Genomic DNA, 60948 nt, shown 5'->3' on the forward strand with positions numbered 1-60948 from the left:
TCATCTTCAATGCCCTTGCTGATGGAAGGAGATTTTCACTCAAAATCTCACGATACATGGCCCCATTCATTCTTTCCTTTACACGGATCAGTCGTCCTGGTCCCTTTGCAGAAAAACAGCCCCAAAGCATGATGTTTCCACCCCCATACTTCACAGTAGGTATGGTGTTCTTTGGATGCAACTCAGCATTCTTTGTCCTCCAAACACGACGAGTTGAGTTTTTACCAAAAGGTTCTATTTTGGTTTCATCTGACCATATGACATTCTCCCAATATTCTTCTGGATCATCCAAATGCTCTCTAGCAAACTTCAGACGGGCCTGGACATGTACTGGCTTAAGCAGGGGGACACGTCTGGCACTGCAGGATTTGAGTCCCTGGCGGCGTAGTGTGTTACTGATGGCAAGCTTTGTTACTTTGGTCCCAGCTCTCTGCAGGTCATTCACTAGGTCCCCCCGTGTGGTTCTGGGAATTTGTTTCTGGTGTCCTTTGACAGCTCTTTGGTCTTGGCCATAGTGGAGTTTGGAGTGTGACTGTTTGAGGTTGTGAACAGGTGTCGTTTATACTGATAACAAGTTCAAACAGGTGCCATTAATACAGGTAACGAGTGGAGGACAGAGGAGCCTCTTAAAGAATAAGTAACAGGTCTGTGAGAGCCAGAAATCTTGCTTGTTTGTAGGTGACCAAATACTTATTTTCCACCATAATTTGCAAATAAATTCATAAAAAATCCTACAATGTCATTTTCTGGATTTTTTTTCTTCTCATTTTGTCTGTCATAGTCGAAGTGTACCTATGATGAAAATTACAGGCCTCTCTCATCTTTTTAAGTGGGAGAACTTGCACAATTGGTGGCTGACTAAATACTTTTTTGCCCCACTGTAAATGTATGGATGAGCGATGGCCGAATGACATAGGCAAGATGGTATAGAGTACAGTATATAGATATGAGATTAGTAATGTAGGGTATGTAAACATTATATAAAGTGGCATTGTTTAAAATGACTAGTGATACATTTTTTACATCAATTTTTTTATTATTATAGTGGCTAGAGATTTGAGTCAGTATGTTGTCAGCAGCCACTCAGTGTTAGTGATGGCTGTTTAACAGTCTGATGGCCTTGAGATAGAGAGAGCCCGCAGGTTTTGGTAGCGGGCTGTGTCGGTGGCACTGTATTGTCCTCAAAGCGAGCAAATAAGTTGTTTAGTTTGTCTGGGAGCAATACATCGGGGTCCGCGACGGGGCTGGTTTTCTGTTTGTAGTCCGTGATTGACTGTAGACCCTGCCACATACCTCTTGTGTCTGAGCCGTTGAATTGCAACTCTACTTTGTCTCTATACTGACGCTTAGCTTGTTTGATTGCCTTGCGGAGGGAATAGCTACACTGTTTGTATTCGGTCATGTTTCCGGTCGCCTTGCCCTGATTAAAAGCAGTGGTTCGAAACTTTCAGTTTTGTGCAAATGCTGCCATCAATCCACGGTTTCTGGTTGGGGAAGGTTTTCGTAGTCGCTGTGGGTACAACATCACCGATGCACATGTTAATAAACTCGTTCACCAAATCAGTGTATACATCAATGTTGTTGTTCGACGCTATCCGGAACATATCCCAGTCCACGTGATCGAAGCAATCTTGAAGCGTGGAATCAGATTGGTCGGACCAGCGTTGGACAGACCTGAGCACGGGTGTTTCCTGTTTTAGTTTCTGTCTATAGGCTGGGAGCAACAAAATGGACTCGTGGTCAGGAGGGCAAGGGAGGGCTTTGTATGCATCGCAGAAGTTAGAGTAACAATGATCCAGAATTTTGCCAGCCCGGTTTGAGCATTCGATATGCTGATAAAATTTAGGGAACCTTGTTTTCAAATGAGCCTTGTTAAAATCCCCAGCTACAATAAATGCAGCCTCAGGATATGTGGTTTCCGGTTTACAAAGTCAAATGAAGTACTTTCAGGGCCGTCGAGGTGTCTGCTTGGGGCGGGATATACACGACTGTGATTATAATCGAAGAGAATTCTCTTGGTAGATAATGCGGTTGGCATTTGATTGTAAGGAATTCTAGGTCAGGTGAACAAAAGGACTTGAGGTCCTGTATGTTATGATCACACCACGACTCGTTAATCATAAGCATACACCCCAGCCCTTCTTCTTACCAGAGAGATGTTTGTTTCTGTCGGTGCGATGCGTGAAGAAGCCAGGTGGCTGTACCGACTCTGATAACGTATCCCGAGTGAGCCATGTTTCTGTGAAACAGAGAATGTTACAATCTCTGATGTCTCTCTGGAAGGCAACACTTGCTCGGATTTCATCTACCTTGTTGTCAAGAGACTGGACATTGGAGAGTAGTATACTCAGGAGGGGTGGGCGATGTGCCCGTCTACGGAGCCTGGCCAGAAGACCGCTCCATCTGCCCCTTCTGTGGCAATGTTGTTTCCTAAGATTGCGAAGCAAGGTGGCCATCTCTGTCGGCGCCGGGAGACTTTTCTTTAATATACAGTATATGTTGAAGAGGGTGGGGCTCAAGTTGCATCCCTGTCTCATTCCACGGCCCTGTGGAAAGAAGTCTGCGTTTTTTTGCCCATTTTTAACCCACACTTGTTGTGTACGTGGATTTTACAATGTTGTATGTTTTTCCCCAAACACCACTTTCCATCCATTTATATAGCAGACCCTCTGTCTCTCTCTCGCTTTCTGACAGGGAATCCTCACACCTCTCTCTGTTACTAATCACACTTGTATTGTCCTCTGTTTGTCTGCTGTAAATGACAGTTAACTTCTCTGCCTTGGGGCTGTAGCCCCTTAAGAATTAATTAACAATTAACAATGTTGATTGTATTCTATGGTCAAAGGCACAGGTTCTGTCCTCCTCCAGGCCTGTTTCCAAGCATTTTACACAGACCTGTCACACATTCTTCCACTCTCTCAGCTGAGACAACCCAGACTAAATCGGACACATTCATGATCCATCAGGGGTGATTGTAGTAGTTATATTGTAGGGTTATTATAGTAGTTTTGGAATTATACTACCAGTTGTCGATTGACCTCAGTAAACCTGATCCATGATGTCATTTTACAGGTAGCCTACTCCTGAAGGTATAAAATATATTATAATGAGCATGTTACAGTATTTGTAAAATGCTTCAGTACTACTCAAGTCTGTGGTGAAAGAACTTGATGGAAAAGTCCAGTGGCTGTGTGAAGGAGGTGTGATAGTTAAAGACAATAGGCTGATGATATGGTCGAGTTCTCGCTACTCTTTACTACATTCAATTATAATGGACAGAATGAAAGGTCAGAGCTTACCTACCCTCCCTTTCCCGAGTCAAGGAAACCCCCCCCCCCCCTCTCTCTCTCCCTACTTGCTTTCTCCTATACCCTTTATTATATATATTTTTGACATGTATACAAATATAAATACAAAGTAGTTAAGTATTGCTGTTTAGATTAACAATTGATTTATTGAAGGTTTATTTGTTATTTATCACACCACAGCTCAGATGCTCTCATAGTATTACCTGGGGGGGGGGGCTGTGGTTTCTGTTACTCCCAGAGGAGTTTCAGTTCCTCATTAATGAACACCATACCGTGAAGTCTCATGCTTAACTTTGACCCATGTTTAACTAGTGTAAAACTTGTAGAAAACATGCCTTAACTTCTTAAGGCTAGGGGGCAGTATTTGGAAGTTTGGATGACTGAGGTGCCCAGAGTAAACTAGAAAACACTCTAAAGTTTCTAAAACTGTTAAAATAATGTCTGTGAGTATAACAGAACTGATTTGGCAGGCGAAACCCAGAGGACAATCCATCCAGGAATTTTTTTGTTGTTGAGGTCATTGGATTTTCCAATGCTTTTCTATGGGAAACCCGAATTATTAGGATCCAGATTGCAGTTCCTATGGCTTCCACTAGATGTCAACAGTCTTTAGAAATTGTTCATTTTTTTTTTTGTTGTTGAGAAATGAAGAAGTAGTTGTATTCTTTCTAAGTGTCACTCAGGTGGACTCTAGTCTTTTGGTGCGTGTGAATGAGACCGCGCTCCTCGTTGTTTTTCTCCGGTATTGGAAACAGTTTATTCCGTCTTAAATTTGATCGATTATTTACATTTTAGGGTACCCGAGGTTGGATTAGAAACGTTGTTTGAAACGTTTGGGCCAGGTTTACAGGTAACTTAATAGATCCTTTGTAGGCATGTTGGGCGAGTTGGAACCTGTGTATTTCTGAATCTAACACGTCAAATAAACTGACATTTTTGGGATATAAAGAAGGACTTTATCGAACAAAACGACAATTCATTGTGTAACTGAGACCTTTGGGATTGCAAAAAGATGAAGATCTTCAAAGGTAAGCAATTTATTTTAGCATTATTTCTGACTTTCGTGATGCATCTGTTTGGTTGTAAAATGTTTTTCATGCTTTTGTATGCTAGGCGCTGTCCTCAGATAATTGCATGGTATGCTTTCACCATAAAGCCTTTTTGAAATCTGACCAAGCGGCTGGATTAAGTTTATCTTTTAAATTATGTAAAACACTTGTATCGTCATTCATGTTTAATAATACGAATGTAGTGTTTTTGAATTTCACACTCTGCAATTTACCGGATGTTGTCAAATCGGTCCCGTTAACGGGATTCTAGCCATAGGGGATCCCTAAGAGGTTTTAATTCCCAACTGCAGTGAATCAAACATATTATTTTAGAAATTTTTATTAATTTCAGAAGCAGATCATTGTCCCCCATGATAAAATCGGGGAGGGGACTGTGGATCTGTCTCCGTCCGTTAGTACGTTCGTACATTCATACGTTAGTCAGATGCGATATCTCAGACAGCATTGGCCCGACTTTGACATCTTGGGTGAACGATGCGTCTTGCGATAGAGAGCCGGCATTTACAAAAGTACACTGATTAGCCAGATGGTGGCTCTATAATAACAGATTCAAAATGCTAGTTTTGAAAGGTCACGCCCCTCACCCCGTTTGACATAAAGTCATAAAATTCTTTACATAGGTCCCTTTCCTCACAAGGAACAATTCTGCCTTAAGGACACATAAGGTCTGCCATGATGGATTTTCCGCCATTTTGAATTTTGTGAAGAAGACTTAAAACACTACTGTTCTTGTACCAAATGAACAATCTGCACAAAACAAATATATGTGGCATCTATGGACAAAGGTCTCTCAATGCAATATTTTCCAGACTAGTATATAGAACAACATGGCCTCTATTGATCAATAAACATTCATGTGGGCATGGTCTGGCACATAAATGGATAGACACTGTGTGTGGAAAACATTAGGAACACCTTCCTAATGTTGAGTTGCACCCCTTTTACCCTCAGAACAGCCTCAATTCATCAGGGCATGTATTCTACAAGGTGTCGAAAGCATTCTACTGGGATGCTGGCCCATGTTGACTCCAATGCTTCCCACAGTTGTGTCAAGTTGGCTGGATGTTCTTCAGGTGGAGCCATTCTTGATACACATGGGAAACTGTTGAGTGGGAAAAACCCAGCAGCATTGTAATTCTTGACACACTCAAACCGGTACACCTGGCACCTACTACCGTGCCCCGTTCAAAGGCACTTATATATTTTGTCTTGCCCATTCACCCTCTGAATGGCACACATACACAATCCATGTCTTAATTGTCTCAAGGCTTACAAAGAGATATAAGAAAAATCAGGGATTTTTTTTTTTTACATGTATTTAACCCCTCATTTTTGGCACCAAACAGGTTTATTTTTTACTAAGCTATATGGAATTGTTTTAAGAAGGTCATACCAAGGATCTTTTTCTTATATGACTTTGAATTTTAAGACACCTTGAATAGGGTTGAATATTTTCCCGGTATTTTACAAATGTTCCATCCTGAGAATAAATCACTTTTATTCTCAGGATGGAACCGTATTTCCTGCCAAAACCGTAAGTGTCATTATAAAGCATATAAATCGGCCTGCCTGGATTTGATTAGAGCTTTGATCAAAAATTCAATCTGATACTACCTGAGCCTGATGAGCCATACATTAAATACATTTTATTAGCCCAAGCCCAAATTATTGTGTCATTATCCAATACACATATGATATAGGCTGCTGCACATTACACATTTCATTAAAACATAGCCCATAGATGTAGCTAGCTATACAATGCCTTCGGAAAGTATTCAGACCCCTGATTTTTTTTTTCCCACACATTTTGTTATGTTACAGCCTTATTCTAAAATGGATTAAATAAAAATAATCCTCAGCAATCTACACACAATACCCCATAATGGCAAAGCGAACACTGTTTTTGGCAAGTTTATTAAACATAAAAGACCCTTCGCTATGAGACTCGAAATTGAGCTCAGGTGCATCCTGTTTCCATTGGTCATCCTTGAGATGTTTCTACAACTTGATTGGAGTCCACCTGTGGTAAATTCAATTGATTGAACATTATTTGGAAAGGCACACACCTGTCTATATAAGGTCCCACAGTTGACAGTGCATGTCCGAGCAAAAACTAAGCCGTGAGGTTGAAGGAATTGTCCGTAGAGCTCCGAAACAGGATTGTGTCTGTTGGGGGTTACGGTAACCGTAACTGAGAACCGCTTTTCAACCCTATATATGCCATTTGTTTTGATGAATGTTGTTATTTGGCCTTACTGCTATTAGCTCATACAAACTCATTAAATAACAAATTCACTACATGGAACAACAGATATCCCCCCAAAAAAATCTAAAGGAAGTTTGTTCTGAAGTGTCTGTCCTATATCTGAGAGATATAAGAAAGATCAGGAAACATTAGTATATTTATATTTATGTATTTAATGCACTAAGCAGTTTCCATATATACAGTACATCCATTCATTTTTTTCAACTGGTACTGGGGGACCTTGTGAGGCCTGTGGGCGTCCTAGAGCAGAACAATAGTTTGTAGGCCAAAACTTTCGGACGCTACAGATGATTTTGTGAGAAGACCGATTTTTTTGTCTCATGGTCTGACCGCTCTATCTTTTTCAGCTTTCACCTCAGATATGGAAGTGTGACATAGGCAGATGCAGTGGATTGAGGCGAATCCAATGCAATGTATTGTGCTAATTAAATTTCCACGGGGCGCGGACATCAACCTTAGAGGCTTAATCTGTTTGACTCAGAGTGATGAAATTTGGCCCACATGCTCAGGGATATGAGTCTAGCTAACCCAAGCGATATCTCAGACACCACTGGCCCGATTTTGACTAAACTTGGGTGAATGATTCGTCTTGCCATAGAGATCCGTAATTTACAAAATTACACTGATTGGCCCAATGGGGGTGCTGCATCATTCGTGGGGGACGACATGTTTACTGTTGCCTTGTTTTGAATTAGATCTGAGAAGAGGGGGAAAAAGCACTTATGCAAACGTAGCTGGCTCAGGGACACCTGTGAAAGAGCTGATGCCTGTATTTCAGTGCTGGTCTGCTGGTTATTTAGATCTGTCTCAGACTACCCACTTCCCCCTTTTCACCAGCATCTGGAGGCCCAGCTTTTCTTCTTATGCATCATTCTTTTCTACTCAAGTTCTCAACTCAAATCCTGTATAGCTCAGTTGGTAGAGCATGGCGCTTGCAACACCAGGGGTGAGGGTTTGATTCCCAAGGGGGTGGGGGAGTATGAAAATATATGCACTCACTACTGTAAGTCGCACTGGATAAGAGTGTATGCTAAATTACTCAAATGTTTTAAAAATCAGATCAACTACCACTGTCCAATTGAAAGAAGTCCTTATCTTTTTATATTTTGTTGCTGTATTGTCACAATTCTAAAGGATAAACATATTATACAGGGGTATGATAAGTCTAATGAGTGTAGCTTGTCCCACTGAAAAGCAGAAGCCTGTCCAATATATAATTGTTTTCTCCTTTAGACCAGACTCAAAGACGAGTTCCTTTTAAAGCCTGTTGAATTGAGGGATTTTCCCTATCAGTTTCCCCAAAGTAACCTTTAGTTGAGAGTGTAATGGCTGAATTAACACCATCAAGTTGACATCAATTGAATGTACTTTTTTAATTGCCATTTTTAAAGCCATGTCCCCCCGTCCTTGAATTTTCCTAAATAAGTCTATATAACACACTGTTGTTGTTAGAATCTTAATATCACAAACAGAATTTGTTCTAAGCAATTTTATGAGGACATTCCTCCCTGTCCCTCATTCACTGCCAGTCATTCACTGGCAGTCAGCCTGTGAGGCAGATGGCCCCTCGAAACTACACCTAAACTATATACGAATTCATTTCACACATATAATAATAATAATATTAATAATAATTGAGTTAGCCAAGACTGCCAATAGATTAAGATTGATATCACTTTATTCATCAAATGTACACAAAGTCCAACTGCAATGTGACTTCTGCTTTATCCCAACCCCTCCGAAAGAGACATACATGTGCAGGGGGCTGCCACACTGGGCGCCCATGGAGCAGCTGATGGGTGAGAATATTATCTATTGATAAATTGTATATAAAGAATCTGATTAATAGCGCAGCATGGAATTCAAAGTTTGGATTTTTGTCACATGCACAAGTACAGTGAAATGCAAAACTTGCAATCCCTGACCAACAGTGAAGTATGACATATAAAAATAGTATAATAAAGAGAAACAAGAGAGGAATCTATATACAGAGTCAGTACCAAATGTACAATGTGCAGGGATACTGGAGTATTTGAGGTTGATATGAACATGTAGGCAGGTATGGCAGCAGCATAAATGGTGTGTTGGTGAGTGCGAGTGGGTGTTGGTTTGAGTGTGTCAATGTAGGCTTAAAAGGCAGATGGATATACACATTGTTTTTTTCACCTTTCTTTAAATAGGCAAGTCAGTTAAGAACAAATTCTTATTTACAATGACGGACAAACCCGGACGACGCTGGGCCAATTGTGCGCCGCCCTATGGGACTCCCAATCACGGTCAGATGTGATACAGCCTGGATTCGAACCAGGGACTGTAGTGACGCCTCTTGCACTGAGATGCAGTGCCTTAGACCGTTGCACCACTCGGGGGCAGTATGGCAGGGCTGAAAAGTGACTGGTAGCAGGAATATATAAATACCTATGGTAATATACTGTCACGTTGGTATAAAGGGATCGGGATACAGGCGCAGAAATAGGTAACAGGGTTTTTTATTTACCCAAAAAACAGCGTACCATGTCAAGGCATGGGGACAAAGCCCAAACAAACACGTATACAAAACACAGGGTTGAGACCCAAACGAAAGAGCGAGGAGTACCTCGAATAAATACACAATTGACAAGACCATGGTGAACAATTACTAATCAAGGAAATGGGGACCAGGTGTGCGTAATGACACAGTTCCGGAGGGATCCGTGACATATACTAATGGTAATATATTAATGTAAACAGGAGTAGTAATGACCAGTAGCAGCATAAATGGATAAATACTTATGGTAATGGTAACCAATAACCAATGAACAGCAGTGTAGTGGTAGTAATACATCTTGACACAGAGGCAGGGGAAGGAATGCCAAAAAGTGACTTGTTCAAATTCTCCTACAGAGTCACAAGCAGGTATGATGTTTTGATGTCTAGACATGTATTATAGTATTAGAAAGAGCAGATTCTAAATCACATATCCTTGTTAAACAACTCTTAAAAATTACCCCTTGAGCTCGATTTCAAAATATAACATTTTGGCAGATTTACTGCGATTCCATGGCAACACTCAAACCACAGTAATATATTTAAACTCAAAGCATTTTCTTAAATTCATAATGTTCCTTAAAGCCCCCATGCAGTCTTTTTAATGTTATTATTTAAATCATGTCTAATAAATCACTATCTGTGTTCAAATACCCATACTAACATACTAACATGGGCCGTCACCTGCCGAGCTCCTGATGGGCAGGAGGCTGCGTTCCCCATTGCCTGTCTCGCCGGCTTCTTCCTCTTGCAACATGTTGCTTAGCAGTAGCTTAGTCCTTGGTCGTTAGCTAGCAAAATAATGATATGCGCTGTTTTATCTCCAACACTATCTCCAACACTGTGCCCTCCCTGCTTTGAAACAGCCTGAATGTATGATTTACTTGGTACCTCCTTCACGTTTATGTGAATTTTAAAACCACTTCTAACACCATGTAGTATGATCTAAAATAAAGACGTGTGACCACGAGGTTCCAGCTCCAGCCGGTTTATTAACCTAACCCTTGCATGTCCTACATAGGTACGGATGCCCCCAAGGGACATCCTACTACAGTATATATACTTAATGAGTATATACTACATACTCTTAGTTAATTTGGGCGGCAGGGTAGCTTAGTGGTTAGAGCGTTGGACTAGTAACCGAAAGGTTGCAAGTTCAAATCCCCGAGCTGACATGGTACAAATCTGTCATTCTGCCCCTGAACAGGCAGTTAACCCACTGTTCCTAGGCCGTCATTGAAAATAAGAATTTGTTCTTAACTGACTTGTGTTGATATATATGAGAAACGAGACCAAGTTGCGACTCTGGACAAGGCGGATACGTAAAGGCCGTGCAGCACGCTTTGCCAGATATCATTACTCTGGAATAAACGGCCTTTACTATACCGTATCCGTCTTGTCCAGAGTCGCAACTTGTCGGACAGTTCATTTTATGAAATGACGTAGGTAGATTCTGGTAGTCCTGGCTTCTGGTAGGTTGCTTGTAGATGATAGACAGTCTCCTCCAGCCTGGTGTCAGTATCCCATTGGTTCTCGACAGAGTTCTTTGTCTTTGGAGCCCATCCAGAAGGGGAGGGGCTGCGTGTGTGTATGTGTGTGCGTTCCTGTCTTGGCAAGTCTGTGTGTCCTTGCAGTGAGTGTGTGTGTGAGAGATATCCTGTATGAGCCCTACCATGTTTTACTGTGAAAATACGTTGCTATGTGTTGTCTCAGTTATAGCATTGCAATAGCAGTAAGCTGGTCATTTGCATAGGAAATAGCACTTCATTACACTTGCCTAGTAAAATAAAGGTAAAAAAATTATACAAAATAAAAAAATAAAGCTATACTCTAAACAAACGGTATCGTTTCAGTTGAGCACTAGTGCTTTCAGTTGATGCTGTTGCTATGCAACCTCTTGCTAGCTTGTTAGCATAACAAATGACTAGCTAGACATTTTACGATTTTGTTCGTAAATTCAATCTGGAGTGCCAGAGTGCGCTCGGGGCGTTTGGAAATCCAGAGTGTTGTCAGATTGTCTGTTTGTAAATTCAGAGCGCACACTGGACATTCTGGCCAAGGAGTAGGGTTGATCCGAGCGTTCAACTCCAATGGCAGTCAAGCACCCAAGCTAACGTTTGCTAGCTACTTCCAGACATGAGAGAACACCTCACTCTGACCTCACTACTTGCCCTAGCAGAGCTGGTTAGGCTGTTTTTATGTTATCCAGAGTGTTGGTGACTCGTTCCCTTGAGGCCAGGCTTTTCTATTGTTAAGGCTTCTTCTCCCTTGGCTCCTGACAGAAACTGGAGGAGGCAGTGGCCACAGCGACTCTGGAGGAGCAGAGGAGAAAACAGACCCAGACTGACCTGCAGGACCGCTACAGAACAGACCTGGAGAGAGAGAAAATGGTAACCAACCACAAAGCTACACTCTAGCTCTGTTCCAGGAAGTACATACTCAGAATCATTGCAAACAACATATTGCTCAGCAAGACTTATCTCATGACTTTGAATCATTGCGTCTGATGAATAACAAAGTACTATTAGTATTACTATTACTCACATTATGAGTAACAGTATTATTTGTGGAGTAATCTGGGAAAATCTACACTAAACAGAATTGATTGTCATATGCACACCACATGCTACTTTGTACTGTGGTGGTGTGTGTGCATGTGTGTGTGCGTGCGTGCATTCATGTCTGTGTGTCCAGATTATCATATCAAACTGTGTGTCCATTGTCCCCTGTCAGGTTCGTCAGCAGATGGAGGAGCAGGTGGCCCAGAAGTCCAGTGAGTTGGAGCAGTACCTGCAGCGTGTCAGGGAGCTGGAGGACATGTACCACCGCCTGGAGGATGCACTAGAGGATGAGAGACAGGCCAGGCAGGATGAGGAGACCATGCGCAAACTACAGACCAGGTGAGACGCAACACACACTTGACACACTCATAGCCTTACACTGAGTGTACAAAACATTAGGAACACCTTTCTAATATTGAGTTACTTCCCCTTTTGCCCTCATATTTATCTAATTAACTAACTATGTTTTAATTGTTATACAATTAAATGAATAATGTAACAATTAACTCATTAGGATCTGGGGCACCACGAGAGCAGTTCTTTAAAGAGTTACCATCTCCCGAATTAAACTCTAAAAGGTCTTTACGTGAAATGCCTGGGTTCGCCGGGGATCTCTCAGTGAACAGGGCAGCCTTGGAAAGGGTGTTGGGTCTTTTTGCGGCACGCTTGTAAGGCTCTGATTGTCCAAAATGGTTTCAACAACTCTTCTACTGTTGTCCTTCTTCGTAATTGTCCGGTATCTGGTGACTAGTCATGTAGTCCTAAACAGAACTACAGAGTTGATTTTCCTTCCATTCATTCATGGTAGCCTAGTGGTTAGAGCGTTGGACTAGTAACCGAAAGGTTGCAAGTTCATATCCCCAAGCTGACAAGGTACAAATCTGTCGTTCTGCCCCTGAACAGGCAATTAACCCACTAGGCCGTCATTGAAAATAAGAATTTGTTCTAAACTGACTTGCCTAGTTAAATAAAGGTAAAATAAAATTCTAGATGCCAGCCGTATCAATGGTTTCCCAGTGGGGTGATGAAAGTAATACATGGTTTGAGCAGAGCAGATTCAAAGTTTTAAACATGTAGTTGCCGCTTCACGCTTTTTCTGGTTCAATATTTTGAGCCGGTTCCGGCTGGCTGGCACGCTCCCTGACCTCACTCTGGGGCGGTGATTACTCACTGTGCAAAGTTTTGGAAAACAATTATCTCTTATAATATCTCAAATCACATTCCTCTCTTTTCAAAAACACTTGAATAATTTTCCATATTACATGCACAACCAATAGTATGGAAACTTTATCCATGTAGTGTGTATACTTTCCAAGTTACAGTATTTCCTTTTTTAATGACATCACAAAATAACAAACAATATGACATTAGTGTTGTATAGATCGCCTCTGACAATTCCCACGTTCTACATTAGAAATATTGTTCCATTATTTGCATTTTAACGTGTTAGAGTTTCAGCGGGAAAAGGTCTGTTGAGACAAAGCACATTCCTTTGGTGAATTTGGAGAGCGCAAGCCTGGATCTTCTCACTTGATTTACAACATGACTTGAGTGTCAATCACCACTAGTTCTTTCCTCCCCCCTCTACGGGTGAAATGGGGTCTGATTGAATTTATTCATTGCAAACCTGATCTGACCTATGGATTCTCGTGGTCAGTCATGACAAAGAGATCCTAGCTTTAATCTGGATTCACCTGGTCAGTCTATGTCATGGAAAGAGCAGGTGTTCCTAATGTTTTGTACACTCAGTGTATGTGCACTGGTTAAAGGTAGTACACTATATAGGGAAACGGGTGCCATGTGGTACACAAAACACACAGATGGAGTGTACATTAGTGCACAAAAACAGTTGTGTATCAGAAGACTGTGTATAGATGTTAACATTGACATTCTCAGGCAACTGCACCCAACATTTGTTTGAGTGTCTGTCTGTGATTGGTTCATGTTGTGTGTCGGTTTCTGCATGTACCCAGGCTTCTGGAGGAGGAGTCAGCCAAGCGGGCGGAGCTAGAGCAGATCCACCTGCAGCAGCAGAGGGCCATCTCCCAGACCCAGGCTGAGAAGCAGGAGCTGGAGAGCGACCGGCTGGCCAAGGAGATGGCCCTGCAGGCAGCCATGCTGCAGCTGGAGAGTCTTGAGAGAGAGAGGCACGGAGCACTGGAGCAATACGAGGTCAGAGAACAACACCCTGTCTGTGTTTCAATATGGCTGTTAGTAGGGACCATGTCCCCTATTAACACTTCACTTAAAGTAAGGTATTGCTGGGCCATTTCATAAACAAGATAAAAACAAATTTGTCAGGAAGTACTTTCTTTAGACCTATATGTCTGTGAGCAACTACTTGTCTTTATTCGGCTGAACATAGTGTTGAGTCAGTGGAAGGCTGCCTGACGTTTGAACCAGAAACAGTCCCTGGTGCCAAACTTGGCTTCTTCTCAAATTACTCCTCTGTCAACTGTTGACGCAACACAAAACCGTCATAGAGGTCTCTCCTTGCACTCTGTTGCCATCTAGTGGTGATATCACTGAGAACTGTCTCCACTTCAAGAACAACAGCAAAACATATTTATTATTTAAACAGACTTGTACTTGCCATCATTGAGATATATGGATAAACCCTGTGTGTGTGTTTGTGTTACAGGAGGTGAGAATGAAACTGGAGCAGGCAGCTAATAAGACCAAGAGCTGGAAAGACAAGGTGGCCAAGCATGAGGGACTGGTCCGTCTCATCCAGCCAGGTAAGTAAGAATGAGAGAGGCCAACATCACCATAGTAGAATGTCCTCCACTGCATGTTCATGTTCTGTTCTGTTCTCCTCCCCATACTCATATTACAATGCTATTCATGTCTTTGTTCTATTGTTTGAATACAGTCTGTGATGTTTTCTTTCTCCTTCTGTCTGTGTATGTCTGTGAAGGCGATAAAGGACCACAGAGGATGACTAACTGGGGCCCAGCAGCCATCACAGACACTGAGCTGGACCTGAGGAAGAAGTCCTGGCAGGAAAGGAAGAACCACAACCAGTCATCCCAGTAGACTAGAGATGGTGCTTCTTACCTGATGGTCCAGAGATCTTTCCACGATCGTGTAGCATCAGGATACTGTTGTCTTGTGTTGTTGAGAATTAACTAATGTGTTCGGTTGCAAATTTCCTGAAACTTTCCCAAAATGTCCAGGATTTCCAGAAATCCTTATTGCTGAATTCTCGATTTCCTGCTTATTTTCTCCTAATTCTGGGAATCTTCTGACTGGGATATCTGGAATTTTTAAACCCTACTAAAGTCTTTAACCAGGAAAAAGAGCTGTATATATTCAGTGAAAAATATGTTAAACTTTTTTTTTTAATAATGTCATGAGAATGTAATAAGATTAAAGTAATGAGATGTTTTCTATTTAAAATGCCAACGCATATGTAGCGCATCTTATAAAATATATTTAAAGACATTTCTTTATACTGTTTCTATCTGTTTTAATGGATGAGGGATGTAAAAATGATGTGTTATAAAAGGTGAGTAGTGAACGGGGGTAAGTTAGATATGCTATATCCCCCCCAAAGAATGGCATGTATATATGGCTCTGGGTTTGATATGCTCAGCCTTGATTTATATATAGGATACATTTCATTCAATTTTTTTTCCTTCAATCTTACCATTTAAAATGTAATTTCCTGGTTTGCCTATGGGAACTGTGGAACCTTGAGTAATATTCCTATGAAATATTTGGCCGATGTCCTCTTGTGGTTTTATGAGTAAAAGTATCTGTTTACGGCTCTGCCGTAACTCACGGTAATATTATACTGTGGTGGGCTGGGAGTTACTGTAGATACCTTGAACTGCTTGAGTCCATAGCTATAGTTCCCCTTGTGTTGTTGTAGTCAGGTGAAGTTAAATTTAACCAAACATAGGCGAGTGTGAGCTGAGCTCTGTGCTTGTGTGTAATAATGAATATTGGTGCAGTGACAACTCATGAGATCTGACTGCAGCAATGGAACTGCTGGGCTCTCTTGTTTCTCTGCAGACTCTGAGCTGGGTTCTATTCTCTCTGGGGGAACCAGGACCCTGGACTGGGATCCATTCTCTCTCTTGGGGCCCTAGGTCCTGCTTAACTCCACTCTCGCTTTGCACTACATCTCAGCCTAGCGCTGCAGATTTCTGTAATGGATGTTCTGCAGGGCTTCAAAGAGCTGGCCTGGCCATCTGGCTGTCTGTCTGAATCTGTCCTGGCAGGCTGAGGTCCAGCTCTCTCTCTCTCTCTCTCTGAGCCAGCCTGACCAAACCACCTCAAACATGTGACACTGATCGTGACATCCCCCCTCATTCATAAACCTGTGGTTTTCATTACAGTAACGTCCTACTTTGTGTCATGTTGAAACAAATACAATCTGATTTTATTTTTTGGGGGCCAAATCCTGCTTTTGTTTGGCTAAATCGTGTGTGTGTGTGTGTGTGTGTGAGCATGCTCTCTTCACATCTGGAGCTCACTACTGTAGGTCTAGGTCTTCTAGACCTTGTAGAAGAACAGTCAGTCGTGACTAAGTCTGTGCAGACTGCTACCAGCCCTTTTCCTTTATGAGAGCTCGGACAAACAATTATGATGATTAATAAATGCTACAGCACGGGCAGACCCGCTTTCACACCCCTCACACCCGGACCTGCGCTCTCGTCCACCCTGCTCGGTTTGCACAGTGCACTGACTTCACAGAGCAGTCCGGTCAGAGGGCTCAGCCTGGGAGGCTGCAGATCAAAGCCATGTCGATAGGATGAGCTTGGAGTGTGGAACCACAGGCCTGTCTGTCAGGATGGAGAAACATGCCAAGCAAACATGTAAACATCACAACAACCCCATCACACTGTCACGACAGCCATCCTACAGCATGATACACATAGTAAATAATTTTCCTAAAACATGATTTCTCCCTTTAGGAGTATTCTTCTCTTCAGGAAAGACTCAAGGATTAAACATCTTAGTATAGTTTAACTAAGCCCCTTGAATAACATAAATACAAGTAAGCATAGCTGAAGCAACACAATCCATCAAAGACTCCCAGACAGAATTGTTCCAGACCAACCCAGCTCAGAGTGCCTCTCTCCATGTTAACAAAGAGCTGGGCAGGCTTAAACAAAAACACATGAGACATACGTGATTCTATTGTAGTTATCTCTCTTGTTGCTTCAGTAATTGGGCTTTCCAGCCTTTTTTCTGTGCTGAATATATATTTTTCCGTTCAACTGTTTTATTTCATCGTGGAGAAATCTGCTGTTTTGCAGAGGATGTGAAGTGCCTTCCATCCTCATTGACAGACCTAAGACTCTGAGACCTGAGAACACCAGGCTCCACACCTCAGTTGAAAGTAGAAGGTTGGTTGAGGTTTGAAAATAACCAGTTTGACTCATACTGCATTTACATTTTAGACATTTAGCAGACGCTCTTATCCAAAGCCACGTACAGTTAGGCGTTACTCTCTGTCAAATGAAATAAATGTTTTGCCTTTGAGGAGAATCATATGAGTTGAGAATGAGGCTTTTGAGAACTGTTAAAGGAGGAATTTTAACAGGAAGGACTTCAAATCCTGGAAGGTTGTTTCTTGGTGTCCTGGATTGTCCTGAGTAACACTGTCAATAAGGGTGTCTGCCAACTCTTAAGCCACAACCCTCAACACTGAGCATTCCATCCACCACTCCCTGTTTACCAGCTCTGACAAATGGCCCAGTGCCACTCTTCCTCCCTCTCTTCTACTTCCCTTTATCTCCTCCTCTTCTTCTTTCCTCTCCTCCTCCCCAAGAACTTAGTCTCTCTCCTCTGCCACCCATTGTCCTTCTCCTCCCCTCTCACTCCTCCTCCTCATCCCCCCTTTCCCTTCTCTTTCTCCACCACAAGAAGTTCATTAGTCTCTCTATCTCCAGTTTGCTCTCCTCCCTCTCCATTTTCCTCAATGAAAGAACCACAAATAAGGTGTTTGAGGGTTTTCAATCTGCTCTTCAATCTGCATCTTGCCCTGAGCCAATTACACCTGTGTGAAAAGTCACTAATTGACTCAGATCATTCTTGTGACATAACAGGAAGGGGAGTGAAGACTGGTGATGAGCAGGTACACGAGGTGTGGGAACGGTTTAATTAAACTGCTCATTACATTTTTGCTGCATCAACTTTAAATGAAACTGTTTGTAAAGAGTGTGACTTACATACATGTGGCCACCCATATGGGCTAATCAGGGCCAGCCCTAGCCTTTTGGGGGCCTTAAGCAAGATTTGGTTTGCTCCCCCTCCCCCACCCCCACCCCACACACCTTGCAGGCAACACATTTTGGTGGCAGAGAGAAATTTGCAGTTTAAAAGTACATTTCCTGCAACTCCTCACATTTTACTATGGGGTGTTGAGAAAATGTTGCTGTTTTAAAGCACATTTTCTACACATTCTGCCATGACTTATGCCATGTTCATATACTATCTGAGTGAAAGTCAGTAATACAATCAATTGGGGCTCCCTGGAAGTCAGGACAGTGTCTCTCAGATGGCTGGGGGTGATTCCGGCCAGAAGTTTAAGAATTTTGTGTTTTTCAAACACCGAAACTGTCCCACCCTGATCTGTTTCACCTGTCTTGTGCTTGTCTCCACCCCCCTCCAGGTGTCGCCTATTTTCCACATTATCACCTGTGCATTTATACCTGTGTTTTCTGTTTGTCTGTTGCCAGTGCGTCTTGTTTCATCAAGCCTACCAGTGTGTTTTGCCCTAACACCTGGGTCAGATTTTTTTTTTTGTCGCTTTGACTGCTCTTCCTGCCCGCCGTTCTGTACCTTTCTGACTCTGCCCTGGATTACCGATCTCTGCCTGCTCTTGACCTGTTGTCTGCCTGCCCCCTGTTTTGTTAATTAACGTCTGAATCGAACTGTCTGCATCTGGGTCTTATCCTGGGTTCTGATAGAAACAGCTTTTTCCTGCAATCTAGAGCCATAATCATTACGCTTAATTATATGTATATTTTCTGCAAATATAAACATCTTGAGCTTTTTGTGTTCTCCTGGTGGTTGATTTTTAAAAACAAAATGTTTCTCTGCATTGCTGCTAAAATCTGGGTAAAAGATTGAAAAGGATATGAGTCTTGTTCAGTAAATGTAGTAATTGCTTGCTTTTCTAAAGTCTACCAACCTCGCAAGCAGGCTTGTCAGCTAAGATAGTTATCATTAAAGCAAATAGTTCAGCATCCCAACTCAGTTTGGAGGTGACATAGTCCCAGAGGGAATGGAAGTGTGTGTGTGTGTGGTGTAATTTCTCTCCCTGAGACCGAGGCAGTTTAGCGGCTGGCCTGAAGCAAAGTCCTGCTCTTTCCGCTTTAATTCAATGAAGGAGAGGAGCAGGAAGCGTCCTTCTCCACATGATCATAGCCTAATCAGATCTACCATACAATCTCTGCCCCCCCCCCCCTCTCTCTTGCTGCAACAGGAAGCACATATACAGACAATCAACCACTCTAGCTCTGTGATCAAAGTTGACATTATCAAACTACCTTAATCAAACAAGACCTGCAGCTACCTTTCCCTCTGCGATACCAGCACAGCCTATCAGATATACCCTCTGTGCTCCTAACGTTGTTGAACCAGAGAAATCTGTGGTCAATAAAGTTCATTTATTTATGTAGCTACTAAGGGCCCCAGTGGACTACAGGTCATGTGTTGAAGGTCTGAAAGGGGCGTAGAGGCCTTGACTTAGTTATGTGCTCAGTGATACCAAACAAATTGGACCGCAGGCTACAAATAAACCCAACAGTCTTTAACAGCAGACCTATTATATAGGACGAGGAGGTAATCTTGAAATGGGTGAGAAGCGGTTGTTTTAAACTGTAAATGTACTGGTAAGCAGAAGCAGATGGTGACAGTGAGCAAAACCCCCTCAGAAAGGAGACCTAAAATCCCTCTGTGTAAATGTTTGGTTTTACTATTTCATTCTTGTAAAGTATCCATTTGGAATTTGAGTAGGTCTTGATTGTGGAAGCAGTGGCAGTGTATAAGAAGCTATATCACAATAGGGGTTGTCGTTAGTTTTGAACTATCTGGCTAATAGTCCTGCACTTTAAGCATTATACCACGTTAGCATGGGACCAAATGACTTGGGATTCCACAATATGGTTTTCTTAATGACTGTGGGTTCTGTGTGTGTGGTTGAGTTGTAGGGGGTGCTGAAGCATTCAAGTCTCAGCAGTGAGAACTGTTGATGTTCGTCTTTATCCACTCCAGTGTATAACTGATCACAGTCCCGCTTTGAAAGATCCAGATTAAGAACAAATACCCTCTGGTCTGAAATGACATGTTTGCGAAAATCAGGAACGAAGATCAGGGAGAAGACAAACAAAATATCTGGCATGGCTCTGTCAGAGATGTCATTCCCACATGTGGAGTTGGAGTTAGAATGTACTGCAGCTTGGGTTCACATAAACAACCATGTTTAGTTTTCCTTATGACAGCCGGCTGTGTGGTATTTCGCTCTCCTCCAGGCAGTGCATGTGAAAATCTCTAGTCTGTGTGGTCTGGTCCCAGAGCAGGTCCCAGACACAGTGAACACCACCCTGAGTGTGGAGGAGATAGGGGACAAGGATTTGATATGAGCTGTGGGGGCGGTGGTGGTGCTCTTCTGTCCCTTAGGACACCAGAACAAGCTCTGATGGCAGCTCCCCAGCATCAAGGCTCACAATCTCTCTTCCTCTCTCCTCACATGGTCATTGCTCTCTTCCTGTTAAACCAGCCTCTGCTGGCTGGCTGTGCATCACATTTTGTGCTGGATCTCTGCCCCCTAACGACATCACTGTCACATAATATGACTCTCATATGTTTGCTCTCTGTGTTTGGTCTCATATTTATTCTCTGTGTTTGGTCTCTTATTTATTTTGTCTGGCATGGGAACAAAGCTGGTGACGCACTGGGAGATTTGAAGAGAGGCTTTGGAGTGCTTGCAAAAGGAGTCAGTGCCAGAGACACACAGAACTGAGAGTCTATAATGATCGTTATGGGATACAATCATTCCTGTGTGTGGTAACTATGGTCTTGGTTTAGCAATGGCAAAAGTACTTGTACGCTAGGCTAACCAGCTAGTGATACATCTGGTATGTGTGTAGGACACATGCCGGGAGAGGAGAACCACAGCAGAAGCACAGAACCTGGTCTGGCTCTTTTCACCCAGAAGACAAGGTGATGACACTGATAAAGAGTGATGAGAACCAGCAGAGGCATCATGCCCATAGTGAGCACATGTACCCTCATATTTGTCCTGTTACATTTTTTTGTTTGTTTCTCTGTAATACTACTAGCTAGCTATTTTATTCAGTTTGCTTTGGCTATCCCAGATTGGCTCCCAACCTCAACTACAGCTACCTGGACCAAGAAGCAATTTCAATCAAGTTAGACTAGCTAGCTTGTTTAATGCAAATGACATGATGAATTCTCTCCTTCTCTGTCATAGTGTGTGTTCCACTACTTAAAGTCCTGCTCCGCCACCACCACCCCTGTGACTATGGGAATGTTTGTCCCAGCTCAGCTGCAGTAGGTACAGCACATCACACTGTCTGATTAATTGACAAGAGGTTCACATGATCTTTTCAGAGGTACTTAATTCACTGCTCCACCAGGCCAGAAGTAGTCTGAAGTGAAGGGATGGGAGGAGGGGTTCAGTATTGCCTCCCTGCCTTTTGTCTGCTCTCGCTTTGCTCTTTAAACTCGGGGAAATAATTTTTCAAATCTGGTTTCAATTGCTTGCTATTGTTTTCTGTCTTATCTATAGTGTCTGAGCAATGTGTCCCATCATACTGCACGTCCCAATATCCACACTACCACACTACTTAGAAGGAATGCCCAATATATTCTAAGTGGTTTGCTAGTGTGGACATAAGAACGTAGTTTACTCCATCCCCATACTCCTGGTTTAGTGCTCCACAACCGTTCTCTTTAGTATCCATTGAGTTACTGTAGGTGTGTAAAGTCAGTGGCTGGTCCATCTCCAATTCTGAGGCTCTCTCTCTCCCAGTCTGAGGTAGGAACCAGAGGAGAAGTAGAGAACAGCAATCCCCTGGTCGTCCCTGGGGGTCACGGCCGTATCGAGAGGCATTCAGGACAGTGTCCGCCTCACTGCTCGATTAAACCCCACTGATCACTGCGCACACACAAAGTGAGACCTCAGCACCAACCAGCCAACCGGCCAGGCAGACAGCCAGGCCACGGTGCTACTGTACTGTAGGTTCAGCACCAGTCCCTCTCCCAGTCTCCCTCTCAAGTCTCCCTACTCTTCTCTGAGTCGCTTGTTTTAATCACCTCATTCAATTTGATGTGTAGTCCACTCCCTGCTCTTCACCACTTCCAGTCTGTTAGAGTATGTATATTCTCTACATCCTGCTGCCTGGGCCTGAGTGTAGGATCGACCATGATCCACACCAGCAGATGGCTAGGCAGGGTGCTTGGGTTCCAGATGAGGTCTTAATCGTGTCAAAGCTCTTCCACCGCCTGCTGGGAGGCTCTGGTCTGTTCTATTCTGTCTCTGGGCTGGCTGCTGGCTGCTGGCTGCTGGGAACACCTGTGGGAGCAGGGGAACCATCCTCTCCAGCCTCCTCAAAAGCTGAAAGCCTCCAACATCTAATAAATCAGAGGAACATGGAGGTACATGGCGCGCACGCATGCACACACCAACACACAGAGAGAGAGAGAGCTGGTGGATCCCCAGTCATACCAAAGGGGTGGTATGGTGTGGGTAATCTAAGCGAACCATTAGACCCTCTCTCTTTTATGATAGCATGGACATTTCTGGAAGATGGAAGATCCACATTCTTAGTGTCATTCCTCTTCTAGTACGCCAAGAACAACATGCATTTCATCACATGAACAGGTTTTTGGCTGCATGGAAATGAGCTTAGGACCCCTATCAAACTCCATACACGTGCAGAGGAGACATGTCAATAAATCACTGTTAGGAGCAAAGGCCTGGAGACACAGCTGGGAGTCATGGGGCTGAAAAACAGCAGGACGAGGGAGCAAAAGTCTGTAAATCTGTTACGCGGAGTGGAACCGGGCAACCCAAGAGCAGACTCAGATGAGGAGACTGGGATGAAGTAACACACAGAGAGAGAGGGAGGGGAGAGAGTACTAGGGGAGTGGCGGCAGGTCAAGGAGACACAGGATGAGTTGTAGAGGGCGTTGCAGGAGCAGATGTGACAAAATCTGTAAATCGTACTAAAGAAATCAGTTCCACTGGCAGCAGGATCAACCCTCTGGACATTATTAGAAACAGGAATCAGAATCAGAGTTTTTGCAGTTTGAATTTCATTAAACAACTGGAGTTGTTGCCCCTGTTCTTTTACATGTCCTTGCCTTTTCCCAGTGCTGTAAGGCAGGATTTCCCTAACTCAGTCCCGGGGCCACCCCATTGTGTACGTTTTGGTTTTTGCCCTAGTATTACACAGCTGATTCAAATGATCAAAGCTTGATGATGAGTTGGTTATTTGAATCAGCTGTGTAGTGCTAGGGCAAAAACCAAAATGTGCACCGAAGGGGTCCTTTACGACTGAGTTTGGAAAACCCTGCTATATAGGGCGCATGAGAAATAAAGCACATGTGTTCCCTCAACCTCAGGTCATGCATAAATGTAACAATGAGGCCCAATAAAGAACAATGTAAAAATCTATCTGCTGTCAGAGTCAGCTCAGTTTGAGAGGTTGGGACATTCTTATTGCTTCTGTACAGTACAGACAGACAGTCTTATAAAATACAGATTTCTCTGAAAACAAAAGCAAAACGTTTGTCCAAAGTTTGATCAGGTAAATGTTTTTATTTTGCCAATGCCTACAACTAATCGCCCCATTAGTTTACATCAGGAACTCTTAATATGTGAGAAAAGCTTATTTCCATTATTTATTGATTTATTTTGAAAGTCCAGATGTGATAAATCACCTCTGTGATACTCTGTCGGATCTGTCAGGCATTTACTGCTGTACTGGCGTCATGAGAAAACTATCTTCCAGGGTTTCTAAGGTGACACAGACACAACACAAATAGATCAACAGACTGCTATGTGTTACTGCAACCAATACAAGACAAAGGGGGGGACCAGCCTCCAGCCCAGGCCCTGCTTGCTTCACACATCTCAACTGCTGTATTTCATCCTATGACAGTCCTGGATGGAGCTGTTGCTACAGCAATGCATAAATGGCAGAAACAAGTAAACATCAAATAGATGAGTGAAATAGCTGTCTAAAGTGACTGTGGAAAGAGGCCCATCTCAATAATATGATGTGTTTCCCCACTTGATCCAGAGAGGGTGTTTATCAGTGTTCTTTTTCTGGTGATGTGGAACAATGGACTAGAGGACCAGGGAAGACATACATTCCTTACAATAGTCAGAGAACCATTACTAAAGAAACAGAGAGTCTAGCTGGGATATTGTCAAAGTATTATCTCTTACTGCATACAGTACATTTCAGGACTGTTTCACCCAGAAAATATGACAGTAACTAAAACCACTGCTGTGTGCAGCATGTGGCCCCAGCCTGCAATGAAAAACACATTTATACTGGTTTCAATATATGCAGATAGGCAAACACCAAATAAAACCCAAAACCAAAGTAAACCAAGAGAGGAGCTCCATTCCGTGGGAACATGAGTAGGCATGGACTCTGTGGTCATCATAATGAACTAGAGACTGCAGTTTATACCATCGCTTTTCTCTGCGGTTCTTTAATAATGCTTCTTTATATATTTTATACATTTATTTGACTCTAGTGGGAACGTAACAAAAGGAGACTAGGGAAGCAGTTTCATTCAGTGCGTTAGGCAAGTGGGAGTGGAGTCTGAAGGACAGATTTGTTTGTGTTGAATAAAACCATCTGTTGCAATTGACTGGTGGCCAACAAATCCACTAGAGGAAAAGATACAGAGAGGCTGGACAGAAGTCAACTGAACACAGCATTACATAACATCACCACTGACACTGACTGACCATTGGCACTTTAGGCTGACCACTGGGGTGACTGGTGGTCTGCTTTGCCCTGTCAGTGTGGTAACCATAACCATCTTTAGAGACAGAGCTCAACTGTGCAATTCACTCTCCTTGCAAACTGTCCAGATTCCAGAACAATCCTAGCACTGCAGCACAAAAAAATGATGAAGCACAAAATGTTTAATTTTCCCTCATGCAGACAAATATGGTAATATTGCATTGCATCTCCTAAATTATTTGTCAAGGGAATATCAATAGTTGATGATTTACTTAATGAGCAATCAAATGTGTCTACCAGTTATTTAAATGTGTGATTATATCATATTTTACTCACTGAATCTGAAAATAATAAAGTAGCTTGTGTTGTGTAAACATATTAAAGATGTTTTAGGAAGATCTCTGTTTTAGGAAGATTGAATTTAAAGCAATAAAATCTAATTAGTAATACCGTGGCAGCTTTAGGGACTGAGCAACTGAAGAGTTATCTTGTTATTTCAGCTTTGATTTAGAATTACAAAAATATTTTACAAATACAGGCTTGTATTTTTCTCGATTATGATTGAAAATATATGTTTTTAAGACTTAATTGGACTTCATATTACTCCAGTATGCCAATAGTGCATATGACATGCAGATGAACATTAGTAGAAAGTCAAAACAATAATCTTCTGGATATTGATTAAAGATTGTGCCTATCTACAATTTATGGGGTGAATTTAAATGGGAAAGTTAATTTCAGCAATCAGGAAATGTGTTATGCTACAGCTTATCCTTGATGAAAGAGAGGGTGAGAGGAGAATAGGAAACAATCAGTCAAACGATTTCCTCTAAATTGGTTCTGCTCTTTACATTGAAAATGGACCTTTTCCCCAACATATGTATTTCCTAAATCAAATTAAATCAATACACTAATGTGTAGGGAGGAGAGGATGAGAGAAAGGCTCATGTGGAATTAGAGAAATTATTCTGGTCGAGAGTTCGCTCGTCAAGAGGACAACAGAGATATTTTCTGCTGTGTCTTAAATGTTTCCTTTTCGTCAAAGTCAGTTTCTTAGAAACATGAATGCAGGAAGGTAATTCCACTGGGGATTAGTGAGAGGAATCGCGCTCTTCGCGGCGCATGTCTATAAACTCGTCCAGAATCGCTCGAGGGGGTCTGATTCAGTGCGCAACAGTTGGGACAGGACTCTGACGCACTACAGTACCGTGAGGAAGTTTTGAGTGTAGTAATTAATGTACAGCGTCGCACGTGTTTGACCTCTGAGTATAATTATAATTGATGTTAGCTTTAAATCAGTACATGTGCGACATTGATAAATTAAAACATATAGCTGTTTTGCAGAAGTACAGCGTCTTCATTCTCGAGGCATCAAGAAAATATAAACAAGGCTGTCACGGAGCTCGCCAGGGACATGGGTCAGCTTTGCGCTGCAACACTCTTACCATTTGGTGCAATCTGCGTTGTTTTTATTTGGGATTGTGGTGCCAGTTCTTTAATAAAATCAAGATTTGCAGTGCTCACTTCAGGGTAAGTTGGCAGTCCGCGCAATTGTGAGGGAACGTTGTAGATATCAGTCTGTTATTTCCTATCAGAAAAATACATAAAATATACACTTGATCAAAGTTTAAGAAAAGTGCATGCACATTCAAATGAAGGATTGGTAGGAAATTAGTAAAACTGTCCGGTAACTTGCTATCCGGTTGGACATGGTGATACATGTTCTATTTAGACCGAATAGTAACTGAATTTAATATTTATGTGTGATGTGTGAGAGACAATAAAAACAATACTTTGCTTGTAAAAAACGTAGACAATCAGTCAAAGACAGACCACCACGTTGCTCCAATCATCAAGCCTACCTACATACAATAGTTTGAATGAAGTGGGCAAAGTATAGACCAGAAGAACTTTGAAGCATCTAATTTTTCTCAGAAATGATCATTGAATTTCGTCCTATTACCTCTTAGTTCAGCATTCCAGTTGTAAACGATTTCATGATATTATTATTTCAGTTTATTTTTCCAAGAAAATTATAGACATCTGTATTTTCAAACGAGTTATTGTGTTTCTTAGTCCTGGTCCTGGGGACCCTGAGGGGGTGCACATTTTTGTTTTTGCATTAGCACTACACACCTGCTTTAAATCATCCAAAGCCTGATGATAAATGCACCTCTTTGCAGGGTTATTAAACAAACGTTTTTCTGACAAATAATGCAATAATGTGCTGGCCACTGCACGGCACAATCAGTTTTCTTTATTACTTTCATTTTGAAATGTTCTCACTGCTTCACATACAATAGTTGCTGCCATAGAATTGTGATTATGTATTGTAGCATGATGTACTACAGTAGCCATAATGCTTGGGAACTGCTTTGAAAGGGAATTTCCACTATGAAATAACTGCCATTTAATTGAGTGCCTTTCTCTTTAATACCACTCCTATTACTATAGTAACAACATTGTTACCATTACACTTATCTCTCTTGTCTCCTTTCTCGTGGCTTTGTAAAGGGAGGAGTGTCCAGAAAACAAGGTAGTGACAGTGGAGTACCCCTGTATTACAGCAAGGGGCACGGATGGCACCTGTCTCAGGTAAGAGTGTCCCATCCTTTAAAAAGAAAAGGAGAGCCGCACACTCCAGGACAGGCTTTCCCAAACTCGGTCCTCTGGACCCCGAGGGGTGCACATTTTGGTTTTAGCCTCAGCACTACACAGCTGATTCAAATAATCAACTAATCATCAAGCTTTGATAATTTGAATCAGCTGTGGAGTGTTATGGCAAAAACCAAAATGTGCACCCCTTGGGGTCCCCAGAACCACATCTGGGGAATGCTGCTCTAGGAGCTCTAGCAATAATTTAATAGCAACGTTTCAACAGCCAATCTGTCTCCATCAGGGTTTAATGACAAACACTGCGGGTCACTAATTTATATAGTTTCAAAGAACACACACAGGTGTCTGTAATTATGGCTGGGTGTGGCATGATTTCATTGGTCGATTTTCAAATATCAATAGAACATATAAAAAAGCATGAATGGATAACATACGATCATAGATACAATTAGGCTACATCATATAGGCCTACAAACACTTTATTTACAATGGATAACAAAAACACAATCACAGGAATGGCTTCAGATCAAACTCTATGTTGAGACTGAAGGGAGCGAGGAGCCTTTAAATCAAAGATGCAGATGGCTCCTCGTTTTAACAATAAATTGTCAAGGTCACCCCCTCTCCTAGGGAGGGTGATGTGTTCGATGCCGATATAGTGAAGGGACAAAATAGGGTGGTTTGTTCCGAAAAATGTCCCATCCATCATCTTCACAACCATCCACCATACCGAATGTCTTTAGAATCACACCACTCTACCAATATCCTCTGTGTCAATATCCTACACACACACACACACACACACACACACACACACACACACACACACACACACACACACACACACACACACACACACACACACACACACACACACACATCATAGATACAGCATCTATCAGCATCTACTTCCGGCGCCGACAGAGATGGCCGCCTCGCTTCGCGTTCCTAGGAAACTATGCAGTTTTTTGTTTTTTTACGTGTTATTTCTTACATTAGTACCCCAGGTCATCTTAGGTTTCATTACATACAGTCGAGAAGAACTACTGAATATAAGATCAGCGTCAACTCACCATCAGTACGACCAAGAATATGTTTTTCGCGACGCGGATCCTGTGTTCTGCCTTACAAACAGTACAACGGAGCGGATCCTATGCAGCGACCCAAAAAAACGACTCCGAAAGAGAGGGAAACGAGGCGGTCTTCTGGTCAGACTCCGGAGACGGGCACACCGTGCACCACTCCCTAGCATTCTTCTTGCCAATGTCCAGTCTCTTGACAACAAGGTTGATGAAATCCGAGCAAGGGTAGCATTCCAGAGGGACATCAGAGACTGTAATGTTCTTTGCTTCACGGAAACGTGGCTCACCGGAGAGACGCTATCCGAAGCGGTGCAGCCAACGGGTTTCTCCACGCATCGCGCCGACAGAAACAAACATCTTTCTGGTAAGAAGAGGGGTGTGGGCGTATGCCTTATGGCCAACGTGACATGGTGTGATGAAAGAAACATACAGGAACTCAAATCCTTCTGTTCACCTGATTTAGAATTCCTCACAATCAAATGTAGACCGCATTATCTGCCAAGAGAATTCTCTTCGATTATAATCACAGCCGTATATATCCCCCCCCAAGCAGACACATCGATGGCTCTGAACGAACTTTATTTAACTCTCTGCAAACTGGAAACAATTTATCCGGAGGCTGCATTCATTGTAGCTGGGGATTTTAACAAGGCTAATCTGAAAACAAGACTCCCTAAATTTGATCAGCATATCGATTGCACAACCAGGGGTGGAAAGACCTTGGATCATTGTTACTCTAACTTCCGCGACGCATATAAGGCCCTGCCCCGCCCCCCTTTCGGAAAAGCTGACCACGACTCCATTTTGTTGATCCCTGCCTACAGACAGAAACTAAAACAAGAGGCTCCCACGCTGAGGTCTGTCCAACGCTGGTCCGACCAAGCTGACTCCACACTCCAAGACTGCTTCCATCACGTGGACTGGGAGATGTTTCGTATTGCGTCAGATAACAACATAGACGAATACGCTGATTCGGTGTGCGAGTTCATTAGAACGTGCGTTGAAGATGTCGTTCCCATAGCAACGATTAAAACATTCCCTAACCAGAAACCGTGGATTGATGGCAGCATTCGTGTGAAACTGAAAGCGCGAACCACTGCTTTTAATCAGGGCAAGGTGTCTGGTAACATGACCGAATACAAACAGTGCAGCTATTCCCTCCGCAAGGCTATCAAACAAGCTAAGCGCCAGTACAGAGACAAAGTAGAATCTCAATTCAACGGCTCAGACACAAGAGGCATGTGGCAGGGTCTACAGTCAATCACGGACTACAGGAAGAAATCCAGCCCAGTCACGGACCAGGATGTCTTGCTCCCAGGCAGACTAAATAACTTTTTTGCCCGCTTTGAGGACAATACTGTGCCACTGACACGGCCTGCAACGAAAACATGCGGTCTCTCCTTCACTGCAGCCGAGGTGAGTAAGACATTTAAACGTGTTAACCCTCGCAAGGCTGCAGGCCCAGACGGCATCCCCAGCCGCGCCCTCAGAGCATGCGCAGACCAGCTGGCCGGTGTGTTTACGGACATATTCAATCAATCCCTATACCAGTCTGCTGTTCCCACATGCTTCAAGAGGGCCACCATTGTTCCTGTTCCCAAGAAAGCTAAGGTAACTGAGCTAAACGACTACCGCCCCGTAGCACTCACATCCGTCATCATGAAGTGCTTTGAGAGACTAGTCAAGGACCATATCACCTCCACCCTACCTGACACCCTAGACCCACTCCAATTTGCTTACCGCCCAAATAGGTCCACAGACGATGCAATCTCAACCACACTGCACACTGCCCTAACCCATCTGGACAAGAGGAATACCTATGTGAGAATGCTGTTCATCGACTACAGCTCGGCATTCAACACCATAGTACCCTCCAAGCTCGTCATCAAGCTCGAGACCCTGGGTCTCGACCCCGCCCTGTGCAACTGGGTACTGGACTTCCTGACGGGCCGCCCCCAGGTGGTGAGGGTAGGCAACAACATCTCCACCCCTCTGATCCTCAACACTGGGGCCCCACAAGGGTGCGTTCTGAGCCCTCTCCTGTACTCCCTGTTTACCCACGACTGCGTGGCCACGCACGCCTCCAACTCAATCATCAAGTTTGCGGACGACACAACAGTGGTAGGCTTGATTACCAACAACGACGAGACGGCCTACAGGGAGGAGGTGAGGGCCCTCGGAGTGTGGTGTCAGGAAAATAACCTCACACTCAACGTCAACAAAACTAAGGAGATGATTGTGGACTTCAGGAAACAGCAGAGGGAACACCCCCCTATCCACATCGATGGAACAGTAGTGGAGAGGGTAGCAAGTTTTAAGTTCCTTGGCATACACATCACAGACAAACTGAATTGGTCCACTCACACAGACAGCATCGTGAAGAAGGCGCAGCAGCGCCTCTTCAACCTCAGGAGGCTGAAGAAATTCGGCTTGTCACCAAAAGCACTCACAAACTTCTACAGATGCACAATCGAGAGCATCCTGGCGGGGTGTATCACCGCCTGATATGGCAACTGCACCGCCCTCAACCGTAAGGCTATCCAGAGGGTAGTGAGGTCTGCACAACGCATCACCGGGGGCAAACTACCTGCCCTCCAGGACACCTACACCACCCGATGCTACAGGAAGGCCATAAAGATCATCAAGGACATCAACCACCCGAGCCACTGCCTGTTCACCCCGCTGTCATCCAGAAGGCGAGGTCAGTACAGGTGCATCAAAGCTGGGACCGAGAGACTGAAAAAAAGCTTCTATCTCAAGGCCATCAGACTGTTAAACGGCCACCACTAACATTGAGTGGCTGCTGCCAACACACTGTCAATGACACTGACTCAACTCCAGCCACTTTAATAATGGGAATTGATGGGAAATTATGTAAATATATCACTAGCCACTTTAAACAATGCTACCTTATATAATGTTACTTACCCTACATTATTCATCTCATATGCATATGTATATACTGTACTCTATATCATCGACTGCATCCTTATGTAATACATGTATCACTAGCCACTTTAACTATGCCACTTTGTTTACATACTCATCTCATATGTTATACTGTACTCGATATCATCTACTGTATCTTGCCTATGCTGCTTTGTACCATCACTCATTCATATATCCTTATGTACATATTCCTTATCCCCTTACACTGTGTATAAGACAGTAGTTTTTTTGGAATTGTTAGTTAGATTACTTGTTCGTTATTACTGCATTGTCGGAACTAGAAGCACAAGCATTTCGCTACACTCGCATTAACATCTGCTAACCATGTGTATGTGACAAATAAAATTTGATTTGACACACACACACACACACACACACACACACACACACACACACACACACACACACACACACACACACACACACACACACACACACACACACACACACACACACACACACACACACACACACACACGAGAAACCCCAAGTCTGCAGGTCTAGTTTAAGTCTGAAGCATATGATCTGTGTACTGTCAAGGTTATACCACAGCAATAGAAGTTGTCTCATTTGATTTTTGGCTCCAGACGAGATGTGTGTGGTGGTGGTGGAGTTTTAGCTAGTTTTCTAGTTTTTCCTGCCATGTCTCCCAGGGAAGCGTGGTAAGGACTGCCCCAGGCGGCAAAATATCCTTTAGATGATGGCCATTCATGAAAAGGATTCTGTCTGGTCTGCCTAACCGTGCAAGCAGAGTGAGTTAACCATATAGCTCAGTGTGTCCTGGCAGTCTGCAGGCTTTCCCATGTCTCCATCTCTGTGGTTGTGGTTAGCACAATTACACTGGGTTGTTATGGTGTCGGGCAGCAAACCCACACAGCCACTGAGACGCATTTTTCCTCCCCTCCACGGTGGTTCTCCCCCCCCCAAACACACACACACAGTTGACAGTGCATGTCAGAGCAAAAAACCAAACCATGAGGTTGAAGGATTGTGTCGATGCACAGATCTGGGGAAGGGTACCAACATATTTCTGCAGGTTTGGAGGTCCCCAAGAACACAGTGGCCTACATCATTCTTAAATTGAAGTTTGGAACCACCATGACTCCTTCCTAGAGCTGGCCGCCCGGCCAAACTGAGCAATTGGGGGAAAAGGGCCTTGGACAGGGAGGTTACCAAAAACCTGATGGTCACTCTGACAGAGCTCCAGAGTTCCTCTGTGGAGATGGGAGAACCTTCCAGAAGGACAACCATCTCTGCAGCACTCCACCAATCAGGCCTTTATGGTAGAGTGGCCAGATGGAATTTTTGTTGTTGTGGTCAAACAACAGTCAAGCATAGATCATCATGTCACCAGAATAAGACCCTCAATATTTATTGGAAAGGAGCATCAGGCTCATCACAGAGCACTTTCATCAACCTGTAAAGTTCATCATAACTTATTTTATCTGGAGCCTAATAAACTGCATGGTTTTCCAAGTCGTAGTGGGAGAACCACACACCATATCATCAGGTGACTCCAAGTTTACTTTGACATGATGGTTATTATATTAGTATTTGCACAAGGCGTTTCCACCGCCATTTGTATCATGTTACATTTTACAGACACAAACTGATCCCAACATCTCAAACGAACAAATTATCTGTCGGCATTTATAAAATTGTACCGAAATTCTGGTTTCCACATCCTGTGATTTATGTTCTATACGGTATGACTTTACTTGCATAACAACTGTGGATGATAACTTGGTTACTGTTAATGTTTGTCTAGTTTGCTTCCAGACATATCTACCGGCTTAGTCAAAACGGCTTTAGGCTGCATTGGCATAAGTGAAATGTTCTTGCTGGAGTCCATGATATGATCTTTTCTACCTTGACTCACTTATGAACATGATTTTTTTTTCTAAATGTTCCATCCATCTTGTCATGTCTGGGCCTGAGTGGGGATACTCTGAAGAAAACTGTTGTGAACTCAGTCACTCACTGGGCCTGCCTGCCACACACTCATCAAACCTCTCAAAGAAATCACAAGAATTGACATAATATTCAGTTCATTCCTGCCCCGACCACTAGATTTCCTCTGCCAACCCCAGTTAAACCCGGCTGCTTAACTCATTATACAGGGTTGACTCTGCACCCAATCATATGCCTCTGTGACCGGGATTCCATCAGAAATGCCAAGTCTGAGCATTCCCTTTCCCCTGTGTTTCAACCACTTGGCTTTCAAGTGGTCTGTGTTCATTAGTAAGACAGACTCCGCTCCATGCCTGGTCACAATCTGCCCGTCCACACGACACAGTCTTTCTCTTTTAACTGTGACTCTGCCTTCGTTTGGAAGGCTGAAACCTTGACAGGCCTCAGGCCCCAGTGTAGCCCAGAGTTTCCCAACCTGATTTTATACCGGGGGCTGTACCAAGGAGTAGTAGTACCTTGGATAAGCCCTTAGAGCTTGACTTTAACTCTGATGTCAGCCAACCATCTAAGGGACTGGTCACAAGCATCAAGCATCTCAGGGAACGAAGGTTGAGAAACCCAGGGCTAGTGTATGTGTTACGGGCTCAGGCCTCCTCACACAGGACTCCCTCCTCAGGGATGGGGGGCGATGGGGGCTGATAATGACGCCAGGGAGAGGGTCTCGGGTGTCATTGTCCCTCAGAGAGATGTGTAGAGTTTCAGCCATTAAACCCTGAGATAACACTGAGCAGGGAGATGCAGAGTCTGGCTGGGACCTCCAGGCCAGGGTGAACAACACTCAGGCTACTCACACTGGCTGCATTCCCCTCGTCTCCTCTCCTTTCCTCCTTCTCTGAGTGCAATGTGTGTGTTCTCCCTGGTGTTAAAGAGCACATAGTGAGTGATAATGTGTGTCATTCGAGTGTGCCTGTATGCTTGTGTCCTAGGCTCTGACAGCTGATAGTGCAAGCGATGCCTGGAGCGCATGCAGGCCCAGAGTGTATGCACTACGTACTGTAGCTACTACCTCCATGAGTGTTTAGCTCCATCTCATCTCTCTCTCTTTATTTGTTTCCTTGTGGATTTACTGCATTAGACTTGGCTCTCACCTCTGTAGTGTTCTCTCTGTGGGCTCCGTACTCCCTCCGTCACCGCTCTGCTCCCCCTATGGTCCCTACATGTCGACAGGCCGCGGTGGGGCCGGCTGTAAAAAAGTCTGTGACACGCATGGCAGGGGGAACAGGAGGACAGAGGAAGAGAGTGAGGGAGGGGAGAAGGTGGAAAAATGTTAAGATTTGTTTTTATCCAAATGAAATAAACCTGGATTCTGGCAATGCCGTGTGCTCACCTCGGCAGGGGGCTTGCCTGGAAAACCACGTCAAGGTCTATAAAAAGGACCAGGAAGGGGAAATCACAGGAGGGAGGGAAGCTCTATAGGACAGAGCTCTGGCTTTTATGAACCTCTGTATTCTGCTGCAATAGGTGCCCCGTAGTCCAGTTGATGTGGTGGAACACTGGTAGAGTCAAAGCCAGTAGTGTTGGAGCTAAAGCTGTTGAAGTGTAATGAGGGATTCAACACCAGAACAGTACCATCTCTCTCTCTCCCTCTCTCTCTCTCAACATCGTTGTAGTACACGTGGCTTCCTGCTGTAAGGTCTGGAAACCATCCTATCCCACGGCCCCTGAGCTCTCCGTGGAAGAATAAAGAGGGAGGCAGCACAGGAGCGAGAGAGGAAAAAGGAGAGGGGGGATCAGAACATACTGAACCAAGCTCTCACAGTCCCGTCTCTCTTTTGTGCTCTGGTTTTATCATTAAAGCAGGTGGGAGGAAGCAGGCCTGCAACGTCCTCAAAGTGTGTGTGTGTGTGTGTGGCTGTGGCTGGGGTGCAGAGCTGAACTCTACTAAGCCCTCCTGTGATTCGCTGTCCAGGACACTGAGGTTTCCCCCCTACAAGCCATAAAACAAGGGGCTATATAACACATACATCATACCTACCCTGGTAAGCCCTGTCTGTCAGTCAATCGCTGACACTAAATTGATCAACAATAAACAGAGAATAGGTGCTAAAACGAGTCATGTCAGGGTCAGGAAAAACATAGTGAAGAATGGGTAGAGACGATGTGATTTAGGTCCGGAGCAACAGGCTCCGAAGCAATAACGAGGACCAGATGTGTGTGTGTGTGTGTGTGTGTGTGTGTGTGTGTATCCAGTCAGGTCTGAACCCCACGCTGTGCTCCAATAAGGTTCTGACAGGGTTACTATCTTCAGCCAAGGCCTCATCAGACTCACTACACCACCAGCAACCAGCACGTTAGCCACGAAATGAGGAGTGAAATATCCCACCACTTCCACCCAATGATACAAGCTTAGGTTATAAAAGGTTCACAGAGACATGTCTTCTCTTGCCAAGAGTACATCAGGACAGCTCATTCACCCTAAACACATAGTGAAACTGGGATTTATCACACATTGTTTACATTGCATCTAGAAATTCCATGGGGTGTCTGTCCTATTCTAATTAGTATACTTTTTTATATTTGGCATTTCTTCTCTGTGTGTTTTGAATGGCAATCAAGCTGTGGGAAAATGAAACTGTTTCATTTGTCTCACACTTGTAGTTGACATAAGTGTCTCTCTTAGCAACACTGTTCTGAGTACTGCCGTAATACTGTTTCATTACAGGGGAAATATTATCCATTTCTCTGTTTCTCACAAAACGCTTTTTTACAAGAGGTTCACTTCCTGTCTTTAATGGTAAAGTCTAATAAGTCTAATCATTTGCGTAGATCGGTATTATTGTTGGACTCCCGTAAATATCAAGTAATCATTGTACATCTTTTTCTAATTAACATTCACATGAACAGCGCTCTGTACAAACACAATGCCTGTTATTCATTACCGTTCCACAGAGCAGCACATTTCTTTTTTTTCTCTTTTTTTTCTTGAATTTTACCCCTTTTTCTCCCCAATTTCGTGGTATCCAATAGTTTTTTAGTAGCTACTATCTTGTCTCAACTCCCGTACAGACTCGGAAGAGACGAAGGTTGAAAGTCATGCGTCCTCCGATACACAACCCAACCAAGCCTAACACAGCGCGCATCCAACCCGGAAGCCAGCCGCACCAATGTGTCGGAGGAAACACCGTGCACCTGGCAACCTTGGTTAGCGTGCACTGCGCCCGGCCCGCCACAGGAGTCGCTGGTGCGCGATGAGACAAGGATATCCCTACCGGCCAAACCCTCCCTAACCCGGACGACGCTAGGCCAATTGTGCGTCGCCCCACGGACCTCCCAGTCGCGGCCAGTTACGACAGAGCCTGGGCGCGAATCCAGGGTCTCTGGTGGCACAGCTGGCGCTGCAGTACAGCGCCCTTAACCACTGCGCCACCTGGGAGGCCCTCGGGTAAGCACATTTCTGTACGGCTATGATGTCAACACTAATATATCAGCAATACAAATCACCCACTAGGTGATTAAAGTCTGTAATGGCATTGTCAGCATGTTGTTTGAAGTACAGCACAGAGAAGCAGCTGTGTACTGTATAGACAGTACATGTTTTTATATCACAGAATTATAAAAGGGGGAGGGGTGAAGGAATGAAAAGGGAGAGATGAAATAAAGGAAGTTTGCAGTGGTAAAGATGAGGAGTCACAGTCGGACACAACAAACAATCTCTGCATGCAGTGGGGCCATTTCAACCCTCCCACCTCCAGGCCGTCTCCCTCTGAGTCCTGGAAGGTTCTGGAAGACTTTCATGTCTTATCAGTCCATTACCTTCAGCCCTGGTTAAGGACTTTGGTGTGATCTCAGCGTAGAATCCTTAAAAAAGACCAGTCTGTAGCCTGGTTTCCTTTCCTGGCAGTAGAGCACTCACAGACACATCATTAAGACAGATCCATCATTAGTTTGGCTTTAGACTCCCTTCTCAGTTACTGGCTGCTCTCACTACATTATCTGTAATCTGGACTTCATCTCTCTCTTAGGCCCTTTGTTGTCCTCATAGGGTCCATTCTTTCTCTTGCTGTTACTCTCCCTTTACCCTTGTCTCTTCCCCCCCCCCCCTCTCTCTCTCTCTCCATACCCTCCCCCTCCCCCCTCTTTCCTTCCAATCTCTCCCTCCCTCCCGTTCTCCCTCTCTCTCTGTCGTCAGGTAAGGCTCCCGGCCAGTTCACATGTCTGTCGTTGAGAGGTTGTGAAGCTCAGAAGGGTCAGAGATGGCACATTCCTGGGGTGACACACGGCTCTGGGTTGACCTTGGGTCACATAGGCCAGCGGCCCTTCATATTGCCTGGGGGGAACCGAGGGTAGGCACTGGCACTGGGAATAGACCTGGGAGCTTTAGGGCCTGTAATGAGAGGGGTCATAAAAGAGATGGAGAGTGACCGAGAGGAATAGGGTGCAAGAGAGGGGACGATTTGTGTCATTCTCTGGCCCAACATTAACTGGCTATGGCTTTATGAGTGGTGTTATACCCTTTTCACACTACCGTGCAGACACAAACCATACTGTGCTGGGCTGGCTCTGATATATTATTTTCACATTGTCCTTCCTAGCACGTTTCCAGCCATTATGGTTGATGTTTCACCAGGTCAGCCGTGGGAATAGAGATAGGTTGTTGGAATTTTAGACCAGGCATTGTTGATGGAGTGAGGACCTGTGAAGACAGAAGCGGTAGGAGGTGGGTTAGAGGTGACGGAGGAGTGTTGGTTCTGTTTGGGAACTGTAGCGTGGCTGTGCTTGTGGAAGTGGTGCAGACCTCCTGTGCTCTCAGTGAAAGAGTCCACTGTCTGACTAACAGCCTTCCCCACTCTGATGTGTCCCCATAGAGACCGCAGGCTGGAAGTGTGCTGACAGATAAATAAACAGAGAGAGGACGTGCTCACATCTCAGCACACTAACACCTTCACGTGTATACTCACACGGCACAAGAACAAGACGCTCATACACTAACACCTTCACGTGTATACTCACACGGCACAAGAACAAGACGCTCATACACTAACACCTTCACGTGTATACTCACACGGCACAAGAACAAGACGCTCATACACTAACACCTTCACGTGTATACTCACACGGCACAAGAACAAGACGCTCATACACTAACACCTTCACGTGTATACTCACACGGCACAAGAACAAGACGCTCATACACTAACACCTTCACGTGTATACTCACACGGCACAAGAACAAGACGCTCATACACTAATACCTTCACGTGTATACTCACACGGCACAAGAACAAGACGCTCATACACTAACACCTTCACGTGTATACTCACACGGCACACGGCACAAGAACAAGACGCTCACACACTAACACCTTCACGTATATACTCACACGGCACAAGAACAAGACGCTCATACACTAACACCTTCACGTGTATACTCACACGGCACACGGCACAAGAACAAGACGCTCACACACTAACACCTTCACGTATATACTCACACGGCACAAGAACAAGACGCTCATACACTAACACCTTCACGTGTATACTCACACGGCACAAGAACAAGACGCTCATACACTAACACCTTCACGTGTATACTCACACGGCACAAGAACAAGACGCTCATACACTAACACCTTCACGTGTATACTCACACGGCACAAGAACAAGACGCTCATACACTAACACCCGTACATACCCACACACACCTTTACATAACAGCCTAACACCCTGCTATATGAGGAAACACGGAGAAAACAACAGACCCTCTTAAAACTAACACCCTAATCGATTATACACACAGGACTGACGCTTTTACTTAAACACAAAGACAGAGACAGATGAAGAGGGCACAACAAAACCTATTCCACCTCAAGAGACTGAAACAATTTGGCATGAGTCCTCAGATCTTCAAAAGGTTCTACTGCTGCACTACCAAGAGCATGGTTGCATCACTGCCTGGTATGGCAACTGCTCCTCCTCCGACTGCAAGGCACTACAGAGGGTAGTGTGAACGGCCCAGTACATCACTGGAGCCAAGCTTCCTGTCATCCAGGACCTCTATACCAGGTGGTGTCAGAGGAAGGCCCTAAAAATTGTCAAAGACCCCAGCCACCCCAGTCAGAGACTGTTCTCTCTACTACCGCATGGCAAGCAGTACCGGAGCGCCAAGTCTTGGTCCAAGAGGCTTCTAAACAGCTTCTACCCCCAAGCCATAAGACTCCTGAACATCTAATCAAATGGCTACCCAGACTATTTGCATTACCCCCCCCCCCCCTTTTACAACACTGCTACTCTTTGTTGTTATCATCTATGCATAGTCACTTTAATAACTGTACCTACATGTAAATATTACCTCAATTACCTCGACTAATTACCTCGGTTACCTCGGTGCTCCTGCACATTGACTCTGTAACGGTACCGGGCCCCCTGTACATAGTCTCGTTATTGTTACTTTACTGCTGCTCTTTAATTACTTGTTACTTTTTATTTCTTATTCTTATTTGTATTTTTGTATTCATTTTTTAAAACTGCGTTGTTGGTTAGGGGCTCGTAAGTAAAGCATTTCACTGTAAGGTCTACACCTGTTGTATTCGGCGCATGTGACTAATACAATTTCATTTGATTTGAGACAATCATCCATACATAGAGAGGCAGACTTATAAACAGGATAACATCAATTAAAAAACTGCAAAGCACACTGCACACACACACCCACACAAAGACATCAACATGACAGATATGTAAGAGTAGAAACACACACAGACACGGTCTCTTCTTTCCTGAAGTGTCAAGGGGTCCGTGACCTCCACCGAGGTCCACATCCTGTGTTTCTGACTCACAGAGCACCACATGAAGGACCATCAAGCACAAATGACACAAAAGCTACAGCTCTCTTTCTTTCTCTCCTTCTCTCTCTCCGTCCATTCTCTTCCTCTCCTCAACGTGTCAACATCTCCCTGTCTCATTTCCTCCACACTGCGTTTCCTCCTCCATCGCCATAACAACCCCCTTAAGTCATCTCCCCCCTCTTTCTGATGAGTCTGGGAGTTGACAGAGTAAATATGATACATAACATTGCGTCACAAGACACCTAATGATACTGATGTCCCTCTTCGCTATCTTCCCCATATCTAGAAACAGAAACACTATCTAAGGTCCAGGGAGCAATCCTGTACTGAGTGAGTGGAACTGAGAATACATAGTGACTTCAGTCTGGTTTATGGAAAGCATCATTCCAGATTGGTCTCTGCTCTGCTGTCTCTGTGTAACCTCAGTGCTGTCTGTCCAGGCTGCAGACGGTTGGGGGGGTCTATAATGAATATCCAGTCTTTGTAGCGCATTCCTGCCACGAAAGCACAAATAAATCACGCCAGCCTGGATGGAAAACAATAACATTGAGCTCTCCTCCCTGGAGGGAGACCCTTGCTAAAGTACATAATCTGGAGTGTAAAGTAATCCTGCTCTGGCCTGTACTCTGGATCCTGTCTTGCTATTTCTCCAGCGTCTCTGTGCTGTTTTTGGCAGCAGCATTGTAGTGTAGAGCCTGTGTAGGCCCTTGGTACGTTCCTCTCTCTGCAGGTAGTCACTGGGTCACCACCAGCACAAAGGAGGACCAGGGGGAACACAGGGACAGGGATGCCCAGGCATGGTTCTCCTAAAACGGACTTGTGTCCGTCTTAGGTGACTTGCATGGTCAGACAGACCTGGTGGGTCTGTAGGCACTATGTTAGAGTGTGGAGCATCAAGAGAAGCAGTGTCTAACAGCATGAATACCCTCAGGGTTACACAGGGACTCCACTCATCTTCTGAAGGAACTTAAACAGACAACATGCTTGCAAAAGACATGTTGATGCAGAATGTAGAAACACAGAAGAATCGAATGGGCAAAAATACCATAGAATCCGACCATCAGTGTTGATAACCTGGGAGTAGAGAAAGATACACTCTTAGAAAAAAAAGGGTTCCAAACGGATTCTTCATCAGTACCATATGATAACCCTTTTTGGTTACAGGTAGAGCACTTTTTGGTTCCAGGTAGAACCCTCTGTATAAAGGGTTCAACATGGAACCTAAAAGAGTTCTACCTTACAGCTTAAAACTCTGTAAGGTTCTAGATAGCAACTGTACTCTCCTAACCTTGTTAGTCACCTGACCTTGATGTTTGTCTGTATTGTGAAGTGAGCAGAGAACTGAAGGAAGAGCCTGGTCTGGGAGCTCTCCTCCTCAAGGTTGTGTTTAACAGTCCTGTCAGTGTCACACATCACTCTCACTAATAACCCCTGCCCTTGTTTCCTGACATTAACAAGATGCACCCAATTACTGACTGCTCTGGGCCCCAGACACACGCACACACGCACACACACACACACGCACACACACGCACGCACACGCACACACACGCACACGCACACACAAGCACACAAGCACACATGCACGCGGGGGAGCATGAGAAGCGGTTATCTCACTGTGGAGGACAGTGATGTAGCTTTAGTGGTTTGGTCTTTTCCCTTTAAGATCCGAGAACAGTGTTAATCAACAGAGACCCCTACATTCCCAAACATCAACAGACAGGTCATCACACGGTGTAACTATTACAGTTTTTTTCGATTGCTAAACGACAGTGGGCACAACTGGAGTCACATGTGCAAAACTCTAACTACAGTCTGCACTACCAACAGTCACCTGAGCTAAACAGTTCACATCACCTGCAAAACTCATTCCAAGCAACACAACTCTTAACACATGGCTCAAAACACGCTCAGTGCAGCCAAACACTATGCACAACCCTCACTGAGATAACACACACTGTCACTCAGAACACACTGAGAGTAAAAACACATCAAACACCAATACAGAAAATACTAACTTTTCATCTTTACAGTTTGAACAATTTCAGTGACTTCATACAAAGTCATATTTTCTTCTAAGAAAAGAGTGACATTCTTTCACATGATTTATTAACATTTTTAGAACATAACAATTCTTTAAGTTAAATGAAAATTAGCAGTTTGCTTCAATAGTCTGTAGTAATTTACGGAATTACAGTAATGAGAAAAAAAAGGTAGAAACTAAAAGTACATACTGTAATTCGAACAAATAATTGAGGGGCTAATCCTGCCTCTCTCTAGCATCAGGCCACAGGTTTTCTTCAACATCACATCTAATGTTTTCTCTTGCCATGCACCTGGGGAAGAACCTTCTGGAGTGCCTTATCCATCCCTGGCAGTCCTCTGGACTCGTGTCCTCACATCCGGCACGCATGGCTTCCAAAAGAGACATTTGGTCATGTGGGTGGTGACCAAACACTTTCCACCTCCAGGCAGAGAAAAACTCCTCTATTGGGTTGAGGAAGGGTGAATATGCAGGCAGGTACAAAACCATGAATCTGTGATGTGCTGCAAACCAATCTGTGACAGCTGCAGAGTGGTGAAAAGCAACGTTATCGCAAACTATGACAAAAACTTGGGGGTTTCTTACTGGCTCCCCCTGTTCTGCTGGCACTAGCTGAGCATAGAGCTGTTCTAGGAAAGCTATAAGCCTTTCTGTGTTGTATGGGCCAATGAGTGGTGTGTTGAGAAGCAAACCATCATTGGCCATTGCAGCACACATGGTGATATTTCCCCCCCTTTGGCCTGGAACCTCCACAGTGGCCCTTTGACCTATAACATTCCTTCCTCTGCGCCGTGTTTTGGCAAGGTTAAATCCAGCTTCATCGATAAATACAAATTAATGTGGTCTTTCCAGTGCTTACACCTCCATTACTCTCTGAAAAACAGTAAGTGCACAGTTTTACTGTAGAAATGCTAGTGTTTTTTTTTACTGTAAATATTTTGTATAGCTGTGTACGTAACCTCAGACGTCTTACCTGGACATATTGGTATCTTTGCTCTTTTACCCGTTCACTGTTTCTCTCGAACGGTACAGTGTATAACTGTTTCATTGTAACTTGGTGTTTCTTTAGGACTCGAGCAATAGTTGTTGTGCTGACAGAATTAACATTTTCAAATATATCATTATCAGCCAGCACTCTATCTTGAATCTCCCGCAGTTTTATAGCATTGTTGACAACAACCATGTCAACAATAGTATTTTCCTGCGCATCTGAAAATATTTTTCCTCTGAGCTCTACCTATATATATACTGTAATATGTGTGTGTGTTCACTAACAAGTCTAAAACAAGACACCTGCTTAGTCTTTCAGCTGAAATTGCAATCAGCAGTGTTTGAAAGGCACAAGGCTGAAATCTATTCCGTTTTGAATGTGTGGTTCACAGTTTTGACAGCAGTGTGTTAGCATTTGAACAAAGTGCTGTAAATCCACAGTGTTGTGCAGGTTGTGGTTAAAGTCATGGGATAAGTGTGTAGAGTTTTGAAAACTGTGTTCAAGCAATGAAAAACTAACTAGAGTTTGGTCCACATGAACTGCTGCTGTGCAGACTGTAGTTAGAGTTTTGCACATGTGACTCCAGTTGTGTCCACTGTCGTTTAGCAATCGAAAAAAAACTGTAACCTGAGCAGTTTATACAGACCACTGAAGAGCATGTATCATCAATCAGAGACACCTCTAGCATTTAATATGACATTTGAGTCATTTAGCAGACGCTCTTATCCAGAGCCACTTACAGTTAGTACATTCATCTTAAGATGGCCAGGTGGGACAACCACATATCTCAGTCATAGTAAGTCCATTTGTCCTCAATAAAGTAGCTATCAGCAAAGAGAGCAAGAAAGGGGGGGAAAGTAAAGTTAGCTCACAAAATGCTTTCTTTCTTTTTTTTGCAGGTCCCAGATCAGATCAGGGGCAGTGTGGGGTCAGGTCTCTGTGACTGACAGGCTGTCTGTTGATGTTTTGAGTAGGGCAGTGGAGCAGTGGACTATGAGAGCAGAGGTTGTGTGTTGATGTTATGAGTGGACACTCAGAGAGACCAGAGGCTGCCAGCCATAGCCTCCCCTTGCTGGCTGTACATCTTCAGCCCAGACAGACAGACAGACAGGGCCCACATCTGCTATTCATTAGCCCAGCCTGGCCCTGTCCTCTCTGGGCGCACTGACTGGAGGGACAGGAGGTGGCCTGGAGAGGGATGTCCTTCGGGCCCCTGGCCAGAGCCCCCTAGCAGCCCCCCAGTACTGTCCCATCCCAACTCCAGCTCAACACAGCACATCCCAGCTATGAGCCACAGATTAAAGCGCCAGTCCGTCATCTGGCTTTAATCAGGCCCTGGCCAGGCCCATAGTTTTGTAAGTTATTTATCATTCAGAAGAGGGAGTGGGGGAGGGTCTTATAGGAGTGATTTAGGGTTATGTTGCATGGAGGTTGGAGAAGAATAAAAGCAAGTTGTGGTCTTGAGGGACCTTCAGTGAGGTACCATGCTAAATTCCCTCCATCAAGAGCGTGCCGTTTTCGGGGCAGGAGTTGTGTTCCCCCCTCCTCGTCTAGGGTCTGTGTTATTTGGGTTCTGTGATTCTATGAGTGTTCCAATATCCCTTTCCATCGTTTCCTATTCTGCAGGTCCATCCCTAATGCCTGTAACATGTGGTGTTTTGGCTTGCTGTGTGTGAGGATGATGCTCTTTGTTCAGCTGTCTCTTGACCATCTAGGCTAGTGCTGCTAGGAAGTGGGGATGGAGGTAAGGGATCTGGTGCTAATGAGGAGCTTTGGTCCTAAAGACAATTGACAGGCTGGGTGTTACCAGAGAGGAAGAGGCGAAGCGAGAGGGTTTACTCCTGTCAAAATCTGTCCACGATTAGCAGACTGATAAGCAGACTGTCTGCCATCCCGCCTTTTGGACAACGACTCCCATTCAGTGGCTGTGTAGAGCTGTTCATTATGTGAAGGGAAGGATACAGCAGCTGGGAAATGAATTATTGGCTCATGCTACTGTCTGTCTGTGTGTTTATCCACAGGAGGAAATGCTGTGAGGGCTTCAGGTTCGTGATGGGCCAGTGCATACCTGAAAGTAGGTTAAAGAAATACAGCAGTTCTACTCACCCCAAGTCAGATACTTTACTCAGTGCCTGTAATTACACCTGGGCACCTGTACACAGACAGAATGCACATTACAGTGCCAAATTAACCCATTACTGAACTGCAAATTGTTTCAAAAGTAAAATAGCATCTCATTCCATAAATTGTCAATATTGTACAATGACACACCATGACCAATAGAGGGCAACATTACACAGGAATATTATTGGACATCCAGGGTTATTATGGAGCTGTTAGCTTTGCATGTAAGATCCTATCTGTGCATGTCCCTATTGATGAACCAATCCCTCCCCTTTCTCTGCTCCAGATGTGGATGTGTGTTCTGGCTCCCCCTGTGAACAGCAGTGCACCGACAACTTTGGACGGGTTGTCTGCACCTGTTACCCGGGATACCGCTTTGATCGAGAGAGGCATCACAACCACCAGACCTACTGTTTAGGTAAGTCCACTACCTGTTTATCTGCCAATCAGCTTTTTATCAGCCTGTTTATCAGCCAATCAGCACTGTTTTCTTTTGTATGAATCTTAATTTAACATCCTACATCAGAGCAACCGCTCTCTCTCTCTCTGATTAGAGCAGCCTAAATGCAGCCATAATCAGGTGTAAAGTAACAGCTGGTGTTGTGTCTCCCACACCACAGACATCGATGAGTGTGTGGAGTCTGACGGCAGTGTCTGTGATCACAGCTGCGAGAACACCGTGGGCAGCTTCCTGTGTCGCTGTCACAGGGGTTACATCCTGGCACCGGACAAGCACTCCTGTATACCCAGTCACAACCGTGGGTGTTGAGAATACTACTATACTTTAGTCCTACTGTCTACATGAGGCTGGCTACTGCAGCTACATTACCTCTGGGCTTAGCTCACTAGTACCTTCCTGTGTGTCTTCAGCCTGAGGGTACAGTACTGTACATGTGTTTGAGAGGGTGAACATAGACTACTAGACTTTGTTTTTGTGTTACTTATTCTGTAGGGTTACTTACTCTGTGACAAGTCTGTCTCTCTGAGAGTCTCTTTGTCTTTCTGTCAGTGAGCTCGTCAGGGAAGTCTGACACCCTGATGAGTGCTGGCTCCTGCTCCCTCACCTGTCAAGACTTTGTCAACATGAGGAACAGCCTGCTGCAGCTCAAACTGAGGCTGGGCAGCACTCAGTCACCTAACCAGGTATATCTACATCACAGCACTAACTACTGCACATCCTACTTACACTGCTGTTCCATACAAACACAGAGATACACTAACCAGAGATACACTAACCGTAAACTAGCCTTGCCAGACTTGATGTCTCACAATGGAAGTCTGACCAAATTCAGACCACAGTGAGACAGGTTATTGTACTATACTACCTGTGTGTGTACCTGTGTGTGTGTAGGTGTTGTCTCCTGGCCTGGCTAACAGCAGTGATAAGTCGTCTGCTGGGAGGTTGGGGAAAGGTCCTGACACCCCCGCCCTCCCTGGTCCTCCTGGCTCTTCAGGATCCCGTGGGGTCCCAGGTAAGAGTTGTCTGCTCTTTCTCTGAATCTTTCTAAATCAATATTTCTCTCTCTCTGTATCTCTCTGTGTACTGCCTATGTCAGCTGTTTGTTGGCTGACATTCAGGTTATCTTCTTGGTTCCTCTTACATCCCTTTATTCTTGGATCCCAGGCCAATCAGGAGTGCCGGGGGAGAAGGGAGAGCCTGGAGAGAGAGGCCTGACCGGCCCCCTGGGGCCACGGGGAGACATGGGCCCTATGGGCCCCGAGCCTGACCTGGAGCACATCAAGAGGGGTCGCAGAGGAGCTGTGGTAATCTTATTATTGCTTCCCCGATAACATGCTGTTGGGCCTATTAGTCCAAGCAGACCTCAACACATCCATAGCTGCAGAGATACATCATTACAATAAATGTTGCATGGGAGGAGCTGTAGCTCCCGAATAAAAACATTTAAAACCATATTTCTGTCTCTCCTTTTTCCAACAGGGACCTCCTGGCGCACCAGGCAGAGATGGACTGAAGGTCAGTCTATCCATGTGTCTGTGGGTGTTTAGTACATGCTTGTTGGTGTCCTCTATGTGTTAAAACTATCCTGTAAACTTTTCAAATCTGTTAACTGGAACACTAACAGCAACACTTTTCTCCCCACTCTGAGAGCTCTGAGCTGCCGATGTGGACTCTTATAGAAGTCTGTGTGAATGTTGGAAGTATGTAACTGGACGTTTCTGGATGTTTTCTTCTCTTTAGGGTGACAGGGGAACTCCTGGTCCCAGAGGTCTACCAGTGAGTCTGCTCTCTATATTTGCCAGCTAGGCTTTGAAGTATTTTTCAATGCATTATCATCATTGTCATCTTGTTGATCTATTCTATGTATTATCAGATTCCAAGCATACAATAAATCCACCCTAAAGCATGCAACATGCCTTACAGGTTCAAATCTAATGTACTAATGTGTGGACAGAGATATTAAAGCCTCCGTATCTTTCCCCAGGGACCTCCCGGCTCCTTTGACTTCCTCCTGGTCATGATGGCTGACATTCGCATTGACATCATCGAGCTGCAGGAGCAAGTGTTTGGGAAGAGGCGGGGCCTCTCCTTAGACAACCCACCCCACTCCAACGGAGAGACAGGGTTCGGAGAGTGGAGCTCCGGACAAGGAGAGCTCATGCTCAATACCTGAACTCCATAACCCTGCCCACGGCAACGGTCACTCAAAACGATAAGCCAAAGGGAACTAATTAATCAACTGGCTCTTGTAAAGCAGAGACATTGAACTGACTGAACTGACTCCTTTCCTCCAGTGAAACATTGTCTCTAAAACCCAAATAGGACTGTATGAGTTGAGGAGACCTCTGATCAGCTCTCTCCTGTCAGAGACATAGACTATAAACAAACGGAGAGAGAGAGAGAGGGAGAGAGAGAGAATGGCAAAGATGGAACCACTGACCGTCCAAACCAAACCACTGCAAGCTTTGCCTTGCCGCCTTGATGTTTCCTTCGTGTCTGCTCATGTCTGACTGAGGAGAGGGGGTATGCCTTTGCATGCGAGGCACAGGGTGGTGATGGTTGTAGCACTGTGAGACTGTGTCTTTGTGCGCTCTGATCTGAATGGCTTCAAACACAGCAGGGGCTTTATCGTCTGCATCTCTTCCTGTTCCTGTCAAATCTGTACAGTCCGAGGAGAGGAGACGCCGGTCGGTCGCTGCCTGACACTGCTTACCTGCCCTGCAGGGCCTAGAACCAGACTCAGGCCCCAGACTGCACCTGTCCATGCAACAACCCAACTCAACAGCTTTTATACCGCTGTCACTAAACTACAGACTCTCTGAAGCATCTTTAGAGATACAGTACATATACTATATTAGCAAAACTATGTGGATACCTGCTCATCCAACATTTTGATTTTATTTTTTATTTTAATTTACTTTATTTAACCAGGTAGGCTAGTTGAGAACAAGTTCTCATTTACAACTGCGACCTGGCCAAGATAAAGCATAGCAGTGTGAACAGACAACAACACAGAGTTACACATGGAGTAAACAATAAACAAGTCAATAACACAGTAGAAGAAAATAGAAAAAAATAGTCTATATACATTGTGTGCAAAAGGCATGAGGAGGTAGATGAATAATTACAATTTAGCAGATTAACACTGGAGTGATAAATGATCAGATGGTCATGTGCAGGTAGAGATACTGGTGTGCAAAAGAGCAGAAATGTAAATAAATATAAACAGTATGGGGATGAGGTAGGTAAATTGGGTGGGCTATTTACCGATGGACTATGTACAGCTGCAGCGATCGGTTAGCTGCTCAATTAGCAGATGTTTAAAGTTGGTGAGGGAGATAAAAGTCTCCAACTTCAGCGATTTTTGCAATTCGTTCCAGTCACAGGCAGCAGAGAACTGGAAGGAAAGGCGGCCAAATGAGGTGTTGGCTTTAGGGATGATCAGTGAGATACACCTGCTGGAGCGCGTGCTACGGGTGGGTGTTGCCATCGTGACCAGTGAACTGAGATAAGGCGGAGCTTTACCTAGCATGGACTTGTAGATGACCTGGAGCCAGTGGGTCTGGCGACGAATATGTAGTGAGGACCAGCCGACTAGAGCATACAGGTCACAGTGGTGGGTGGTATAAGGTGCTTTAGTAACAAAACGGATGGCACTGTGATAAACTGCATCCAGTTTGCTGAGTAGAGTATTGGAAGCTATTTTGTAGATGACATCGCCGAAGTCGATGATCAGTAGGATCAGTTAAGTTTGGCGGCGTGTGTGAAGGAGGCTTTGTTGCGGAATAGAAAGCAGACTCAAGATTTGATTTTAGATTGGAGATGTTTGATATGAGTCTGGAAGGAGAGTTTACAGTCTAGCCAGACACCTAGGTACTTATAGATGTCCACATATTCTAGGTCGGAACCATCCAGGGTGGTGATGCTAGTCGGGTGTGCGGGTGCAGGCAGCGAACGGTTGAAAAGCATGCATTTGGTTTTACTAGCGTTTAAGAGCAGTTGGAGGCCACGGAAGGAGTGTTGTATGGCATTGAAGCTCATTTGGAGGTTAGATAGCGCAGTGTCCAAGGAAGGGCCAGAAGTATACAGAATGGTGTCGTCTGCGTAGAGGTGGATCAGCGAATCACCCGCAGCAAGAACAACATCATTGATATATACAGAGAAAAGAGTCGACCCGAGAATTGAACCCTGTGACACCCCCATAGAGACTGCCAGAGGACCGGACAACATGCCCTCCGATTTGACACACTGAACTCTGTCTGCAAAGTAGTTGGTGAACCAGGCAAGACAGTCATTAGAAAAACCGAGCCTACTGAGTCTGCCGATAAGAATATGGTGATTGACAGAGTCGAAAGCCTTGGCCAGGTCGATGAAGACGGCTGCTCAGTACTGTCTTTTATCGATGGCGGTTATGATATCGTTTAGTACCTTGAGCATGGCTGAGGTGCACCCGTGACCGGCTCGGAAACCAGATTGCACAGCGGAGAAGGTACGGTGGGATTCGAGATGGTCAGTGATCTGTTTGTTGACTAGGTTTTCGAAGACCTTAGATAGGCAGGGCAGGATGGATATAGGTCTGTAACAGTTTGGGTCCAGGGTGTCTCCCCCTTTGAAGAGGGGGATGACTGCGGCAGCTTTCCAATCCTTGGGGATCTCAGACGATATGAAAGAGAGGTTGAACAGGCTGGTAATAGGGGTTGCGACAATGGTGGCGGATAGTTTCAGAAGAGGGTCCAGATTGTCAAGACCAGCTGATTTGTACGGGTCCAGGTTTTGCAGCTCTTTCAGAACATCTGCTATCTGGATTTGGGTAAAGGAGAAGCTGGGGAGGCTTGGGCGAGTAGCTGCGGGGGGGGGGGGAGCTGTTGGCCGAGGTTGGAGTAGCCAGGAGGAAGGCATGGCCAGCCGTTGAGAAATGCTTGTTGAAGTTTTCGATTATCATGGATTTATCAGTAGTGACAGTGTTACCTAGCCTTAGTGCAGTGGGCAGCTGGGAGGAGGTGCTCTTGTTCACCATGGACTTTACAGTGTCCGAGAACTTTTTGGAGTTAGAGCTTTCCTGACTGACTGTGTGTGTTGGTTCCTGACCTCCCTGAACAGTTGCATATCGCAGGGACTATTCGATGCTATTGCAGTCCGCCACAGGATATTTTTGTGCTGGTCGAGGGCAGTCAGGTCTGGAGTGAACCAAGGGCTATATCTGTTCTTAGTTCTGCATTTTTTGAACGGAGCATGCTTATCTAAGATGGTGAGGAAGTTACTTTTAAAGAATGACCAGGCATCCTCAACTGACGGGATGAGGTCAATATCCTTCCAGGATACCCGGGCCAGGTCGATTAGAAAGGCCTGCTCGCAGAAGTGTTTTAGGGAGCGTTTGACAGTGATGAGGGGTGGTCGTTTGACTGCGGACAAGGACATCAGGGTTGGCAGAGTGTGCTAAAGCAGTGAGTAAAACAAACTTAGGGAGGAGGCTTCTGATGTTGACATGCATGAAACCAAGGCTTTTTCGATCACAGAAGTCAACAAATGAGGGTGCCTGGGGACATGCAGGGCCTGGGTTTACCTCCACATCACCCGAGGAACAAAGGAGGAGTAGTATGAGGGTGCGGCTAAAGGCTATCAAAACTGGTCGCCTAGAGTGTTGGGGACAAAGAATAAAAGGAGTAGACTTCTGGGCATGGTAGAATATATTTAGGGCATAATGCGCAGACAGGGGTATGGTGGGGTGCGGGTACATTGGAGGTAAGCCCAGGCACTGGGTGATGATAAGAGAGGTTGTATCTCTGGACATGCTGGTTGTAATGGGTGAGGTCACCGCATGTGTGGGAGGTGGTACAAAGGAGGTATCAGAGGTATGAAGAGTGGAACTAGGAGCTCCATTGTAAACTAAAACAATGGACATTAATATGGGGTTAGTCCCCGCTTTGCTGCTATAACAGCCTCCATTCTTCTGGCAAGGCTTTCCACTACATGGTGGAATATTGCTGCGGGAACGCTTCCATTCAGCCACAAGAGCCTTAGTGATGTCGGGCGATTAGGCCAGGCTCGCAGTCGGCGTTCCAATTCATCCCAAAGATGTTCAATGGGGTTGAGGTCAGGGCTCTGTGCAGGCCAGTCAAGTTCTTCCACACTGATTTCGACAAACCATTTCTGTATGGACCTCACTTTGTGCACATGGGCATTGTCATGCTGAAACTGGAAAGGGCATTTCCTAAACTGTTGCCACAAAGTTGCAAGCACAGAATCATCTAGAATGTCATTGTATGCTCTAGAGATTTCCCTTCACTGGAACTAAGGGGCGCAGCCCAAACCATGAAAAACAGCCCCAGACCATTATTCCTCCTCCACCAAACTTTGCAGTGGGCACTATGCATTTGGGCAGGTGGCGTTCTCCTGGCATCCGCCAAACCCAGATTCGTCCTTTGGACTGCCTGATGGTGAAGTGTGATTCATCACTCCAGAGAATGCGTTCCACTGGAAGTTTGGAACTTAGTAGTGAGTGTTCCAACCGAAGACAGATGATTTTTACACGTTAGGCGCTTCAGCACTCTGCAGTCCCATTCTGTGAGCTTGTGTGGCCTACCACTTCGCGGCTGAGCCGTTGTTGCTCCTAGACGTTTCCACTTCACAATAACAGCACTTACAGTTGACCGGGGCAGTTCTAGCAGGGCAGAAATTTGACGAACTGACCTGTTGGAAAGGTGGCATCCTATGACGGTGCCACGTTGAAAGTCACTGAGCTCTTCAGTAAGGCCATTTTACTGCCAATGTTTATCGATGGCGATTGCACCTGTCAGCAATGAGTATGGCTGAAATAGCAGAATCCACTAATTTGAAGGGGTGTCCACATACTTTTGTATATTTAGTGTAAATAAAAAAGGAACCATTTGAAAGTTTCAGAAAGTTCTTTGGATATGAGTGTTGGTAAACATACTCTTTTTTGTTGTCGTTAGTGTTGAACTTCCCTACTCAAGATAGGTCCATATGTGGTGTGGAGTGGACTCTCTTAATGCTACTTATTGGTCTACACCTTAGATCACCTTCGAAAGCATTATGTGTGTCTCTGCTTGTGTGTAAGTATGTATATAGTACACACCAGCACTTTCCCTAATGAAGTCAAGATTTTAGAGCACTGTAGGGCTTGGAAATATCTGCTAATCACAAATGGTATGCACCATTAAATCACAAATACCGAGAGTGTGGACTGTAGACAATCAAAAATATCAAAACATGACATAAAAAATGTAATGAATAAAAGACCAGCTGCTTGGCCCTGGTTGAGGATGCAGGTTGCTCTTCCTCAGGGTCTACACACTACAGCCAGTTACAATCACTTATGGGAACAACTCCAGACTATTTGTTTGTCTGTCTGCTTTCCTGCCTTTCAGTCAGTCTATTAGCACTTGTTGTCTCTGCAGGTATTCTCTCTCCAGAGGTACTGTGTCATCTCCAGAAGAGGGGGCTAAGTCACAGATGGGGTTCAGCATCACCTAACAAGCTGTATGTTACTAATACCACTATATGACACAGAGTAAACCATTTGCACATAATATGTAACACATGATGTCTCAGGCTTGGCAGGTAAAGATGGTGAACCATAGTGAGGTTCAGTGTAATTATGAGTGGTGTAAGTACCAGAGGTCAGGGTTCAAATGCTTTTGCAAAGACAGCTGGATGGGTATTTACAGACCCCCTGTGTTGTCAAGTCTCAACTCGTTTCCTAACTGAGCCTGTGATGAGAGTCCACATGGATGAGTTAAAAGTATGTTCTGTTCAGCCTGGGAAAATCCCCTGCTCATCATGTTTGTTCTGTGGTGAAGAACACCAACTCCTTTTTGGTCTCTTTGATTCAGACACGTTGTACACTTGTCAGCTCTCTGGTGGTGATAGAACAGGTGGAAGGCTATGTGTGTGCGTGGGTGCATGGTGGAAAGGTGTGTGTGTGCGCGTGAGGATGCGCGTGTGCGTGACAAGCCTCCAAGCCTCTCATCTACCAGCTCCACCCCCTGCCGTGCAGCCATGGCTCACAGTAAAGACGTCGCTCGGCAACAAAGATCAGGAAAAACAACATGAAACAATTTAAGAACTATGTCAGAGAGAAAAGAGAAGAGGGAGTGAGAGATTATCTAATTTCCTTCACCGCTTGTCATGCAATTGTAATGTATTTCCACCTTTTGTCCTGTAGATGACAGCAGTGAGGAGTTCAACTGAGTTTATAATGGGTCAACAAAGTGCACTTCAGATGTGCAGTGCATACCATACTAACCCTTATCTACCCTACTGCTGCCATATACAGGAGATGTTTAATGAACATTATGTCTAGGCTTTAGAAGTTCTCTCTACTGTGCACAATGTCATTATACTGACGGGAAAGGAAATATGTACCGCAATCTGTACTTACCTCTCTCTCTCCTTAGGTCTGCAGTATTCTAACTATACAATGATCTTTTCCTTCCTATACATTTCATCTACCACTCATATGTCAATGACTTTTAGAGAAATTGTATATTCCAAGTATTTAGAATAATAACATTTCTATTTATTATGTGTTGAAGGTTTTATTTCAATGCGGCACCTCCACCATTGTTGCACTACTGGGCGAGGTTGTTGCCACCCTAACTCAGCTATACACTGGCAGCTGCAGTTGAGCACCAAGATGTAGCAGATAAAGGTGTTCCAGAAATGCTCTCCAGGTAGCCTCAGATAGGAGAGCTATTCTCTCCCTGACACGCCATGCCCATCCAGACACACGTCTTGTGTGTGTGTGTGTGTGCGCACGTGTGACCAAAGGCACGTAACGCATGCCTAGGCAGAGGGCTTCTGACATCAGGCCAGGCAGTTAGGTCACTGATGCAGGTTTGGACATACCCATATAGATAGAGGTCTACGAAAGTGTTGTATTTAATTATATTCCCACAGTGGCCTTGTAGTCAGGAATAGACACGGCACCTGGCATTCCAACAGCATAGCTAACATCCTCTCTGTTCATTCCTCAAAAGAGAAACTCAAATATGCCGGTTATCTTGTTGTCATCTGTCATTTCTGCATTGACATCATCCAAGGGACTTTAATATCTTGGCAGGTGGGGCTGGCTACCTGAAAGGTCTGGATTTCTGACATTGTTTGATGTGCTCCATGGGTAAAGTAACTGTATTCAGCTAGGGGGAAGGGCTAACTGAATGCATGCCAGCTGCTTTTATGTCAGCAGGTTGTCAGTGGTCATAACATTAAGCAGCCCAGTTCAACTCAACTCAGAGTCCAGAGTTTCCCTGTTCAGTTCATGCCGCCATAGTTAACATAAATCCGGAACACTCAAATTAGTATGATGAGTTACATTTTGTATGGTTAATGTAAAATAAAAAGGAGGTAAAAACAAAAGGAGGGTGGTTGGTCAGGGTGGATGGGTAGGCTTATTACGTGAGCATCTTAGAACCCAAAGGTTGCGTCTTCGAATCTCATCACTGACAGTTTTAGCATTTTAGCTAATTAGCAACTTTAACTACTTATTACTTTTTAGCTACTTTTCAACTACTTAGCACGTTAGCTAACCCTAACCCTAACAATTTTAGCTAACCCTTCCCCTAACCTTAACCATAAACCTTAACCCCTAGCCTAGCTAACATTAGCCAGCTAGCTGACATTAAGATTAGCCACCTAGCTAACATTAGCCAAAACAACGTAATTCATAACATATCCTACAAATGGATGATGGACATTCACAAATGAATACATACCATGCAAAATGTGACATATCATACTAAATGGAGTGTCTCGGATTTACGTACAGAATAATATTAAATGCTCCGAGACCAGGTTGACTCAGTAGACAGAGCCATTGTGCAGATGGATGAGTTTGTTTTTTTGGTTCATGTGGTCAGTACAAAACCCTGACCCTGAGTATTGTGTTGTTGCCAATGTGAATGAAAGTCCACAGATCTACCCCTTGCTAATGAGTGGTTAGAGATGAGGAAGAGAAATGTCCATAGTCAAAGGCTGTTATAATGATCTTAGTCTTGGTCTGTCTGCCCTGTGTATCAACACTTCCCCTGTGTGTCTCAGCTAGGTAGGGGAGAGAGATGCTCTGAAATTATACTAAACACTAAACCTGCTCTTCCTCTCTGTGTTGTTTACATAACCAGCCCCAACCTGTGTGTAGAGGTATAGAGGAAGAAGAGAGCTCCTCAGCTCGGCTCAGCCACTGAGGTGCTGCATAACTCTGTCAATATTTAGGTGTTTCCAGGGCTGCACAGCCATTGGAGGCATTACAGATGTTGGATCTTAATTTGAGCTAGTTTGCTACAGCAGGAAATGTGAATTATTATGTGGATTATAATTCATGTACATTTTTTTAGAGGTTGGTACATTTTTCGTAGAAATTACAAACTTCAGATGCCTTTTTGAACCTCAAATTCACTACAAGTTTTATATTTCCTACATTACTTAAAAGTTCTCCTGCAACAAGGTGATCAAATTAAGCTCCTACATCTGTAAGTAAATCACAGGTGTCCATAACTGCTTGGGTATGCAGCTGCGTGCAGCAAATGAGAGAAAGAGTACACACAAGCACACACAGACAGACATGCTCTCTCTCACGCACACACAGTACACACAAGAGTTCCCGCACGAAACATAGGCATGCCACTGAACACCTGACAGGTGCAGGCGTGGTCTGTAGCGAGACACGCTATCTTGACACGCTAACTCATTCTTAAATCTGAGATACATGCCTCCGGCTGAAAACAGCACAGCTCGCTCTCTGAAGCTGAATCCCTCCTCCTCCTCCTCTTGCCACACCCCTTCCAATAGTACTACTGTCACTCTATTGAAGGGACTGTAAGCCTGAGACCTACCTGTACAGGTTTAGTAAATGAGTGGGTCTGTTATACCTGTACACACTACATGTAAGTCTATGTCACCTTGGTCATCTGTCATCATTCGCTGTCTGTGAATGGCTACACAACAGTTGACTTGACAATGATACAGGAAGTAAAATTTTAAGTTTGAATAAGGACAATGTTTCATGATAATTAGGTTGTGTTGGATGGAGACAGATGGGCCCTGTGATGGCACTTCATTAAATAAACTGCTGTATGACCCCAAACTGAGGACATTGTGGGCCTATGTCTATACCCATGCAGCAGGCCTTACAAATTGACAGCAGATGTAATCAGAATTCATCAGAAATAATTATTATAGGGATAAGAATAATTATTATAGGGTGACAAAAACATGATTGTAGGCCTATATGCATTATATACAATGTATGCTAAATTATGCATTTGCAATCCAATCTTTAATTCTGCACGGCAGTTACTCTTGTCAAAAGCACAATAACAGCAACAGAATATATCTAATCTGTCAAGGGTGTAGGCTATGTGAAAAAGGGATCAGGGCCAAGAACCTTTGAATATTTTCTCAGGAAGGTTGCGCTTTATTGCCATCGTTATGTTAGGTCGGATAGAAAAATCAGAGAGGGCGGATAAATGTTAAGGCGTTGTGTAAACTCCCCTAGCCCCGGGCCCTTCTTCTCTACACCTCGGCTTCCTCTGTCATTTACAAGCTGTTCGCATGCACATTTGCAGCCAAGAACCAGGAACCGGCAGGACAGGTCTGGGGCATCTCAGTTTTTAGGAAAAGTGTGTTGCCTCTGGTTCCGAAATTGCTTGGCCTGCGTGAGGACAACTGCTTTATATTTTCATTCCCTACGACCTCTCAACCTGGCCTTTGGCGGCGGCATTTTTACGACTTTCTTTTTTCTACCCACCTTCTCATTCTACCCACCTTCTCAACCTATTGATTGTGACAGGCAATAATTGTCTGTCCTTCACTGCGCTGTTGTTGCTCTTTGTGCAGTCACCATGTTGAACATATGCTGCTGTGGTCCATATGCCTCTGGCCTAGATTCTGAAGCACAGACATGGGCCTACTTGTGATATATTTTTTAATAAATTCATTTTTCATGAATAGCCTAGCCCAGGTTATGTAACACAAACACTGTCATGAAGTAGACAGGTTATGTCTAATTGTGAAAAACAAACACACATTATTAGTGAAAGAATTAGCCTTGACATATCAAACAAGTAGCCTACACAAACAAAAGGTCAACATCACACAAGTTGTCCATTTCATATTATGTTACACAGCTGTTGCTGATCTGCAGTAGCAAAGGCCTCTACACTTCGTCCTTTACATAAATGCACTAATTCGACTTTTGCCAAGTTTAGAAATTGATTGTGTTCTCACACTAAGCTTTAAAATCATCCATCTGCACAATGGCTCTGTCTACTGAGTCAAGTGTTTTCCTGTGAAGGCTAAATAAGAGGACAACTTCCATGGGTTAAATAGTGGTACTGTGGTCTAATATAAATAAACACTTTGATGAGTATCCCCCAACTGTCCTGACATCTAATATAGCAAACACAAGTTGTAACATGTAGGGGAGAGAGGGATGTTGAGCCAAAGAGGGAAGTCGACCCACCCTTATTTCTAGGAAACGTTTGACCAAATATTTAGGGAGAGGTCATCATTTCATGGAGAAACCACATGTAAATAAGTGGTAAGAAAGTTAGGTCCAAAAAACAGATTGTCACCGTCAAATTAATTTATTGTGTTAGAGGTTTCACAATGCTTGTATTTCAACCAAAGTAGATCATTTAATATTGTTCTATGCATCCGGAAGGCTCTCTATCAGCTTCTATATGAGGACCTAATACTAGCATGAAAGTGCATCATTGTAGTTGAATGGGCAAATAAAGTACAAAACTTTGACTTGGGGTAAGTTGAGTTAATGGTTGAGCCAATGGCAGGTTGACTAAATGTAAGTGTTTTCTTCCCAGTCATAATGCAAGGCATTATCACTGGTATACGCGACAACAACAGGGCCTGGCCTATGTTAAAAGTGTTTGACCATGGTTTTAAAAAGGTAGCAGTAATATTTCATTTAGTACAGAAATGTGTAGGTGTCTTAACTTACCCTGTCCCACGTTATGCAAAGAGACAACTTTTTTGGACAAGCTATGTTTTCAAAATTGTAATGTTTACATGAATTCTGATTACTTCCAGGGATACACAACATCCTGAAATATATGTAGATATCTTTGTTAGTATTGCTGCATTTACACAGGCAAGGCAATTCTGATATTTTTTCACTTTTGACCAATCAGATAAGCTCTGAAAAATATTTAATGTGATTGGTCAAAAGACCAATTAGTGGAAAAAATATCAGAATTGGGCTGTCTGTGTATAAGCAGCCAAATAATACTATATTTCTATTGACAGAGTGATGCTGAATGTAATGACTCAACTTACCCCACTCTCCCATATTGTCTATAGAGATCACACAATTCCAGTACCTGTCATATAAAATTGTTGTTATTTTTGGGCCAAGCCACAGTCAGGTGAATGACATGCAGTGGTGACATGCCTGAGAAGCATTATCTATGCCACTAAATGAAGTTAGCCAAATTCATGGAGTTTCCAGGCTCTTGATGCAGTCATACTGTCACAGGGCCCCTCATTATACTGAATACGTTTTATAATGCAACTGGTGCCATTCTCAGTTGCCCCTGTTCTCTGTGTGTGTTTGTGCGAGTGCGCGTGCGTCTATGTGTTTGTGTGTGTTCATGCTTCAGCAGACTGGTTCATAATGAGTCGTGCAGACCAGGGGTGTGTAAGTGGAGCTGGATGTGTGTATTATCCCCTCGGCTCCCACTGCCGGGCCCTGCTCAGTGTAATTGAATTATGGCCGAGGGCTGAGCGGCAGGCATTTTGAGTGTCTCTCTGTTCAGTTGCCCTGTTCAAACAGCACAGCAGCCCAGGTCAGCTAGCAGATAAACTCAGGCAGTCAAAACACATGTCAACCGCTGGCCTTCCTAACACAGATATACACTGAACAAAAATATAAACACATCGTGTAAAGTGTTCCTCCCAGGTTTCATGAGATGAAATAAGATATCCCAGTAATTTTCAATATGCACAAAAAGCTTATTTCTTTAAAATGTTGTGCACAAATTTGTTAAATCCCTGTTAGCATTTCTCATTCGCCAAGATAATCCATCCACCTGATAGGTGTGGCATATCAAGAAGCTGACTAAACAGCATGATCATTACACAGGTACACCTTGTGCCGGGGACAATAAAAGGCCACTCTAAAATGTGCAGTTTTGTCACATAATACAATGCCACAGATGTCTGAAGTTTAGAGGGAGTGTGCAATTGGCATGCTGACTGCAGGAATGTCCACTGTTGCCAGAGAATGTAATGTTAATGTATCTACCATAAGCCGACTCCAACATTGTTTTCGAGAATTTGGCAGTACATCCACCCGGCCTCACAACCGCAGACCACCTGTAACCATGCCAGCCCAGGATCTCCACATCCGCCTTCTTCACCTGTGGGATGCAAGATGGCGTAGGACATCTCAGCAGTAGGACATGTGTATTTGTCTTTGTCTTATCCCATGTAAATAGACAGTATTTTTCATATATATCTTAATCTTACTTTCTATCTACGAACTAAACATACTTTCCTGCAACCCGCCTCACCCAATGTGGTACGGATCTGCAATTTGTATTCCTTATAACTGGAACTTCCATCAGGAGCTAGCCAGCTAACTAGCTACTAGTCTTTGTTAGCCACGGCTAGCGGTCTTCTCCTTTTTCTCTGTCATCAGCCAGCCTTAGCTTGGACAACACCTGCCAGTCTGCACAGCGTGATATCAGCCCAGAGCATGCCGGACTGCTTCTCTCTACCATATCACCGGATTCCTGCTGCTCTGGATCATTACACTGTATCATCGCAGCTAGCTAGCTGCAAACGAGTGGCCACTGTTAGCTAACGCCTCTATCCCGAAGCAAGCACCAGCTAGCCTTGAGCTAGCCTGGAGCTAGGCCCATACGCCAGCTAATTTTAGGGCTACAATACCTCCTTTGCCAATTGGCCTGGACCCTTTATTGTCGACACAGAGCCCCACCGATCCATCACGACTGGACTGCCGACGTGATCGCCCGATGTGGTCTCAAAAGGCTATTCTGTTAAAATGTCGCCGAAGAACCATCTACTAGCCCTGGCCCGCTAGCTTTTCTGAACGCTGTGTTCCCTGCTCGCCTGGCGTAGTAGTGACTACCGAACGGCACCCTGACTCAACTATTGCTGCTCTTTTGACCCTATGATCACTCGGCTACACAGCTGATGCCCCCCGGACTGTTTCAATAACACGGTACTTCATT

The 60948-nt window shown here is 44.3% G+C and overlaps 2 protein-coding genes across 3 annotated transcripts in view; both read left to right on the forward strand.

Moving 5' to 3' along the window:
• LOC109895322 (switch-associated protein 70-like) overlaps window positions 1-16126 on the forward strand; it is a 24318-nt gene extending 8192 nt beyond the window's left edge. For both annotated transcript variants that reach the window (XM_031831175.1, XM_031831176.1), the window contains 5 exons: window positions 11453-11560; window positions 11904-12070; window positions 13705-13903; window positions 14373-14469; window positions 14649-16126. In XM_031831175.1, the coding sequence (XP_031687035.1) occupies window positions 11453-11560; window positions 11904-12070; window positions 13705-13903; window positions 14373-14469; window positions 14649-14767 (690 nt within the window). In that variant the 3' untranslated portion in view covers window positions 14768-16126. The remainder of the gene's footprint in view (window positions 1-11452; window positions 11561-11903; window positions 12071-13704; window positions 13904-14372; window positions 14470-14648) is intronic.
• Window positions 16127-25864: 9738 nt separating this feature from the next.
• LOC109894979 (collagen and calcium-binding EGF domain-containing protein 1) lies at window positions 25865-48797 on the forward strand. The gene is made up of 11 exons (XM_020488636.2): window positions 25865-26229; window positions 27214-27294; window positions 45159-45211; window positions 45548-45679; window positions 45882-46019; window positions 46271-46404; window positions 46613-46733; window positions 46886-47025; window positions 47201-47236; window positions 47462-47497; window positions 47706-48797. Exons 1-11 carry the CDS (start codon window positions 26114-26116, stop codon window positions 47892-47894), a joined length of 1176 nt encoding a protein of 391 aa, XP_020344225.2. The 5' UTR covers window positions 25865-26113; the 3' UTR covers window positions 47895-48797.
• Window positions 48798-60948: the final 12151 nt, after the last annotated feature.

The sequence above is a fragment of the Oncorhynchus kisutch genome, linkage group LG8 (assembly GCF_002021735.2).
Source record: "Oncorhynchus kisutch isolate 150728-3 linkage group LG8, Okis_V2, whole genome shotgun sequence".
Lineage (NCBI taxonomy): Eukaryota > Metazoa > Chordata > Actinopteri > Salmoniformes > Salmonidae > Oncorhynchus > Oncorhynchus kisutch.

Excerpts from the sequence above, each read along its gene's own strand:
- LOC109894979 (XM_020488636.2), top strand. The coding sequence starts at position 26,114 with ATGGGTCAGCTTTGCGCTGCAACACTCTTACCATTTGGTGCAATCTGC. Across the intron at positions 45,212-45,547 it reads GGGCCAGTGCATACCTGAAA|ATGTGGATGTGTGTTCTGGC; the intron begins GTAGGTTAAAGA and ends TCTCTGCTCCAG. Across the intron at positions 46,020-46,270 it reads CTGTATACCCAGTCACAACC|TGAGCTCGTCAGGGAAGTCT; the intron begins GTGGGTGTTGAG and ends TCTTTCTGTCAG.